General features: G+C 42.4%; 1 protein-coding gene across 1 annotated transcript; it reads right to left on the bottom strand.

The window, feature by feature from the left end:
* Positions 1 to 21,301: 21,301 nt before the first annotated feature.
* Positions 21,302 to 69,690, bottom strand: VAMP4 (vesicle associated membrane protein 4). Its single transcript, XM_068239900.1, has 8 exons — positions 69,609 to 69,690; positions 62,398 to 62,537; positions 56,718 to 56,764; positions 51,283 to 51,333; positions 33,276 to 33,376; positions 29,803 to 29,882; positions 28,798 to 28,849; positions 21,302 to 24,845 (listed from the first exon to the last, which is right to left on the bottom strand). The coding sequence occupies exons 2-8, from the start codon at positions 62,461 to 62,463 to the stop codon at positions 24,817 to 24,819; spliced, it is 426 nt and encodes a 141-aa protein (XP_068096001.1). The 5' UTR covers positions 62,464 to 62,537; positions 69,609 to 69,690; the 3' UTR covers positions 21,302 to 24,816.
* Between the last annotated feature and the right edge of the window lie 2,399 nt (positions 69,691 to 72,089).

The raw sequence follows: 72,089 nt of genomic DNA, 5'->3' as shown, positions 1-72,089 counted from the left end.
ACAAATGTATCCCAATTCTTTTGGATCCCAGCTTTCAACAATCCAGTACCAAGGTGATTAAACAAGATAATGGTTTTGCAAACAGACCTTTATGCATATCTAGTTTTTCTAAACTTGACATTTATTTCAGAGGCTATTGGTTATGAGTTAAATGAATTCTCTGCAATTGACTTGTAGGAACCGTAAGATCCGTGAAATCTATCTTTCAACGCTGATCTCACTGTATTATACAGCATTATATAATGTATTACTTTATAAGGCAATGTGCGATGTATCATTTTCTTTTTGCATATGTGCTTTTAACAACAAATAAAGCTCATTTTAAAGTGTCCTGTTTGCAGATTTCTTGACAAGGATTAATCGTAGCATTTAAAGGGTTGTAATACACTGTGGAATTCCCTTACATTTACAAGCATAGCAAAAAGGTATTTGATCCCTTGTGGAAAGTTAGAGGGGCCCTTGCTGGCAGACCTCCCAGCATGCCTTGGTGTTTTGTTCTCACCAGTAGTAGCATAGGTGAAAGAGCAAGTAACGTCAGCTACTTCACTTAAGAAAACCAGCACAGACTTGTATCCATCTATGTAAAAAATATACATAAGTTCTGGATCTTATACTGGTGTAGATGTAAACATCGACACATTCAGGGCTTCTCAATGTACTGACAGAGTTGCTGTTTTTTTTTAACCTTTGCTTTATTTTGTGATGCAGTAGCAGCCATGGATTCTGCAGCCAGCCATTTTTGTCAGGGCTGGTGCCCACCAATTACTGCACAGAGGGTGGTGCACTCTTCTGGCATGTTTATTGTCAGTACATGTTCTACTGTATTACATATCCTACCCATACCAAAAACCTACAGGTAATCTAATAGGGCTACCTCCAAAATGGCTTTAGACCAGGGGTGTCAAACTTAATCACATAAGTGGCCAAAATCTAAAACCTAGTCTAACTCGAGAGCCAATTTTTTTTTTTTATCAGGATTTCACATTTATTGAACTAACTAAGTGGCGTAACTATAGTGACCATGTGGGGTGGGGTGGGGCGGGGCTATGGGTGCCTGCTTCTCACCCTTCTGCAGAGTAGTGGAGTGGAGCAGTGGAATATTTGCCTGCTCCAGTGCTGCTTCAGGTCTTCTCTGACAGTCACATGCTCTATGCTGGATACATCTGGTTCCTGAGGCATGTCTCGAGATCTGGAAAAGGAGGTATGCAGCACAGAGGGTGTAACTTCCAAAAAGAACAAAACAGACACAATGCATCGCTGGAGCAGGTAAATTTTACATTGCAACACTGCACTATTATGCTATGTGGGCAGGGGCGTTTCTAGCCTGTCACTCCAGGCATGAAGTCCTGTGCAACCCCCCTCACCCTAATAAAACAAACACCACACACTAGAGAATATAAACTATGTGCCGTATAAGGTGGAAGCATAATACAGGGAGTCCCTGGTATACAAAAAAACAGCGGATACTTTCACATTTTGTTGCATGCACCCTTTCATTGTTGCCAAGTTTCCATATTTAGACTCACGGACACTATGCCTCCAAAATCAGCTGTCCATTTCTGCTCATACTTTGAGTACAAACAAAAAGACTGGCACCGCTGTCTGAGAATTATAGCTCTTTTATTCCATAGGAAGGCAGCAGTGACAGACTGCTGTTTCGAGTATACAACTCTTTATCAAACTGCTTGTTGCAGTTTGATAAAGAGCTATAAATCTCAGACAGTGGTGCCAGTCTTTTTGTGTGGACTTTGTTGTGCTCCCCAGGAGGCACTGGGGTGCGACACTGGCACGCTGCATACAACTGTTTTGGATTGGTGCTCCCTTCCTTCTGTTTTTCATACTTTGAGTACAAGCGTCCATCCAAGTCCAAAGTCCTATTCACATGCGGCTTGTTGCGGCTAAGCATGGTCCTCCCAGTCTCTGTCTGTCCCTCCTCCAGGCCAGGGCCCCAATCAAAAGATAGCCTTTTCGCACAGCACCTCGCTTCTGCCAATAAAAAAGAGAGGCAGCTGGGCCAACCCGCTACATCAAGGCCACGCAAGCAAGCGATGGGGAGGAGCGGCAGCCAAGGAAACAGCTGTCGTGCACGGTACAGCCAGCGGCAGCATGCCCAGCATCCAAGTGAGCCTCCTCACTGCCTGGCTACCTGTCACACATACCGTCACCGGCCTGGACAGGTCCGGACTGGAGTGGGAAAACACACTGCGCTTACTGGCCCTGGACTGGTCTGGAGTGGACTCATGGAGGTTGAGAGGCTTGGATCCCAGGAGGAAGCACCATGGAGGTGGAGGCTGGGTGAAGATGTCTTGTGGGTTAATGTTGCATTCCAACTCAAACTGACCATGTTTCAATCAAAGAGCACATTTTGCCAGTGAAATTTGTATTTGTCTCCGCCCACTTTTTGGTTATGGGGATAATAAGTATCCTACATGTTACTCCAGGTAATGTACTATGTGTGTGCTAAGTTTCATTCAAATCCGTTTAGCCATTCTTGCATGATTGAGTAACAAATATATATATATATATATATATATATATATATATATATATATATATATATATATATATATATATATATATATATATATATATATATATATATATATATACACAGTATATATATATGGAATATATGGAAAATATATGGAAAAGCTGAGAAAAGCTTCTGATATCGCTACAAATAAGACATGATGGCAGCGCAGTGCGATGTTGCGCTGCTCTTGCGATAGCAAGCATTTAGACAGATACAAGACAGGACTATAGATTGATGCGTAACTAGACAAGTAAGACACAATGGCAGCGCAGTGCGATATTGCGCTGCCTTAGGGATAGCAAGCATTCAGACAGGACTATAGATTGGAGCGTTACTAGGAGCAACCGCAGCTCACAGTCACGTCCACAGAAGCAGAGCAAGCAGGCTAACAAAAGTCACCAGCAAGCATCCACACAGGCAAGACTACAGGAAAGAACGTAACTAACAGCAACACAACTGCTAGCTAAGCACAGGTGGTCACAATAAGCACAACCTACCAAAACGTGCTAACCGACTAGCTAACACAGTAGCTGAAAAATCTCCATAGCTCAAATAAAGAAAATAACACACGACTCAACTAATGGATAAATATATATTAACAAGTCTGCATATATATTTATCAAGAACTAGCTAAAGCTCAAGTAATAAGGTCGCACTGAACTACAATAACAGAACTATACAGAGTAGCACAGTGCCCAGCAGACCAGCATAGTGATCGCTATGATGGGCAAGGTCTAAAAGGGGAGGCAGACTTTTATGCCGGCATTGACCAATGGATGCAAGCATGCAAATCTCCACACAGCTAAATGGTAATCATTCAATCCTGAGCTGGCTTGATTAACATTTGCTAGCTGGTTGTGAATGCAAAGGACTCCCATAGGAAATACATGCAGTATTATGTAACACTATGCCTGCAGGAAATCCAGGGCTATCTGGCCGCAGCTCCGCTGTAGTAAGCCATTGGTGGAATGATGATAGCATCCTGAACTGCCCAGAACTGCAGAGCAATTGCAAATGACAATGTGACTCATTGTGAATGCACAACCGAATGCAGGCAGACAAGCCAGAACTGTCCGTTTGCGGCTCCACCGCATCGGACAGAACACGCCACAGGAGGAATCCTTACACAAAGATTCTAAATGCCACTTATATTTCCAGTTATCACTAGCAAATATCAATACAAAGGCTTTTTTTTTTCATCTTTTAATTTTTGTGTGAAGAAAATATGACATTTCCAGATAACATTTTTCACTGTGGGCATTACTGTGGAGGACTGTGCCCAGCACATCCAGCATACTGAAAGAGTCCTTACTGTCTGTAATGCTGTGACTGGAATCTCCTTAAGGTGGCGACTAACGGCCCAACATCTAGTGAAAAATCATTTGAGTGATCAGAAAGTCTGATCGGATTGGTTGTAAATAATCTGTCGGTGGGAACAATCGATTATGAACAATTATAAAAATAGTCGTCCGAATGGAGTTTGGTCAAAACAAAATTTGGATTTTGTTGGTGGTTGTGATAGATAGGAAGCAAAGATTGGTTCATTGGTGGTGTAGTGAACGATTTTTCTTCTGATCAGAATTATCTGATCGCTCGAATTATTTTTTTGCTAGAAATTGGACCATTAATGGCCACCTTTAGAATGATAGAAAGCAGAAATATAGCTTCAAATAGTGTGTAAATAACTCATCTGCTGCTCCTGTGTCTCTCTCTGCTCATGCAGTATAAAGTAAGCAAAGTTTACAGCCAGGAAGAGCTCATTATGAATAGGTGGGCGGGGAGAGGGAGCACACAAGTACAGGAAAAAGTACTTCTCGTCATATCCTTTCTATGTAGCTTTAAAAAAAAATATCTCAGCTGTTCTCATATGATCTGTGAGAAAGCAGTGTGTGTACACAGGGCAGAAACAAACCATAAATTATTCCTCTGTGAATAGTGCCAGAGACATGGAACCTATCTACATGGTACAGCTCTAGCCCTGCCACCGACACAAGCTGATACAAAGGGCCATATGCAATTCACTTTTTCTCCTAAGTTTGCTCCTAGGAGATAATTTTTCATCTTCGATTTAAAATAACTTTTTAGCACTGTACAATGGAAAAAAGTAAAGATTAAAAAAAAAATATTTTGAGCATTTTTTTTTGCTTCTTGGTGATTTAGAAGGCATTTCATTTACAAATTGTGAAAATATCACCTTGGAGAAAACTCAGGTGAAAAAGTGAATTGCATATGGGCCACAACCTGATAAACAAAGCATTTTTTTCCCACACAGGCTGTGATCAGAGACTTCTGAAAAGCTTTCTATTGTTGCTGGCTAAAAGCTCTATAGGTACCTATGTGGGATTTACAGAAGGACAGTTTCTTTGATAGTTCCTCTTTAAGCACAACACTGTTTTGGGAGGGCCAAAGAGAGATAATCACTCCTGATGAAGAGCAGTCTGATCGTGCTTGTATTATTGATCTCTGTGGGCACTTTTACAACATGCGTTGAAGTGGTTAACATGGGGCATGCTTCCTCTAGGGTGACAGTTATAAATAAAGCAAAATACTCCACATGATAACTGCATAGTGTGTTTACAGTAATATGGTCCTTAGTGTAGGACAGAATAATGCCTTTAGTTGGTGCAGTTATAAAGGCGTACAAAGTTTGTGACCCAATAACACTGACACTGAACATTAAAGAGAACCCGAGGTGGGATTTAATTATGTTAGTGGGGCACAGAGGCTGATTGTGCACACTAACACCAGCCTCTGTTGCCCCATGGTGTGCCTCCAAGACCCCCCTGCGCGCCGTTATACCCCCCGCAGTGCTAGCGACGCGCAGCGTGTCGCCAGCACAATGTTTACCTACAGCTCCAAAGATTCACACGTCACCCACCTTCTGGGCCTAAGACAGACCCTCTTGCCGGTGCACTTCTCCTGCAGGTACACCACTCCTGCTCCACTGAAGTACAATTTCAAAAACGGAGACTGCACACAAAGGGCTTTAGCGACAAGCTGTATTAGTGAGCATGCAGAGGCACATACACAACATGTTTCGGGCGGAGCCCTTCCTCAGGTGTGCCACACCCATCACGTGTGACACCTAAATACCTTCCCACACACAGGAAGTCATGTGACAATCACATGACCCAAAGAAGCAAGTACAATAGTAAAACATATCAATTAACCATTAAGGGAACTACACCTGTGGTGTCTACCCCAGTAAAAAAGCTGAGGAATAGGACACCCAGACACAGTTAATGTTATACAATAATTCATCCAATAATACTACTCGACATCAGAACATTATAGTTCTATCATATTTAACGATACCAGTCTTGAAAGTCCTGTTATAAACATTCTGCGCAATCCATTTCAACCTAGGAGAGAAACATCATAGAAAACACTTTAAACTCAAATTTTCGTTTAAACTCTTAGGACATACACAGTCAAATTTTCTTATCCATTTGGCTTCACACTGTAATAAAAGTTTCTTTCTGTTGCTACCTCTCAGGAGCTTTGGCACATCCTCCACCACAAACAACAACAAAGGTGAATCCTTGAGAGACCGTACCACACAAATAATGAAGTATAAATCATGAGCTTTATTGACTAATATAGCAAAGATCAATTAAAAACAGTTAAAACAATAAACACCAGGTAGACATGATAAACCAAGCCCAATGGCTATGAAGTTATACAATGATTGCTGATGTGCATGAATAAATGTAGCCCAACCTTTCACTCACAGCCAAAGTAGTTCATGAGGTAAAGAACCAAGGTAAGAAACTGCCAAGTGCTGTGTACAAAACCGCTATGTATGCAGGGCACTGTAAAGTGCGTGCGTGCATAAAAGTGACAAGAATAGTGGTAAACAAGCTGTCCCACCAGGGGGATGCAGAAAGTGCAGAGAAAAGAGATAATGTGCCAAATGGATAGAAATCCGTAATCCACAAAAAGCAAAAGTGCATGAGGTAAGACTCACCAAGGTGCAGGAACTGGAGGAGGAAGGGTAGCGTCTACCTGAGTTGTGCCTTCGCGATTCGCCGCTTAACGCGGCTTCTACCGGGCATAATGAACGCCACAGCGTCCCCCGTATATAAAGGAAGTCAATCGTCGGAAGGGGCGGGTCAAGCAGGTCAATGCGTACGTGGCCACGTACGATGAAACGCAAAGGTCGCGCTCACTTGGTGCGCACCTCCCGTCCCATGAAGATAAAATAAAGTCAGGGGAAGCGTACTCATAGCAACACTAGTAAACAAAGGTGATAAGCGCGCGTGCGCATAGTACATAGAAGAGAGTAAGCGCATTGGAGGGACAAGCGGAAAGGGAAAAATATTTTATACAAAAAACTTTTATCACATAATCATGATAGTTATACATATAATCAGAAGTGGAGACAATGCCCCAATATTTTTAAGAATAGTAACATATGAAATCGAGCTGTATAACACACCTAATCCTACACGGATAGAATTACAACCAAGGATGTTTTCACAGAAACAGTACCACAATTAAAGCAGGCAGATGCGTATTTATAACAAACAATTAAAGGGGCAGTGCACCATAGGTATCAAATGGCGCACAATAACACATAACACAACAATATCTGCCGAACACCCTGCATAGAAGAGCAACAACATTGTATCACAAAACAGTGTATCAAAAAACAGAACACAAGTATCTTGGATGAACGGATCAATCTCTTCCCATGAATGTAGTCCAGATGTCTTCAAAAGAAAATTTCGCCTGTCACCTCGATCCCAGAACCCAAAAAGACCTGATATCAAACCAATAAGTTCCAGGACGTAAAAACTGTAAAGACAGGGGGGAGATAGATATTACCATCCTCACATAAATATCCAAGTATAATCCCATATACCAATATGTAGATGTCACTAATGGGAATAAAGCAACAGGTTACTAACGATAACAATGTCCGCAACAAAATTCTAAAATTAAAAATTAAAGTATAGTAATTATGTCTACAAACATACACAAACATACTCCAGATATTTATTTTCAGACAGGCAAGAGGAAACACCCCCAATGTAAACAATATTCCGGAGGGGTCACTCACCAAGACCCACCAAGGTGCCATTGTGCACATCACCATCAACGTGATAAACATCCATCCAAGCTACTAGCTATGCAGGGAATGGGTAGCCTAAAGGGTGATGGTGTGATAATCCAAAGTAATAGACACATGCTAAGATCGAATAGTGTCAAAAGGTAGGAAAAAAGATCCATGCTGCACACAGACAGACACCCTAGATCAGTGGAGATATCCCAAAAATGTAAAATCATCATTTAAACCCACCGGAAATCTGGTATCGAGTTCATAGATCCACCGAGTCTCTTGTCGAAGCAGTGTCTGAATGATATCTCCACCCCTGGAAGACAAAGTGACATGAGTTAGTCCACAGACCCACCAACCTTCAGTTGTGCCCCCATGTGCCCTAAGGGCGTGTTCTGCCACCGAGGTAAGTACCTTACCATCGGCAGCGTCTCTCTGGGCTAAGCGGATAGTTGACGTGCTTTTGTATTCTAGTTTTTAGGGCATTCTTAGTCTGTCCAACATACCACTTGTTACAGGGGCAGCATAAAAGGTATACAACCCCCACCGTTTGACAATTGATGTAATCCTTAATATAATGCTTAAATCCATCCTCCACCACAAACCAACTCAACTGACTTGCACTGTGGCGAAATTGTAGGAAGTGCCTGGATACAGAGGTTTCGTACTCTTTCTTACCTAAAGCAAAATTAGTGACATCCCGTTTATGCTCCTGTATCCGCTCCTTCACAGGTCTCTCAGTCTTCTCAATGTATGCATACCCACAAGGGCATTTGAGCCCGTACACCACGTACGGGCTCAGGCAGGAAAACCTGCCCCTAATGGGTATGCTGGACCCAGTGGAAGGGTGAGAGACACTGCTGCCCTTAATGATGGCTCCACAACAATTGCAGCTTAAACAGGGAAATGTGCCTTTCTTGGCACTAGAGATCATCTCTTTCTTTTTAACAAGGATATCTGATTTACATACCCAATCCTTTATAGTTTTACCCCTACGGTAAGCAAACACAGGAGGGTCAGTGAACAATTTTCCAAACATCTTGTCCTGTTCAAGGATAGGCCAAAATTTACGCACCACTGAACGAAATTTGTTCAGACAAATAGCCATAGTTGCACACAAAGGGCAACCGATCCGAGACCCATTTTTCTTTAGGTAACAGTAGATCTTTTCTGGCCATAGACCTCACTTCCCCACTGATCTTTCGAAGAGCATGCCCAACATATCCTTTCTCAGACACTTTCTTAATCAAACCCTCTGTGGCATTGTCGTAATCCTCGATTTTTGTCGAGATGCGCCGGGCCCTTAAAAACTGGCCCTTTGGAATGCCCTTTTTCACCGTAGTCTGAACTATCGGTGCACTGCGGGGGGTATAGCTGCGCGCAGGGGGGTCTTGGAGGCACACCATGGGGCAACAGAGGCTGGTGTTAGTGTGCACAACCAGCCTCTGTGCCCCACTAGCATAATTAAATCCCACCTCGGGTTCTCTTTAACATGTGCTTTCCTTCTACACAAAGATCTATTATGAATAAAACACCATCAGACCCTGAATTGTATTTGTAAAGTGATCTGTATTACATGGAACGTTTCTGAGGACAATATCTGGAAAGTAATAGAGAGATCTTTTGTTCCCTAAAATATTGAAAGAGATGAACTCTCTCTAAGGAGAGTATGATGTTTTTCTGCCTTCCAGAAATCAAATGAATAACACTAGAAGGTATTCAGTGGCCTTGTGTGAAAAAGAAATAACAAATGACTCAGCTTATGAAAGCTAAATGAATATGAGATGACCAGGAGATAAACATCTGAACAATGTGTTCAGGATAATTCTTTTATGTTTTTTCTTTGGATTCAATCAGAAATGCTAGCTGAATCATCTTAAATTGGCGCTCATGCCAACCAGGTGTCCTAGGCCCTCACAGCCTAAAACTACAGTCATCAGATTATGGTTGCAGAATCCAAGTACTTACAGATGGACTGCAAAATGATTGATGTCTGTACAAATACATGACCACCTGCAACAGTCCCTGCCAGATACTGCACAGGGCAAATAGCAAACAGCTGTTTCACATTTCCCGGCCTATAGCTATTGCTTTTCACTGAGAGAATATATATATATATATATATATATATATATATATATATATATATATATATATATATATATATATATATATATATTTATTCTCTTAACACGATTGTATCAAGGATGATGATTGCAGCAACAATTCTGTAAAAATTGACACAAAAAATGAGAAGTTACCCATTATCACTAACTATTCCGGACAATCAGTGGAATGTCGTGATATATTCAACCGTTTCTGGCCCATTTTGCTCAGTGATCCCATCCTTAAAGCCACCCTCCCTGAGAAACCAAATGTCATCTTTAGACGTAGTAAGAATATTAGGGGATATCTTGCACCCAGTAAATTGAAATCTCAATTTTCCACCAGCAAATGTATTAAAACAGCACCAAATAAAATAGGATGCTATGCATGCCAGTCCCGATGATGCTTTTGTTGCAAGACAATAGTAGATGGCGAGAGCCTGGGGGTCCTCGACCGGAGATTAGTGGAGTATTTGGGAGTCCAGCACCCGACTAACCCAATTTTCCATCATTTACCGAAAATTCACAAGCCAGGCGCTCGTCCGGAGGACAGGCCCATAGTGGCCGGGATTGGCTCTCTGGGCGAGCGCCTTGGTAGTTGGGTGGACTCCATACTCCAACCTCTGGTGAAGCGTCTCCCAGGCTATATAAAAGATTCCAAACATCTATTGGCCAGTGTTGAGGATTTTGAGTGGAGATTAGAATATAATTGGATTACAATTGATGTAAAATCTCTCTACTCATGTATTCCTCATAATCTTGCCTTACAAGCTATGGAGTTTCATCTGAGGAAATATTCGGATAATTCTCTGGACCTCCAGACTTTTATACTGGACTCTGTCCGTTACCTCCTGGCCCACAACTACTTCATGTTTGATGGCCGCTTCTACCTCCAGAGGCGTGGTGCCTCCATGGGAGCAAAATTCTCCCCATCCCTGGCCAATTTATATATGGGATGGTGGGAGGAGAGCCATGTCTTTGGGGGTGGTTGCGGCCTCATGGAGGATGTTGTGTGGTACGGGAGGTACATAGATGATTTGCTATTGGTGTGGAAGGGAAGCCCCTACAATGTCCAGTTTTTGGTGGAATACTTTAGTGCCAATGAATTGAACCTTCAGTTCACATTTGAATATGATAGGGTTTCCATCAACTATCTGGACCTTGTGTTAAGAGGTAACCCCCACAATGGAAAGGTCAGCACGATTACTTATAGAAAAGCGTGCAGTGGAAATTCCACATTAAGGGCAAATAGTTGCCATCCAGCCCACACTATAAAAGGCATTCCAGTTGGAGAATTTAGCAGGGCAAAACGCAACTGCTCAGAAGAAGGGGATTTAGCTAGTGAATTGGATATTGCGGAAACACGACTCCATGACAGAGGCTATCCCAAATGGGCCATAAAGAGGGGTAGTTCGAGAGCATCCTCTCGACCCAGAACAGACTTGGTGCATGCCACCTTAACTAGGGGGGCTACCATTCCGAAACCCACATTTGTGACTACCTTCTCGTCAGAGTATAAAGAGGTTACAGGTATTGTTACCAAGTACCTACCCATACTTAAAGCAGATGCAGGCTTATGTCCAATCATCAGTGAAGGTGTTAGAATGGCTAGTTGACGGGCACCCACTCTTGCCAGACTTCTATCCCCTAGCATGTTTGAATCAACGCAACATCCTAGTACGTGGCTCTCCTTGACAGGTTCTTTTAAATGTAGTGTTCCCACATGTCGATATTGCCATGTGCACACAAGAACCAGAACCATTGTCTCTGCCGTTAGCGGCCGTAGTTATCCGATAAAACAGTTTATTAATTGTGGAACTAAGGACGTGATCTATTTAATCACGTGTAGTGTATGCTCCATCCAGTATGTCGGATGTACTACTAGGGCGCTAAGGCAGAGGGTAGCGGAGCACTACTTAGGGCAAGGGTGGCTCACCACAAATGTTTCCAATGTTGCCAAGCATTTTAGGGAGGTACATGGTGGGAACATGACTGGATTTCAATTCCAAGGTATAGAGAGAGTGTTCCCATCTAAACGGGGTGGGGATCTTTACAGGTGTTTACTTAGGAGAGAAGCCATGTGGATTTTTAAATTGGACACGAGAGTCCCTCGAGGACTGAATGCTAAATGGGATGCGAGTCTTATAACACAGTGACATCCGTTATGCCTCTATTGGCTCATGATGATGTATGTCCCTTTTTTCTATGCATTATCTGCTTGTATCTTTGTCTTACTGCGTTACTCTTTTTTGGTCTCAGTTATGAGAACAATTTTGACACTTTTTAATCTATTTTTTATTGTGTACAATAGTAATTTTGTTACATTGTTTTTAAATAAATAAAGAAATATTCATGTACCTTTAAAAACGATCTGCACCCTGGCTCTGCCCTCCAGGGTGAGACGGCAGGTGGAGCCATGGGTCGGATATGTATTAATATGTCAAAGGTTTTCCATGTGAACTCAGCTATGATTAAGGACCAGTAGGTCCGAAACATGTCAGCTTGAGATTCGATGTTTTAATACAGGACATGTCCTGACAATAAAGAGGATTCGTGGTGAATTGGTGCGGACCTTCCTTTTGTTGAAGTGCTTCTGAGGTCTTGCTAACCTGGTCCAGCACAACTATCCATTGGTGGGGTAGAGCGGTGTTCCTTCTACTAACATTACAATAGTAGATGGAGCCAAGACCTTCACTACCTCAGGATCTACACATTATCTAATCAAATCTTATGTAACGTCTCAGAGCACTTACGTTATTTATCTATTAACTTGTCCTTGTAATCTTTCCTACATAGGAAGGACTTCTCAAAAATTCCACAATTGGCTCAATAAAAACAGATCTAATATAAAAAAGGGGGAATCCAAACATAGTGTTCCTAATCATTTTCATTGGTTCACGGTAAAAATCATCATCTCATAAAAGCTACAATCATAGAGCAAATCCCAATGGCTAATAAACACGAAAGATTTTGCACTCTATGTAGGAGGGAATCCTATTGGATACTAAAGTTGGGGACACTGGAACCAGACGGCCTCAATAAATGTCTAGAGGAAATGAACTAGATGTATATTGGTTGGAACATGATGTTGTCTATTCCTTTTATTTTTCACAATGGGTACATAGGATATGAATACATAAACAATGTATCTGATTGTCTCAATGTTCCTGCCCCCTCTTCCCACCTCCCTTTCCTTCTTCCCTACTTTTTTTCCCCCTATCCCCCCCCCCCTTTTCTTTTGCTTGTATAAACTATGTAATGGAAGATCTGGTTGTGGACGATATGTATATGTGCATGTGGGGTACGGCTGTTAGTGGTTGAGTATTGGGTGGCAGTAAAGGCGGACCCACATGCGCACATATATGTATATATAAATGTATATGCACATTGTGTGTGTATTGGTATTTGTTCCATTGGAAGCTGTGTGTGAGAAAACGCGGAAAAGCCGCCGCAAGTACTCAGAGTAAGGCGGCTGATTCCGCGTTTAACATGGCAGCTTGCGCGCAGAGACCTGCATTCACTGGCTTGACGGAGCGCGGAGAAACCGCCGCACGCTCAGACAGCGGTGCGGCGGATTCTGCATCCAGGGCAGCAGAGGCATTACAACACATGTCTGGTGTGGCTGAGACTGATAGTCCACACAAGTTCAGAAGGACGCGCGCGCGGAGAAGCAGAGCATTTATGACAGCCAGAAGGGTGTCAGCTGACCAGGCCGGTCAGCTGACAATTCTTTCAGTTTTCATTGGTCCAGCACTTAGGGGAGGCGCAGGAGAGCGCTGGTGTATATATACTGGGTGCTGGTCATTCCTCTGGTGTCTGGCGTTGCGATCACTACGTGGTAGCACTCAGACCTTGTCAGTATCTGTGTTATTATCTAGACCAGTTTCCAAGGTGTTCATGACCAAGGAGCTCACACCTTAGTCTAGGAATTGTTGATTATTTGTTATGACCTTCTGCTTTCCTGACCATTCTTCTGATCTCTGATTTTGTACCTTTGTCTTTCTGATATTCTGTTGCCAAACTCGGCTTGTCTTAGGATTCTGCATCTGTCTCCTGTCTCTGTACTTTAACTGTCCGTGTGGTAACGACCTGGCCTGCCCGACCTCGAGAACTATCTCTCCTGTTGAGAGATAGTTCACAGATCTGTCAGTGACACTCCCTCATTGGTGTCACTCACATTCTGTCCTTCCCACTCCCGGCCTGACTCCTCCCTGCGGAGAGTCAGACCAACGGAAGGAACTTGCTGCAGAGCAATACTCCTCATTGTTCTAGCACCTGGTATTCAGGTGCGGTCCTCAAAGTATTACTGTTGCACCATAACACTCTCATCACTCAGGTGTCCAGAGGTTAGAGATATATCTGATTATCGGTGATACTGCAGATCATCAATAATCGGGTATATATCTGCATTCTCGGTGATACTGCAGATCACCGGTAATCAGATCCTCTCTGTGTTACACCGATCGTTACACTGTGTAGATATTTTTGTATTATTGTGAGCAAATTCACATTATATATTAAAACATTTCTCCCTATATATAGCCCTGAGAATAATTAATAATGGGCCATTATGGTGACTGATTATTTGGAATTAATGAACATTAATCTCCTTTTAAGTTTAAGGACTTTGAATAGTAGGACCCACTCAAAATATTTTTGTGATATATATTTTTAATCTTTTTACTTAGTGATTATTTGATAGTACTTCAATAAAGGAATAGTTTTTTTAACTCCTCCCTTCAATTTGCATATTCCATCCAGTGGAAGTTACATCACTAGTGACACCCATATGACCCAATATAGCACCGCCCATGTAATGTGGATTGGACAATCCAAAACAACGGATGTTAAGCATTTCCTATAAAAAGAGGTGCCGCCATATTGTTGTATATATACTAGCTTGATGAAACAGAGAATGTTTTCTCTGAGAAACGCGGTTTTATAATAATAAACAAGCCCTGTTTTATACCTCACTATCTTACTACTATCTTTTACATCAATGGTCAGCCACTGCGGTAGTGTTTGTCAGCCGTGCGACTTTGCTCAGTTCCATATTAGTGTACGTAACTGATGATACATAGACGCCGCTACCTCCTCTGCAACATCGCGAGGTGAACGTGTGCCTGGATTTGATGCCTGGTCTGCCTGCAGCCTCCCTGGAAGTGCTCAGACTGAGAGCGTGGTCCCCTGGCGGCCCTCCGGACTCACTGCCTGGAGTTGGATCGTGAGCCTGGTCCCTGGCCCTTAAAGGGACAAATGCTGTCAGAGGCTGTGTCATACAAACAGCCATTTCTTAACAGATGAGACTGTCTTTGGCAGGGTGGATGCTTTTTATTGTACTGCTACTCAGAGCACTCTCCTGAGCATGTTTTTACCTTTTTAGTGGATTTCGAGAGCTGCCTAGGAAGGATTGCCAGATCGCACCAATAGGGAACTGTCTACACTCCCGATTTGGATTGATTCCACTGAGATAAGTCACTTTGGAACGTCTGCCTCTTTCTCCCCTAAAGCAATACATAATCAGCAGCAAACCGCAATATCCCAATAAATAATAGACATATGTAATCAATAATGTATTACACCATAAATACAGAGGAAAGGATGAGGTGAAGACACACCTTGAAAAAAAAACAACAGAGACAATGGGAGCCCAATAGTGCAATATGTCACTATTATTTGAGGAAATAAATCAGAAGAAATATACTCAAAAACGTGGGTTGCAGTAAGGGGCAACCAACCACAAGAAGCAGATGGAGGAAAATTATCCATCTCCACTCAGGCACTCCAGGTGTAGCTGGATGAAGGGTGATCACACTCTTGTAAAGGGTAACTGGCACAGCAGCTGGCAAGGCCACTATAGTCCAATATCCCCCCTGGCACAACAAAGGTGAAGAGAAGAGGCACCTATGGCAGATAAAACTTTGTTAAAAGCAAGATGAAATTAAAAAAAAAAAAAAAAAAAAAGTGGAGGTGGCTTACCTCACAAACTACACACAAACTAAATAAACTTGTTTTTTTATTCGTACAAGCAACATGTTTTGTAGGTGCAAGCCCACTTCTTCAGGCCATTAAAAGTGCCGCTGCTGTAAAGTCAAAAGGTTCAGGCCCTCTGAACCTTTTGGCTATACAGCAGTGGCACTTTTATTGGCCTGAGGACTTGCACCCACGTAACGCGTTGCCTGTGAAAATAAAAAAACGAATGTCACAGTGTGTTTGTGAGGTAATCCAACTACACTTTTTTCTATTTTATCTTGCTTTTAACAAAGTTTTATCTGCCCTGGGTGCCTCTTCACCATATTTGTACACCATAAATTGCCCAGCTCTTCTTTGTTGATTGCTTAAGTCTGACCCCACTCAGCTAAGTGATTTTGGGTGCATAAAAACAATTGAGGTAAGAATGATAATTCTACAGTCAGATAATGATTTGGAGGGGAGAACTACAATATATGTTGCGGTGATCCTTGTATTAGACCTCCTTGGACATGGTCCTGCAGTGAGAGGAGGCTCATAAACTATCCCTTATTCCACCACATTCCACTTTGGCGTGCAAGTTATTGATCTGAACCAAGACATGGAGGTGGCCATATTTATTTCCCTTTAAACAATACACGTTTCTTGGAATTCCTGCTGAACTCTTTGGCTGCAGTAGTATCTGGCTCACACACTGGAAACAAGCCTGCTACTAATCCCTTAAGACTTCAGCCAGAAACATCTGACGTACATGCTTGCTCCGGGTCTACGGCTCTAAGTAGCAGAGGATCAGCAAGACAGCCATGCAACTGGTATTATAGATATGTAAAACAAGAAGGTAGACAATGGAGAGCCCCGAATCATTTATTATTGATAATACAATGTAAATATGGTATGTAGTGAATAATACTCTCAAGTATGGGTTGCCAAGACCAGGCAACCACTCAAAAAGCAAGAGGGGAGATTAGGCCTGTCTCCACTCAGGCCAAGAAGTCGCTCTCCGTAGAACAAGAAAGAAGGGTGAGCACACCCATCCACCAGGTGGATAATTGTCACTTAGACAATACAGAGGCGCTTCACTAGCGTGCACAACTTGAAAGTTTCTCCTTGTGTATTTTTGCCTGAGGAAGCGGGGTTGAGACCCGTGAAACGCGTTGCATACTGTTTTTGGAGCAAGAATAAATACCGTTTTTCTTGATCTTATACAATAGTTGTGTTTTTGTCAGGGAGGTAAGTCCACCCTTGCCCCTCATTTTATACCTGTTTAACTTTATACGTTTACTCTGTTGGCGCCTCTGTATTGTATTGTCTAAATGCAACTGGTATTGTTTAAAAGGAAATAAATATGGCATCCTTCACATCGCTCTCAGTTCAAGTGTGCTTCACAAAGTTTACTTGCTAGAACAATCACAGAGAAAATGTGTATGGGTTCATTAACCACTTTGCATCCAGACCTTGTTTCCCACTTGTGGACCAGAGCAGTTTTGACAGTTTAGCTATGTCCTTATTTAATCAAAAATAACTTTATCCCTACTTAAGACACAGAAATGAAATATATATTTTTTTTCAAGACATTGTATGCCATTTTTTCCCTCCAACAATTTTGTTTTCTATGAATTTTAATGGGAAAACAAGGAAAAAAAATAGAAAAAACACATTATTTCTCAATTTTACCGATTCCAGTTTAAAAATAAAAAGTGCTACTGTAGATAAAAAACACAAATTTTGTTTGGCTATTCTTACCGCTTATCACAAAACTTAGATTATTTTCCTGTCACAATTTATGGTGAAGATATTTGATTCTTAAATAATGCTAGAGTGTATTTTTCACTATGAACCGAGAAAATAAAAGTATTTTAATGGTAAAAATGTATCTCATTAGCTCAGGAAACATATATTCCCATTCACCAATTAGTGCTGCATTAGATAGTGCCAGAAATGTGCACAGGAGCAAGCCCAATCCTGCACAGCACTGCTTCTGCTGCAATTTTTCCACAAGCTTTTAGACCATAAAAGTCATACAGCTAGATACAGCTACATATATCTGCGTCAGCCCTGCACATTACACACCTCACCTGGATTCAACTCGGGGTTACCGCTCTGAGCTACAGATTTCCGGCCCGAGCCCAACTCAGGCTTACGGCTAATCAGATTGGAATAGTTGGTAGTGCAAAACAGCTCTCCGTCTCTTTGATCTGGAGCGGGCTTAAAGTTAGGGGTCGGAGAGGAAATAGAGATTAGTGTTAGGCATCAAAGTAGGGTATGTTACAGTTAGGCAGAAGACAGGAGAGGTTAGTATTAAGCCTGGTTCACATTAGCAGTTAAAATGGTATGTTTAGCGGCCCTGACCGTTCTTAGCGGATGCGCACAGATCCTGTGTTCACCAATGAATCCGTTCACATTGCTCTGTTCAAGCGGGTTGCAAGTATTGGGAGGTAGCGATTTTTCTGGATGAATGGATGTGGCTCGCCTCAATGGCACGCAAACACAACAATAGCTCACGGAACAAAAACTGATAAGATCGCTTCACACTTGAGCGGATGCAAATTGGGCATCTGCCATTTTTGCATCTGCTTACAGAAATCTGCATCTGCTTGCAGTAATCTGCTTTATCTGCGATTGCCACTCACGTGTCCTGGTGCAGCTCTGTCCCACAGTACAAAGCCTGGAAGCCAGTGGGGGCACCTGGTTCCCCATAGGAGACAGTAGACTAATTCTACTTAGCAACAGGGAGAAATTTCCTTGGTCCACCTCGAATCAATGAGAATTCCCATTGGTCTTTTGCAACTCTATGGAGATTCCCATGCTTCTGCTGGCCACCAATCTGTGTCCCAGGGACCAAGTGGAGGAGTCTGCAGCATCGGAACCAGAGAGACATGTGAGTATTAAGTCACATCACCAATTGAAGCAGGCAAACAGATGCAGTGACTAGCCAAGTGAGAACAGACACTGTCCATTCTCATAGGGGTTCATTGCATATGTTCCGGAAAAAGGTACCAAGTTCGGGCTCTGTGCTCTGTTTAACGCAACGTAGGATTAAAGGTCCTCTCAGTTTAGAATTACCTGTATGTTCAGATAAAAAATGGGGTGCTCAGATGATGTTTGATTAAGGTTATATTTGAGCACATATTGTATCACAGTCCTTTTAACAGTGTTAAAATATTGAATAAGGTCCATTTCTTGCAATAAATAAGAACACTTGTGAAACACATAGCAGAAATGTAAATGCTATAATTAGAAGACAGATAAATTATATAAATAGACAACATAATGCATTATTAACACATGAAACTCATATACACAAATAATAGTCTTGGAAATCACAAATGGCAAAAAAATCTTACTTAATAATTAAATAGTGGAATTCTCTCACACAAGGCATCACTTAGCAGCTGAGATTTTGCCTTGAATATCCTGGCATCGGACAGCATAGGCATTGGAGTGCAAGCTATGCTGGTCAAAATTTACTTTGGCAAAGAAGTACGTCAACAAGTTTATGATGCTCCACAGAGGAATGTCCAGCAATGCATATTTGTTAATGCATACTAGTGTGTAATTACATGAACCATTCTGCCTATTCATCACCTGCTGCCCAAAAACAACTGTTACAATATCTCAGAACGGTAGCCAGAGGGTCTCAGTGGCTTTCAACAGACTATAATTCTGTATTCTGCAACCCCACCAAAGGAGAGTGCTATCTTCCATATATTTATACACAGTGGTAAGAGGACCATTACGTTGATGTCCACATGGGCCATTTTCCATTTGCATCCTGTTCTACTTTTCTTTGTTTTATTTACAGGGTGCAAACTGGGCTAAGTAAACAATAACTGGATTATGAAAGTAATGTAAAAATAGTCATTCCCTCCTGTCGATACAAATAACAAATTTTCTCAGCCCAGGAGTAATGTATGTGAAACAGACTTCTACTTTTTTTTAAATAATGTCTCTTTCCCCATATTTTGTAGTTAGAAAGCATCTTTTTCACAAAATGTAACTTTATCTTGTGAGTAGAAGGGAACCATACTGAATTCCAAAAATCCTCTGAAACATGAGCATATGCTACATAATGATTGAATCCCTAGACTCCCTTCCAATGTACATGTCCCTTTCTTTGCCCTAAGTGGCACATTTAGTCAAGAAAATGCATCCTAAACCTCTTGATTTAACTTTCACACACAAAAAGAAAATAGCAAACGTTTTTGGAGCTTTATATTTCTTAACAGCTAGTGTAGTAACTACTAAAAGAAATAATTAAATGGGAGGCTACTATAGCTAGTTGACCAATTTGATTAGCAGACATACATGGCATCTGGTAATTGATGTCAACAGCAGCAAAAGTTGACCTCGGTAAACATGTCTGGTGATGGCAAAGGTCTACAATCTGCTCTATGCAGCAAAGTACTCCTGCAGAACATTGGGAATTCAGAGGCCTTTATTGATGTTGCAGTTGTCAGCCTGCTAAAAGTTTCTCCTTACATACACAGTGGACTTAAACTTTAAACGGAACAATGAAGGGCATAAGCCATCTTGTTCGCTAAGGACAATGATGTGCCCTTTCTGCCGTTGAGTTGTACCTCACAATGGGTGTTTCGGCTACATGAATAAATTAGACAATTTTATTCACATAAACTGATTGTCTGTATTCTGTATCTTTGTCCTTCTCAATGTAACTATATAATAAACAAGTGAGATTGCGAATCTTGCAAATGTCATGTTGATGGAGTTTATGTAGGTGACCCAAAAACAGCGAGCATGCCTCTTTGCACAGACTAGGGATAGCGCAAGTAAGGATTGATGCAACACTGATTAAATGTGGAATTGAGCTTATATGCAAAATAGTGGCAACTGTGGCACTTGAAATTAGGACGTTAAAAACTTCTGGCTTGACTTTTATTATTTGTTTAAATAAAATGCACATTTGTGTGTAATTTTTTGTGTAGAATCCCACAGATCCTGCAGCAATGAGCTGTATAATTACCAAAGTTCATGGTATATAGAAGCTGTATAATTACCAAAGTACAGGGCATATAGTATGAGACACAGGAATCCGGGACGGGCTTTCGAGTCCAGAAGGACTCAAATTCGGAATTCAAATGAAGTACAATTACTTCAGATGAGACCACAGACAATGACGGTTAACTTACCCAGAAGTCTTCGGGGACGTCTGCGTTCCCTTACGTGTCACAGGTGTAATGAAATCCGTGCTCTGTGACTCACTACCGTGCTTCCTCCTTCCTGCTTGAAAGAGGAAGCGCGGTAGTGAGTCATGGAATGCGGCTGTCATTACGCCTATGACACGTAATGGAACACAGACGTCCCCGAAGACTTCTGGGTAAGTTAACCTCCACTGCCTGTGGTCACATTTTAAGTAATTATACTTCATTAGAATTATGAATTCGAGTCCTTCTGGACTCGAAAGCCCATCCCTGACAGCAAACCTTCTTCTCATGGTACACTCACTGCCACTGGTCCTAATGCCTAGACAATCTTCTGAACAAGATACATTCAGGCTTGAGCGCAGAACTATTTGACACAGAGTCCTATGAGAATAGAGAGCTGCTGTGTGTTACCCTGTGTACCACCCATCTTTACTATGCAGGTGTGGCATTGCTGCAGGATCTAATACAGGTCCACAGAAAACACACATTTTATTATAATACACATTACAGAGATCAGGCCCAAACTAATTAACTTCCAGTCCCTGACCACAAGTGCCCACTTTATGCAAAAAAACAAAAAAAACTTTATTACCTCTAAAAACATTATATTAGCAGATTACTTTTTCTCTTAGTCATAAACCCACCTTGTGAACATGACATTAAGTAGGTCCTATGAAAGTTTTCTTTATTTGAAACAAATGGATTATCCTTGCTCTCTGAATCTTAATAGCTCGCTCTCATCAAGAATGATAGTAAAGAAACAGACCATGTCAGTATTGCTGACATGAAGCCCTTGTGAAGCTCACTGCAAATGTTTACTACAGTAAAGGGATCCAGTAATTAGGAAATCTCAAGTGCTCATAAATGCAATGTAGCGATACATAGGTTTAGCCTTAGTAGTATCAGTTATTGTTTCACTTCAAACTTGGGTTCTGCATTATTCTGAACAATTCTCTGACTTTCATTATGGAAAACCACCATGCCTGAAAAACATTACAACAAGAACAATGCTTTTGCTAAGGCCAGTGCTGACTTTGACAACAACACAGTTCTTGTTATGACAGTTTTAACAGTCACAGTTTCTTGGAACAGCCACCTTCAATTAAAAAAAAAAAAGTCAGGAAATTTGACTTCAAATAATGCAGAACCTAAACTGAGATGGACAAAGGAAGCTTTCTCTGAACACATCATGCAGCTATGGTGCTGTTACATATTACATTGCACAAAAACTTCCCTTGTGTTGCATAAATCCTCCAAAAATAAAGTACTGGCTGGTGTTATGGCTACTGAAAATTAAAATGTCTCATGTTAACATTTAACAGAACTGATTACATCAAAGCATTCCCACAATTTGCATTAATCTGCTGAAGATTGTTATCTGTGATAATAAAAAAGTAATCCAGATAGTGCAGTACATTAAATAAAGCTGACCATACACATACACAGATTTCCACCCAATGTTCCAAAATGATCAATTCAGAGAAGAATCAATTCCTGCCATCAATCTACCAATGCGCTTTCCTCGCTCCTGATTTATCTAAATTTTCGGTCCTGTTTGACCAATACTTGCAATCCATTTTTGGTCAAAATCGACCAAAATGTGATCAATATGACACATTGGGGAAAAAATTCCCAGCATATGAATCGAACCTGCAGGAAATCGACTGGATTAAAAAAATAGATGAGTGTATGGTCACCTTAAGAATTAGTAAGTCTTCTCTTGTAAACTAAGCGAGTCCCTCCAAAACTGATCAGGTAACAACCTGCTTCTAATATCTTCTACAGAGAGGTATTTAAAAGCATAAAGAAATGTGCAGAAATAATGCCATACAATTGAAGCAAGGCAATTAGAAATATGAAAATGGAAGAAGGGAAAAAGGGGAACAAAAATACAGGATTTAGGACATTTCAGTGGATAGGGTGTGACAAAGTGACCCACACTAACAAACAGAAATGATCGATGAGATTCTGATTTTCCAACTTTAGAGCAAATTTCAAGCATGTGGAATTAGGCCAATCCAAATTTGCATCAACTGCATTTGACTGGCCTATGGCAACAACATTTGTATCAAGTCAGAAATATGAGCACCTTGTTGATCATTTCTACTTTTAATTTAAGCACTCAGCTGGAGACGGATAGCGATTCAATAATCTTGGAATGAATATTTGAAACACTGTCTGCCATCAGATGGCAACTTTCTAATCCTTACTATGTCACATGGGAGAATAGTGGGATTACTGAATTAGAATCTGCACACTTGCATGTATGCACCCGGGCTATCCTGAGTTTACAGCAGAATTTACTTATTTTTTTTAAAGTCCAAGTTTGATGGATCGCTTGTAAACATTAACCTTTTTGAGATGTGCAGGGCCTGGCATTGAGATTGGTTAGCAGAGATCACAGGTTCTGGCTCTTCAGTGGCGCATGGAGCTAAACTGTCAGTAGACCGCTGAGTGCACTGGCGACAGGGCAGTGGGAGCGCGCGGCGACAGGTGATATAAATCATAGTCCTGGCAGTGATAAGAGACTCCAAAAAGGATGTGGGTTTCAATCAGCTACCTGAAGAAAAAGTTTATATTCCCCTGATTAGAGAAAACTTTGTAAATCAAACCCAGTGTTCTCTTAGGGTCTCAGTTAAAGGACTGATATAATGAAAAATACATACATATAAAGCGTACATTTGCCTCAGAGTGAAATGCACTATAAATTTATATTTGCTATGTCATTGTCACTTACAATAGGTAGCACCCATCTGACAGTTGTATGTATGTTTACAGAAGGATTCCTGAAAAAGCATACACAGATGCAAATTAGCTTTCCTACTCACTTGCACACCATTTTGGCAGTTGGACTGAGCAACCACAGAAAAAAAACAAAGAAAGAAAGAAAACTGAGAAGCCCCCATGAGGAGTTAAACTAGTACAAAACCTGTCAAATGTGTCTTAATTTTACTACCTACTTTAAGTGACAGCACCGTAGGAGAAAAGTAATTTATAGCCCATTTTACCCTGGAAGAAATGTAGATCTATATGTATGTGTTCTACATTCTACAATTTCTTGCAATACTGGTTCTTTAAGTAAAATGGAGTAAATCCACATAGCATCATGGGACAGAACCGAGGGAACGTTGCTGCTGCTATTCCCATGCAAATACACAGCAAATCAATTCACCCGAATCATTACTGAAATATCAGTGCTGGGTGGAATGAAACTGGAGTATAACATATTATTACAATATTTCTGAGTGCCAAACCGTACAAAAGAACATAAAAATACAAGAAAAAGGAAAATAGTCACAGTTTAAAGTTAAAGCACTGTACCCAAACACAAAACAGGGCATATGTTACGGTGGCACACCTGGCATTATGCACTGCTTGGCTGTATAGTTTGACAAGCTGAAATGCCAGGATACATTGGGGTGCATGCAGTAAACTGCATTACGCAGAATTACGTCCATATGCACGATGAGTACAGCATAATGCATTGAATGTAATGTAATGCATTCTGTTCTATTTATCGTGCGGTAATTCCACTTAACGCAGTTTACTGCATACACCCCAAAATTGTCATTATATCGTTAAATAAATATACATCTGCAAAATTTATCATAACAAACGTGAGACTGTAGTTTCTCACATAATGCCATCATAGTTTAACACTTTGTATGCTGTACACTGGTGCAGTCAGTATACCCTTTTGCAAAGCAGAGATGCTTTCTGACAGAAAATATTCCATATTATCTTTTGTTTAAATGGACTTAATGAAGTAAATAATAATACAATAAACTAGATGTAGGTTGACAAGGTCTCCAGAACTTCTTTGTCATACACCAGGCTTGATCGGGTAAGAACATCCAAGGTGAATGATGAAGTGGTTCCTTTTCTTAGAATGATGTATGGGTTTAGAAGTAGGAGAAAATAAAACAAAAGTTCTGTGTAGGTTATCCAAGTTCAGGAGTAACTGCAGCACGGCTTGGATCTCAATGGTTAGGATCGATACTTCAGGATGATGGGAACTGTGAGGAGTACAAGAAAAATAAAGCATTACTGTGTGAAATTCCTTGGAAGTAATGAAATATGGTTGTAGAAAACAAACTTCGGTATTTTAAATAAATATAAACAAATGATTTCATCCATTTTTTTTTTTTAGAGAAACGGTTACAACATCTGTCAGGATTTAGTTACAATGTGGCCATTATGTCTCTGGATTCTTAAAGCATCCCTGAAGTGACGTGATGATGAGATAAATATAGGTTCATATAGTACTTGTCCTACTAAGAAATTGTCTGCAGTCCCTTTCTATTTTCCAGTACAGCAAGAGTTTGAAAAAAACTTGAGTTGTTATCTACACAAAAGGTCTTTACTTCTGTTTATTTTCAGCTAAACAAGACAGATTGAGGAATTTAAACGCCAGTCTAATGCAATCTTAAAAATGAAGCCATTACACTGAAAATAAAAATACGACACTCATTTCCATTTATTCACTTAAATGGACAGCACTTAAATGCCGAGCACCATGGCTGTTGTTTACCGCCGTGAACATGTCTGTGTAAACTGTCCCTTAGTGAATTAACTTGGGAGTTTTATGACCAGTCTACCAGAGAAAGTATGAACATTAAACAGCTTTCAGTCTAACTGGACATAAGTAAGGGTGTGTCTCATCATGCCACATTATAGGACATAATTTGTTGGTATTTGTTTTTATTGGATTAGATATGAAAAATAATGCTTTCTACTTATTGCTTTCTTGAGATTTTTGAGCCTTCAAAAGTTACCAGCAAAAGTTTTCAAATATTCCATCGCTTAGACTAGAGTATCTCTTTAGAGAGCTGCCAAACTAAGGCGAAGGCCAAATTTGTAACACTATTTTAGTCTGTTTTTAGGGCTCTTTCACATCAGACAACGCGAACAGGAGCCGTTCTCCTGCACGCGTTGTCTGCCTGCGGCAAACGCCGGCTCGCGGGTGCGTGGGAGGAAAAACTGCGCCCGGGTGCGTCGGAACCGCAACGCATCGAAACGCAGCGTCGAGTGTGAAATGTAAAATGAAAGTCTATGGACTTTCATCTTACCTTGGTTAACGCAAACGGCTTCCGTTTGCGTTAATGCACAAAGTCTGCCCTAATGTGAAAGAGCCCTCAAAAAAAGTGTTATTGTTGTGTGAGGATTTCTCACCTGGGCATCTATAAACACACATACACACACATACATTAATAAGAAAGCGAAGCACAGGGTTATAGCATTTGCCTGGCTGAACTGTCTACAAATATTGCCGGTGGCTTCTTTGCACTGAAAAGGCAGCACTTGGCTAATACTTGAATGCTTGCTATTTGCGCACATTTTTGGTAGGCTTTTTTTAAGCACCTGGCAGATATTTACAGCTAAAAACATAATGCATTCCATTGCTCTAGGGTCTTATTAAATTTCCTTTCTCTCCTTAGTTTTCTTCTAGGAGATACATTTTCATCTTCCAAAAAGTAGGTAAAAAGTACTGTCAAAAATGATTCTGTGTATTTTCTTGCTGGTTGCATAAAAGATATTTTATTAACAGGGTGTGAAAATATCAGCTAGGAGAAAACTAAGGAGAGAACGTCAATTGAATAAGGGCCCTAGTGTTTTACAAGCTGCAGCTAATGCTAGGAAAATGTGAAAAAAACCCTCATGTCAAATGCCAAGAAATCTCTGGTCACATTTCCTTGGGATTTGGCATGAATGTCAGTGTGAATGTTGCCTAACTCCCCAAAAAGAAATCAGACTTCCTCCAAATGTTTTGCTCAGAGCTCCAGATATAATCCATGGCCAATTGTGAGTGTTGAGGACAAGTGTGTGCAGGTTATATTTGGAAGAAAATGCAAGTGAGGTATGTAAAAGAAAAACAAAAAACAACTCTTTTAACCAATTCCGGCCCGACGCAGTAAAAATCTACGGCGGGCAGGGGGCGCTGAGGTCCTGACCAGACGTATCTTCTACGTCCCATTGACCGCACGCTTCCGCCATTCCCGTCGCGTCCAACCCGCCGAAATTCGCATGCTCTGCCGCCTCTATGACGGAAGAGTCATGTGAGCGGGCAGGAGCCGTTTTCATTGGCTCCTGGCCCTGTCTTTCATGTAAGCAGCTCCCATTGGCTTACAAGGGAAAACAGGGTCAGGAGCCAATGAGAGCGGCTCCTGACCCGCTCACATGACTCTTCCGTCATAGAGACGGAAGAGTCTGTATCCTGGGGGTCCCGGCGAGCGGCGATGACGGCGGTTGCGGCGATTCGTCGGGAATCCGTCGGGATTGGACCAGCGGTCTCTGGTCCTTAGGTGCCCGGAGACCGCTGGTCCTAAAGTGGTTAAGCTAGCTTTTAAGAGATGGTTAAGGGTATGCTAACATATCTTGCACGCAAATTTAATGCATCTTAGAACTGGGCCAATGAAGTGCACATGTGAATTTAATTGGTCAATATATAGACTTTAAAGGGACCCTGAGCAGTGCCTTAAATTAAAAGATTACACTTGCCTGGGGCTTCCTCCAGTCCACCGTAGGCGGCGAGGTCCCCCGGAGTTGTACCGGCTCCTCTCCGTGGGCTTCCGCCGACCCCGTTACCAGTGACACCCGGGCCGACTGTCGGGCTGGCTCTTCCTGGTTTCTGACGCATGGTGTCATCACGCCGGCTAAATCGCGTCATCACGCCGGCCGACGTGAAAGGTCTGCGCATGCACGGTTTTCTAACACTAAACCGCGCATGCGCAGACCTGTCACGCTGGCCGTCGTGATGATGCGAATCGGCTGGCGTGTTGAAACCATGTGGGAGCCGGAGGAGGCACACGGAGCAGAGTCAGGAGGACACCGGGGGACCTCACCGCCTACGGTGGGCTGGAGGAAGCCCCAGGTAAGTGTAATCTTAATTTAAGGCACTGCTCAGGGTCCCTTTAAGGGCTTGTTTCCATATAGCGCGCTTTCATGTGCGCTTATGGTAACACGATCGCATGGACAGCAGACTGCACTGCCTGCCGTTTCCATTCATGCACCACAATTCTGCGCTGAATCGCTGCTCAAGGTTTGCTGCATTTCGGGGCACTGCAGCCCGCAATCCCATTCAGTAATTAATGGGATCACGAGCCCCCACCCACCCAGAGTGACGCACAGAGCAGAGCCACAGGGCTCTGCGGTTTAATGGACACGAGCTCTTAGTGATAAACCCTCAAAGTTACATTAAAAACTGGTACAGGTTATGAATCACTTCATAAATTATCCAAACAAAAGAGGGTGTTTCAGCGACCAGTGTAACCTTAGCAACATCAGTCACATGACTGCAAATTACTACATACATACATACATACATATATTAAGAAGAAGTGAGTAAAGAGAGCAGGAAGGAAAAATATTTCCACACTGTTTTTAACCTAAAAACTTTGTCTTTTAGAAAGGAATGTGGGAGGGAGCCAGGAACAAGGGTAAAGAGATGGGCGAGTGTAATGCAGATATAAGGAAGAAGATTTTCAGTCTTAAACAGCAGGACATAATATCCATAAACAGGAAGTGGTAATAACTTCTGTATTATTTGAAAAACATTTGGTTTTCCTTAAAATTAGTAGTGTGTGCCACTGTAATTTCCATTCACTTTACTAATCAAGTAAAATTTTAATAAAATATATAAATCAGTTTGTAAACTAAAATACCTAGAAAGATTGAACAAAACACTATTCTTTCTGTTAAAATGGGACTCCTAACATGGCTTTTACTTTTTACTACTGAGTGAAAAGTATTACCCTTCACATCATGGTTGTCTTGGCAAACAGTAAAGGGAAATCTTTATATTGGGAACAAAAACAGCAATAAAATCAATTTTTGTAAGAGCGAAAAAATGTTAGATCATCATCGGGTTTTTAGAGCTTTGTCTGTCTCCACTGGAAAGAAGGGGGGAATCTCTGAAACACATAGATAGCAACAGAAGTCTACAAAAGAAAAAATGTACTACATACTTACCAATAATCACTAGCAGAATGAGAACAAATACCAAGGCCACTATTGCTTTCATCTGCAAACACAATGAAACATAAGGGAACAACAAAATTAATATTGGTCAAGGTGATGTAAAATACAGCAGTGAGGGGAAATCTTGCGCTTATAGTAGTTGGTTAGGGCTTGTGATGTGTACTCTCCTGCTGCTTCTCAGCCCGGCTGCAAATCTTGAAGAGGATAAAAGGAAGAGAAGGAAGTTCTAGTAGGAAAACACTTTGCTTTAATAACACACAATGCAATAAATTGCATTTACTGTAATAAAAAATGTACATGCATCTCATGGGCCTCTGGCCCTTAAAAACAAGAGTGCAGCCTTTCACAACCGCTGTGGCTAGCAGCAGTTTGGGTCCCAGCAGTAGAAAGAGACCCCGGGATCACACCCTGTACTTTCTTGTGCCAGTGACATCACTATGTGTTTCTTGCATGTCCACGCCTTCGTCAGGTACCTGACGAGGCAACAATCTTGGATTTAAGGGGCAAACGCCCATGAGATGCATACACATTTTTATTACAGTAAGTGAATGTATTTCTTTGTGTGTTAATAAAGCATTTTTTACTATTAGAGTACTACTCCTCCTCTTCCTTTATATGATGTAAAGTTATTTTTAGTGTAACATTGTTGTAAATTATAAATGAAGGAATCCAGTACCCGACTAAAAAGTGTCTCATTATTGATGTTTGTTATATTATATTACATAAATAGGGTTACCAGCACCAGCAGATCGGCTCTTTAAGATCCTTGAAGGTTCTGGGCAAAGTACCGCGATCGCTTAACTTCCCGTTCGAGCCGGTCGTGTGCCATCGCACATACACACGGGCCGAAAGATGGATCATGGAACGCTCATTGTCAGAGGGACGTTGCTGGATCCATCTTCCTCTGTCGTGTGGTGAGTATTTAACTTTACACACATATACACTGTTGATACACAGACAGGTTGGTCAGATGTGACATTTTTGATACACACTCACCTTACATTCACGCCACCACATTTGTCTCCTAAGTTGTCTTGATCTACTGCTGAAAGCTGTCGCATTATCTGATAAGCTTTCTGGAGGAATATAAATTGAAACGTATAAAAGGTAGAACATAGTAAATAAAAAGAAAAACACCGGACATGTAAAGTTGTTAGTATTTGCTTCCTTTTCTGCAAAAATGCAAAACACATGCCAAAACGAACACCAAAATAAATTCAAAAACACACAGTATATTGACGGACACAGCAGATCAGTTAAAAACATACAATGCATCTGCTGTGACCATACACATTGCCAGTCCAATATCTAACTGAAAATACCTAGTGGTAACATCAATCTCTATTATCCCACCAATTTCCAACTGGGAACTGATCAATCATTTGCTGAGATTAGGTAATTATTGACCTGCGCATGGCTTGCTTAACTCCGGTAAGAGGATCATAGTGACGAGACATCAGATATATCTGCCAATGCTCTGATTTATTCTTTGCAACGTTGAATGAGTATCTGAAAGTGGCTTAAGGTTCTTCAAGTTCCTTAAATTGAGGGTCCAAGCATAATGGAAAAAAAAAGATCCACTTACCTGGGGCTTCCTCCAGCCCATGGCAGCCGCCCTGTGCCCTCGCTGCAGCTCCGGAGGCTCCTGGCCTTCTCCGCTGCAAAACCCCGACCTCGTCCTGACGTCAGCCGTACTGACGGTGGAGCGCAGAAGACACCGTTCTGCAGCGGAGAAGACCGGGAGCCTCCGGAGCTGCGGCGAGGGCACAGGACGGCTGCCACGGCGGGAGGAAGCCCCGGGTAGTCCAGACGCTTCCTGCATCCTTCTCATCCCCGCCGTTGCAGTGCACACACCCCCAAAACATGTCCAGCAAGAGTTTGTCGGGTGCGTTATCGCGGTCACCCTTTCTGCCATGTACAAGCATGGCTGTATTGCACCTGCAAGAGTACAGCTGTGCCTGTGCAGTAAGCCAGAGCTGCTTGTGCATGAGCAACTACTGCATGCAAAGTACAGCCATGCATGAAGAAGAAAACAGCTGCAAGCTTCCAAAGGATCCCAGGCAGCGGCTGTAGGGTCGAGGAGGACACAGGAATTCCCTCCATCTAGGTAAGTAACTGTTTTTTCCTGCAGGTTTCATCTTGGGTTTACTTTAAATAGGAGAATCCTCCCTAAAGAATATTTCAGATATTATTTGCATTAAAGCAAAACTCCAGACAAACATTTTTGGGGGGACAGAGCAGAAATAATTTCTGACAGATTACTCTCTTTTCCCCCATCTTGGAGAATCTTTAACACTTTCTGTCCCAACAGGTAGTGGTTGAATTTCTTCAAATGGGACACCACAAATAAATGAAGCCCTTGTTAATAGATTGTGTTAAGTAAAAACCTGTTGAATATTTTTATTTGTTTGTTTTCTTAATTTCAGTGCCTGGAATCACCAGGGCTCATATTCAAGCCACAGATGTCCCAGTCAAAAAAATCTAATTTTCTAGCACATCCCCATTTTTAAAAAAAAAAAAAAAAAAAAAAAAGGTTAGTTCCACAAAAATAAAGGATATTTTAAGACCTTGTTGAAGTGTAACTGTCGGGCATAAAATCAATTCTTTATTTTTATCTTGTAAACAAGTAATAAGGATGCGAACTAGGCAATCCAAATGTAAAAAATTGGTATACAAAAAGGAAGTTGCAGGGCATGCTGGGTTCTCCTTTTTTTGCTTCTCTACTTCCCCTCAGACTTAACTAATGCAGCCTGATTGGCTGAAGCCTATTTCCCTCCTGTTTTCTCCTCCAACACCTCTGTTCCTCTCTGATTGGTCAATATTTCTCATGCTGAGACAATGCACTTTCTATAGTGAAGGGCAGGCAAATCAGGCAGAGGAGAGTAAGGAAGGAAATGACATCAGGATTGGCTTCAAAATAGAAACAGTTAAAATTGGAAATGCTAAGAAGGATTTTCTCTTTTTTTTTTTTTACTGTAGAAAAATCACTAAAATCAAAATGTGGACAGTGCAATACATCCTATATAATAATTAGCCTGTGTCGCTGCTTCCAGCAGTTTGTAGCGTCCCTGTTATTTTGTTACTGAACATGTGCGCAGTAACGGACAGCTGGGAGGGACCAGGGAGCGATGTGGGCGGGCAGTTGCGTGCTCGCGGCGGGTGCGCGCGGCGGGTGCACACACATGCGCAGTGACTGGCGCCGGCAATAAAAAAGACCTAGAGCCCGTTTTTAAACGAGCTTGGGTCTACTAGTATGTTATGTAAGTAGAGCAAGTATGTATCTACTTATATAAGTGTGTTTTTTTTCTGAGATAGTATGGCTGACAGCTCCTCTTTAAGAGCTAGTGTCTGTATAGGAAAAAAAACAAAACAAAAAATGCCACTCCTCTGCACTTCAGAGGTACCCCTTTGCTAAAGAAGTTGGTGAGGACATCAGTCATTGGGGTTCAGTCTCCTCCTTCCATACGCATTGACCTCCACACTGGTGCAATGGTCAGAGGAGGATGTCACACGGAGGAACGTCTGTTCTTTGTCTAACAAAGGACTTTAAGTCATGACATGCAGGAAAGGAGATTTGACCAGTTGTTTAGAAGGGTTCTTCACAGTAAGAGTGGTTAAGATGCTGAAATTATTTTACCACTAGATATAGTTCCGTCAACTTGTATGTTTGCATTTAGAAAGTGCTTGGATGTTTTCCTTACTTAGAGAGCCATCCACAGGTGGGAAATGGTGATCCCTTGATCAAATGAGGGAGAGATTTTATGCCCTTGTGGCTTTTCTTTACTTTGAACTGAGGTGCAGCGAGACTGAAAAGGTTGAACTTGACGGATAATGGTCTTTTTTTCAGCCCTGATGACTAAGTAACTCAAATTACAGAATAACCAGGAAGCCTCTTAGGTACAAAGGAGGGTCTTTTGTCAGTGCATGGATCACAGAAGGATAAGTAAAGCTGCTTGTGTTTTAAAGAAAACCTGAACTGAAAATGAAAAGTCAAAATAAACATACACAACTCATACTTGCCTCCCATGTAGTCTACACCTCAATCTCTTTTTCCTCTCCTGCGTCCTGTTTGTCCACTGTGATCAATGGAATTCTCCGTCCTCCATTTTGAAAATGCCCATTACACCATAACAGCTTTCTGGTCAGCACACAGTTAAACTGTAACATCGCCCACTTGAGCCATAGGGAAACATGGACACATCAGTTCTCCTCTCAGCTGTAACTGACAGCAACTGATATATTTCAGTTCTGACAAAATGTTGTCAGAACTGGAAGGGATCATTGTCAGAAGAAAACGGAGAGCTTCTGAGAGGAACTGATGGCAAGGTAACTATGTATTGTTCATTTGAAGTTACCTCATGTGTTTATTTTAAATAATTTTACTCAGTACAGGTTCTCTAAGTTTATTTTTATTTTTTGAAAATGTTTAGATCCACTTTAAGCATTTTCTCTTCTACATTTGTTCTTACCTGACTTGTCCTGCAGCTCATCCAGCCTTTCTCCTCGTTCTATTACCTTGGTGATATTTTCTTGCATAACATCAATCACCTCGTCCACTTGATTCTGTACACTGGAAATAGACACAATTTGTTCATCACAGAACATGCAACTCAGCTGGGACTCATATGCATTTTAAAGGCTAAGTATTGCACAACGGTCTACTCTTTTTTATTGAACTCTGTTTTTGTGTTTTGATTAATGTGGTTCTCTTAAAGCTACTGAAAGCTAGACTGCAATATAAACATAAGTATCTAGTGTAACTAAATTATCCACTGAATATATTTGCTGGACTAGAAACAGGAATCAGATTCCCATAACAAAATTTTCATAAGAAAAGGAATGCTTATATAAAACATGAAAAAACAAATGACAAATAAAAATAAATACAGAACATTTTCAAGAGGATTTAATTTGATATTTTAATTTCAATTGCATTTCCTCCATGCTAACCTAAAACAACTTCAGTGATCTCCTTCTGTTAACCAAAGGGAACCTCCAGCCATATCTCCCTGGATTTAATCATCTTCCACATGCATTTTCCAATAAGCAAAATCACATAAGATAAAACACGAAGTGGATTGAATTTAAAATAACAACACTTAATACATCACACATGTTTCCCCCCATTCCCTGTAGATTGTAAGCTTGCAAGGGCAGGGCTCTCTCCTCCTTTTGTGTCTTGGAAAACATTATACATTTTATTCATCATGTTACTTTATTACTGTCATTACCAATTCTGTATTTTGTATGCTGTATCATTTTTAGTATTTTGTCACTAATTATGTATCTTGTATATTAGTGTACACCATTGTCTGTATTATGTACCCCATTGTTTGTTTCTTACTTTGTACAATGCCACGGAATATGTTGGCACTTTATTAACCAATAATAATAACAATAATGTGATAAGTATTAGTACTCTAATGAAAATGAAGGAATAAAAGTATTATTTTACTTTTCATATGCTGTAATTTTATGTTTGCTGTCTGGTGGAGTGTACCTCCATATGCTGGTTGGCTTGTGTCACTTGCCAGGCAACTCCTTCCTCCAGCCCCTCCCTCCTGAATATGCCAATTAGCTGTGGGAGTGCGCACCTACCCAAGATTATGTCTCCCTGTGACACTGTGTGACCCTGAGCATTTATCTTTTATAAGAAAAATAAAAAAAGATCCAGGAGGAGGGCTTTAGGGGGAGGTATGCGACTACCACTGTGAGCTGCCCAAAGCGGAGTGGCTAAATACATGAAGAGATGTCACGTTATTTTTTTTTAAAGGAGTTAAATACAGTACAGCCATAATTATAAATACCAAAAGAGACAATAAGGGTAAATGTTAAAAGTACTTCCACTTTAACTAACTCATAATCATGTGCTAGTTTGTGAGTATCTGACTGTCTGTTTATAATCATGTGCAGGGTCATTGCTGCCCATTTTAGTGCCCCAGTCAAGGACCTTTTGCTTCTTCATATCTTGTGAATAGGACGTTTGTAGCCTTCTTTAGTTTTGCAGAATCCAATAACAAACTGATTGGTTATATACAGTAATGATGTTATTCTACCAAGGATACATAAATTACCAATGGTTCAAGCTCACGAGATCCACATAACAAACCCTTCATAGAATTGTTATAAGGATTGTGTAGGCACTTTACAAAAAGACAAAAATTTAGGTACAGCCTTGGTCTTTACAGATCAAAATGCTGAGGCGCAAATCCAGAATATCTGAAGTTGCAATAATTAAAATAAACCAAATGTAACCACTTAAGCCCAACTGGATGAACGTTCTCATCCAGTTGGGCTGCGCGCGCACTCCCGCATGCCGCGCATGCTCCCGACACCGGCCTTTAGCCCAGCGATCGATGAATGGGATAATAGATCCCATTCATTGATCGAAGCCCCCCGCAGAAAAACCGACAGCCTCTAATCAGAGGCTGTGTTTTTTTCTGAGTTACAAAAAGTTCCCCTTCTTCATTCTTCTTCCTGGAAGCGTACGATCACGCTTCCAGGACTTTTTCACTGTGGCCATCTTGTGGCCAAATAGTAAAACTACACACACCCATTTTTTTTTATAAATATACTTTTTTTTTTTACATTTAAAATTAGCTGTTTACCTCCCACACCAAAAATTACCCACATACAATTTTTAATACAAAAAAAAAAAAATGACAATTTAAAAAACAAAAAAAACAAATAGTTACTTTAAGGGTCTGAACTTTTTACATATGCATGTCAAAGCAGTATATTAATATCATTTTTTAAATTATGGGCTTGTAAATAGATATGGATGCAAATCGAAAAAATGCACCTTTATTTCCAAATAAAATAACGGCACCATAGATTGTGATAGGGACATAATTTAAATTGTGTAATAAGCAGGACACATGGGCAAATAAAATACATGGGTTTTAATTACGGTAGCATGTATTAATTTCAAACTATAATGGCCAAAAAATGAGAAATAATTATTTTTTTTCCATTTCTTTCTTAATATTCCTGTTAAAATGGATTTAGAATAAAATAAGGCTTAGCAAAATGTATCACCCAAAGAAAGCCTAGTTGGTGGCGGAAAAAACAAGATATAGACTAATTCATTGTGATGAGTAGTGATAAAGTTATTGGAAAATGAATGGAGGTGAAAGTTGCTCAGATGCAAAAAAACAAACAAACAACCCTTCTGGCTTAAGTGGTTAAAATGATTACAGCATAATTAGTAGCACTTGCCATATCACTGTTATACTAGTCAAGCCTCTGTCACAGTCACTAATGTGCTTAGTATGGCAGCGGCTATTTCCAAGTGTCTATGAGCGTGTGCTGAGGCGTACGTTTGCAAGGAGGTGCGTATTGGCATGCGCTGTGACTTAGGAAGTCTCAGGCTGAAAGGTATGGACTTACTACGCATGTGCCAGAGTTCGTGTGTGCACATCTATATGCATTTGTGCCAAAAAGGCCAAATTAAACCAAGGAGTGCCACTAGCAAGTTGCTGTAGTATTGCAGTTAGTGTGTTTGTTCCAGTGACTTGACTTGTGTTTGCCCTGTTTGAAGCTGATCTTCACTAGTCTGAGAATCCGATCTGTTGCCGACCTCTGATTTGTCCAACTATCTGCACTGGCACAGACTCTGGATTGTCAGAGAATCCAATTTTGTTGCCGACTTTTGCTCTGTCAGTTTGTCTGCTCTGTTGCCAAATTCTATTCTGTTGAAGAACTTTGCTGCTTGCTGTTACTGAACCTGCTACTGGGAATCCTGCTACTCCTGTTGTCAGAACTAGTCATCCAAGAACTGTCCAGTCTACCATCTGGTTCACAGCCTGTGGAGGAGTCCACCTGCCATTGGACTAGCTTCCTGCTGGAGCACCAACCATGCTCTCCTGCCCTTTGCTGTCCGCTGGTCTCTGTTCCCACACTAGGGACAGCTGACAGTGACTTGCATGAGAAGCTGCCCTCATCTAAGCAGTTCTACAAGATCCAGGCACGTGGTATTCTGTAACCTAATATCTACAGCCAAAAGATTTATACCGCTGAGGCAGCTTCTATCATGTCCACCTTGTACAAAACAAGTGGCTGCTATGACAGACTCTATTAATTAACTGCAATCTGGTTATATGGCCCTGGAAGGTCGGATAAAACTTAATGTACCTGGCAGTTCCAGCAGCTGCTGCAGGCCCTCCTAAGCTTCTAGCCTAGCAGATATACAATACAATAACATTTCTATAGCGCCTTTCTCCCATAGGACTCAAAGCGCTTAGGCTCTCTCAGATTCAGTAATTGGTAGTAGGATGAAGTATTCACACAACAAAAGTTAGAATTCTGCAAATGCCAAACTGAACAGGTGGGTTTTCAGTCTGGATTTAAACACGGCCAGGGATGGAGCTGTCCTGATCTGTTGAGGTAGGGAGTTCCAAAATGTAGGGGCAGCATGACAGAAGGCTCTGGGACCAAAAGTTTCCAAGTGGACTCTGGGTATGACTAGATTATTAGAACCTATGGATCTGAGAATGCGGGGATTGCTACGCAGCTGCAACATTTCTTTCATGTAACCAGGGCCCAGATTATTCAGGGATTTAAATGTCAGTAGGCCGATCTTGAATAGGACCCTCCATTCTATAGGTAGCCAGTGAAGGGAGTGCAGGACTGGCGTTATGTGGCAGTGACGGGGTTGGTTGGTTAGCAGTCTGGCAGCAGTATTCTGTATCAGCTGTAGGCGGTACAAGACCTTTTTTGTAAGGCCAGTGTAGAGAGCATTACAGTAGTCCAGTCGGGATGTGATGAAGGCATGGACTACGGTTGGCAGATCTTCTGGGGGGATGAGGTGCTTGATTTTTGCAATGTTCTTCAGGTGAAAATAGGATGATTTCACCACAGCAGAGATTTGAGTTCTGAAGTTTAAATTCCCATCAATTAGAACTCCCAGGCTACGCACATGATCAGAGCTGCGTAGATCCGTGCCTCCTATTCCCAGTGATGAAGACTGTAAGTTAAGTTGTTTTGTTATCATGCTCTGCCCTCCAATCAGAAGGACTTCAGTTTTGTCTGCATTTAGTTTCAGCCAGTTGTCATTCATCCATTGCTGTAGTTCACGTAAGCAGGCGTTTATAGTTAGAGTTGGGTCTGTCACACCAGGCTTGAAGGAAAGATATAGTTGGGTGTCGTCTGCATAGCAGTGGTATGTCAGGCCATGTTTTTGGATTAGTTTTCCAAGCGGTAACATGTAAATTGTGAAAAGCAGGGGAGAGAGGATGGAGCCCTGGGGCACCCCATACTTAAGTGATACAGGGGTGGACAGGAAGGGCCCCATAGACACTTTGTGGGTTCTGCCACTCAAGAAGGATTGGAACCACTGAAGAACTATGCCATCAATGCCGCAGTATTCCTGTAGCCTGTTTATCAAGATGTCATGGTCAACTGTATCAAAGGCTGCAGAAAGGTCTAGCAGTATGAGGATCGAGCACTCTCCTCTGTCTCTTGCCATTAGCAGGTGGTTGCATATTTGGATGAGGGCAGTTTCAGTGCTGTGGTGTTTCCTGAAGCCAGACTGGAATGGGTCATAACTGTTGTTTTGTAGGATTTTGGCTTCTAGCTGGAGGTAAACAGCTTTTTCAATTAGCTTGCCCTGAAAGGGGAGGTTAGAGACAGGTCTGTAGCTGGTCATTGCATCTGGGTCCAGGGAGGGTTTTTTGAGGAGAGGCCTGATGATTGCTTCCTTCAGTAAAGCAGGAAATATCCCTGATTGTAAGGAACAGTTAACAATTTTGAGGAATACCGGTACGAACAGGTCGGGGCATTTCAACATGAACTGTGTTGGGCCAGGATCCAGGTCACAGATAGTTAGGCGGAGGTGAAGGAGGATGCTTGATGTGACTTCATCAATTTGAAGATATCAATCCACCAGCAACTCTGCCATCAGCTGCTAACTCTGCACCAGAACCCAGAGTGCTGATTCCAGAACGGTCCTCTGGAGATCGGGCCAAGTACAGAGCCTTCAAGAATTGCTGAAATTTATATTTATCTCTGTAACCAAGGACTTTTTTCACTTAAAAAAGACCTGTGTGGGGTTAATCTATGTAGTGTGCCTCCCCTGCAGATGTTTTCCTAGGCCTATGACTTAAAACAGTCCTGAACATGTTTCACTTCTGCTTACTGAGTAGAATAATACAGAATGGAGAAGAGAGGGAGTGTCAGAGTTTATTTCCCTGAACTTGAAGTGCTTCCTTTTGGTGTCTAGACAAGATACTAAAAAGTAGAGCTACTCCTTTTCCAACAAAGATCATGATCGTTAATTTATGGTAAATTAGGACATTTCTATCAGTAACAGATGGCCTATAAAGTAGATAAATTAGTAGTAGATTGGTGAACATGCCGGACTTGCTCCATTCCACAATGTGATGTCATAACCACCCTCTGCATTGATGCTGGGGTAGAAGTGCCCTTGGCCTGGCAGCCTGAGATAATGCTGAACGTGATGACATTATATGCATGTATGAGCCCACAGCAGGGATACGCAACAACAGCAGGGCTGTGGAGTCTGAATTTCAGAGTCGGAGCAAATTTGGGTACCTGGAGTCAGAGTTGGAGTCGGAGTCAGTGGTTTCATAAACTGAGGAGTCTGAGTCGGATGATTTTTTCACCAAATCCACAGCCCTGGTAAGTATAAGACTATGGAGTCGGAGTTGAGGAGCTATTTTGGGTACCTGGAGTCGGAGGTTTCATAAACTGAGGAGTCGGAGTTGGATGATTTTTGTACCGACTCCACAGCCCTGAACAACAGGCGAGGGCAGTGTGAAAAAAATCTCTAAAAGAAAGTGATGGCAGTACGTAATGAAGGAGGATAGCAAGGATATACTCTGATGCAGCGTTACAGTCTTTCAGGGAGATATAGGTTTCCTTCACATATATTACTTTGCTTTGTACACTATCTTTCTAATATCATCTGCGCATTAGGATTCAAATAGGAAGTGGGAGTGTCAGCCATGAGAGCCGGTTAGGCTCTTCTGCAAAGCACACAACTCTCACTAACCAACTATTAGAGCCTGTTGACAGGAGATAGCAGAGTGATGATCTCAACTGTGAGCCAATGCCCTTTACCTGTCCAATCAATATGATTTAATGAGCAAGTCAAGAAAAGTGAATGTGACCAGTTTGACATCTACGCCAAGGGAAACATAGATCAAAGTGCAGGTGTAACAAAAGTGTATGTATCGCTCCCTAAAGTCTGGACTTATTAACAACTTACATGTCAGGTCATTAAACAAAAGTAGAAAAATAACAGTTTAGGGGTTTTCCCAGTGACTCGTGAATTTCTTAAACTAAAACAGAGGCATGTAAACTTCATCCTATTTAAAGCAAGTAGATCACATTCACTCAGGAGAGGAAATATTTGCCTATGTGCATTTTGCAGAGTTACTGCACCCTGGCTTAGAGCTGAAAGGTGCTTCTATTTGGTGACTAAAAGTCAAAGGTCAAATACCAGCTTTAGAATAAGGAAAGTAGGAAGAACTTGTCCTTTGATTTATCTCTTTCACAGTTTCCTTTGAACACCAACTGTCAAGTTTGACTGCTCTTTCAAGTAGCTGCCACTAGTATATTAACCATTTAGATGGAGTATGGTAACCGTGAACAAAATACTGTCCTAACATGCAAATTAAACAGATGACACTTTATTGATCAAGTTCAAAACATCCGCTTGTTGGGATACATTTTGGTGCATGACTAGAATTTAGTCTTTAGAGAATCTGAAGCTCTAGCGATCGCTGGTGCACAAATTAGTCGCTGCACGCCGCTAAAGCCCTGATTCATGTTACAACACTGAAGTTTGTATATGTATGGCAACTGGAAACCAAGGGGTTGATTCACAAACAAGCGCTGCTCCAGCACCGCTTATTAAAAAACAATTTGCGGCCACTATGCACTCTACACTTGCTCTTTGCAGCGTAGCGTGCCATACTTAGTTACATGCTTACATTGCTTACATAGCAACAAATGCTCCTTTAAATACTGGCCGATGCTGTGAAGTATCTGCTATTTGAAGTAGTAGCGGTCGTGCTAGTGCAGTATCACGGTTGCAATACTTCACAGTAGTGGGCAGTATTTAGGCTTGCTATGGCAGTAAGTAAGGCATGTAAGGCATGCTATGCTGCAAGTAGTGAGGTTAGCGTGGATAGCGGCCGCAAATTGTTTTTTAACGAGCACTGCTGGAGCAGCGCTCGTTTGTGAATCAACCCTTATGCGCCTTATTCATATTTGTATTGCTTGTTGATTTCACTCTCTTTAATTAAACAAAAAAGAGAGAGATCACAAGGTATAGTTGAGAAAAGTAAGATTGGAGATGCAATGTAAAGCAATTTCATTCACTTGATTTAAGGTTTTAACCAACATCATAAGAATAGTAGCTAGAATTGTACCGCTTGCTATGTGCAACACTGCCAACACATTTTTGAGCAAGAAAAGAATGGTAAGAAGAGGAATGGGTTAAGGGTGGCACAGATGTTTTTGAGCAGTGAATTATTCACAGCTCTGCAACTGGAAAAACATCCTGCTTTGACTCAGTCACAGAGGGGAATTTATTTGTATTCTGCGTAGTTCTTCCAAATGACAGACATGGAGGATTACTATGAGAGGATCTGTAACAGAATAGCTGCTCTGGCTGAGGACACCATACTAACAAATCTTCCTGCAGGATAAGATTCCTTTGTACGTTAAAATAGCAGAACACATTTATACAATGACCCATATAAAACAAGGCATCTGCTATCATTTACCAAGTAGCCTATCCTCACAGAAGTGAAATGAACGCTGTAAAATCCTAGTCATAATTTGCAACTCTACCTTTATGTGAATTTTCAGCATGGCTGTCGAGTAGAAAGTAATTATTGGCTATCTGAAGCTGAAATTAAATTCGGCAAAAACAAGTGTAATGAAAAAAAAAATGTGAAAACGCCCTATTTCACACATAACCGTCATAATAAAGTACTTCTCTGCTGTGTTATTATGCTACTACATACATCATATTAATCCTGATTATACTACATGACAAAGAAAAGTGTTTTTTTTTATTTTTTATTTAAGCTATAATATGTTTAAAAAAGTGTAAACACATGTAACTACCTTACTTGTCTCAAGGAATACATTAATTTTATATATTATTCAAGGTGACCAGCGATAAAGCAAATATACACATTAAGGGCTTGTTCACACTACGGGCGTTTTTGCCCTTTTTTCAAGTGCAGGCGATTTTCAAAATCGCCCATGAAACGCTTGTGCAATGAATCTCTATGAGAAGGTTCATATCATCACATTGCGCCCACTTTGTGGTCAGCAAAGCAGAGCCTGTACCATTTTTGGGGGCGTTTTTGCCAGGGGAGCGCACAAACACAAAACGCTTGCATTTGCGTTTTCGATTTTAGGTATGAATGAGGCCTTACACTTAGTTGGGGCTTCTCCAGTTACCTGTAGTCCGTGTGCTCAATCGCTGTAATGGAGTCCAGGGTCCAGCCCAGTCACGCTCCACTGCGCATACGCGCCCTGATCGTCGCCGGGACTGTTCTGCCCAAGCGCAATTACAGTCTTTGGGCTCTGCACAGGCCCAGAACGCTCTCTGGCTATGGGAGCGTGGTGGGGGAGTGGCTGGGTCTGTCCATGCACAGTGGAGAACAGCTGGGACAGTCAGGGAGTTTGGCAATTGAGCACATGGACTACAGGGGGCTGGAGGAAGGCCCAGGTAAGTATACATCCTTATACTTACATTATCTCAGATACACTTGTATGGGCTTATTGTTTATAGAATTTAATCAGCATTATACGGTACTACTATATCCTACAAATATATGTACCTCTTTAAAAAGCTCATAATTAAATAATTATAAAAATTCAGCAATACCACACCTATGAAACACTGCAAAAACTATCAAACCAAGACACTGACACACTAAAATTAAATGGCATTGGGTTAAGAGAACTGAATTTGAAGGGAAGAGCTCTGGGTAACAAGCAATTAGAGTCCAGGAATAAATCTTGATCTGGGCCCAAAGATATGAATTCGAAGACACTTCTCTATATAAGAAATATGTCCTGAGTTGTGCTTTCCTAACGATTTTGTACTAAGGCAATGTAGCCCTTTAAGCTGGAAGCCTGTCTTCAATTTTCTTTTGTTTAATAAAATGCAGAAAGGACTTCCATAAATGGGAAAAAAAACATTCATATTATATATTATAAATCGGCTGGGAAACTCCCTAAGGCAGCAGGAAAAGGATCTTGCAATACTACCAGAACAAAAGCAGGATCTGAGAATAACCAGACATTTACTGCTACAGCAATTTTACCTAAAAGATAAATAATGAAAATTACCCTGCTTTTGCAAGCTTAACTAAACATAAATTAATGATTATTTTCTAGTGCTGTACCCCATGCACAGAGAATTTGAGGGTATAAGTATATAGGTAGGTAAAACATAATTACAAGCTTAAAGTGAACCTAAAGTGAACCAAAAAAAATGAGATTAACTCACCCGGGGCTTCCCACAGCCCCCTGCAGACGATCGGTGCCCTCGCAGCCCTGCTCAGATGCTTCTGCACCCGCCGGCGATGACTTCCGGTTTCGCCGTCACCGGCCGACAGGCATGGGAACGCGAGTGATTGTTCGCGTTCCCAGCCTGTATATCGCCCCCTAAGCTGCTATTGCGACCTCCTGGCATGGGAGTGGTCAGAGTGCCGGAGGAGGTGCTGACAAGGTCCTCATCCACTACAAATACAATGTAATATGAATGCAATTTAAAAATACAAATATACATGAGATAATTGAAATAAATGAGATAAAAAGCAACACAAAAGGAGCAAGACCCTGAATAATAATGCTTAAGGAAGGGGACACTACAATATGTAGGAAATGATTCAAAAATAGGATGGCCAGGGTGGAGGGAAAGGGGGGGGGGGGGGGGGGGGAAGTGAGAGAGGGGGGGATGGAGGATGAGAGGGGAGAAGAGGGGGGGGGGGGGGGAACAAACCACAGCCCCATCAAGGATGGTACACATGAACTGAAGTATTCAGGTAACTATAGCTAGATCCCACCTTGCATTCAGGCCATGCGGAACTCTGGTGCCCAAATTAAAGATCCACATGGCCTCTTTTCGCAATGATCTCTCATATAGGTCGCCTCCTCTTGTGGACGGTACAACCCTCTCGATTTCACAAAATGAAAAGCCCGTCATATCACCCTGATGGACTTCGCAAAAATGTTTAGCTACGTTGGTGATGCTAAGGGTCTGCCAATTAGCTCCCAGGTAGTGCTCCGCTATCCTTTGTCTTAAGGGCCTAGTGGTGCACCCCACGTACTGCAGCGAACAAGCACTGCGGGAAATTAGGTACACCACATAACTCGTGCCACAATTAATACATTGTTTTATTTGATCGCTTCGGCCATTAGAAGCAGAGACAGCAACTTTGGATCTGATGTGTACTCTGCAATATTTGCAGGTGGATACCCCACATCTAAACAATCCAACAGTAGTAAGCCATGTTTTCCCAGAGAAACCTGAGGAAAACAAACTTGGGGACAAAATCTGTCCCAAGGTTGGAGCACGTCTGCTCGCATACCTTATTCCATCCTTCAGGACTTTTGAAAGACCATCATCTGCCTGTAACACTGGGAGATATTTGGCAACTATATTGGTGAACTGTTTATATTCAGAGGAATAAGTAGTAACGAAAATGGGCCTGGAGGGGGGGGGGGTGCAGAATCGCGTGGCCTGGAAAGATTGATTAAGTCTGCTCTGGATTTGTTTGCCACTCTGGTTCTGCCACGCCTAATGCACCATGTGGATACCCTCTTGCCTCCAGACGAGTTTCGACTATATCTAGCTCCTGTTCAAGGTAGCTTGCGTTTGAACAATTACGCTTAGCCCTTGTGAACTCGCCAACGGGTATCCCGCGGATGGTGTGGGTGGGATGGCAACTGTATTAAGACTGTGTTTCCGCTTCATGATTTCCTGTATGTGGTAGTTAAGATCCTGTTCTGTTCATGATCACCTTTTAGCACAGGTCCAGATAGCTGATGGAGTCAACCCCCACAGTATGTGTGAATTGTAGATTCAAATTATTAGTATTAAGGTACTCCATCAGACATCCGACTTGTGTTATGCTGCCCCTCCAAATTAACAGCAGATCCCCCTCTCTCTCTCTCTCCCCCCCCCCCTTTTCCTCCATTCTGGCCATCCTATTTTTGAATCATTTCCTACATATTGTAGAGTGTCCCCTTCCTTAAGCAATATTATTCAGGGTCTTGCTCATTGTGTGTTGCTTTTTATCTCATTTATTTCAATTAACTCATGTATGTTTGTATTTTTAAATTGCATTCATATTAAATTGTATTTGTAGTGGATGAGGACCTTGTCAGCACCTCCTCCTGCACTCTGACCACTTCCATGTTGTGGGGTGGACTTGGGGCGGGCATCTTTGTACTGGCAGTTTTATATATATGTATGTGCTGCCAGTTATGTGTTAGCTATGAATAAGGACGGTTAGTCCGAAACATGTCAGCTATTTAAAGCCTGCCGTGGAGATTTTGGATACGTCCACAATAAAGTTCTATACTTCACTGTTAAGTGCGGACCATCCTTCCTTTTGCCAAATGTTGTTTTAACATGCGACTTTAATATCGCACTGTGAAAAAGACCTTAAAGATAAAGATTTTGTATAAGAGTAAAGAGCTGTCCTTCCTAACACTACACTAACCTTATTGAGCACCTAACACTAACCTGGAAATAACCGTACATGGTAATCTGACTGGCCGAAATGGCAGATGTTGGCTTTCAGCAAACCATGAGTGGGGAAACTGATCCACTGGAAAAGATTATTTTGGCAACTTTGAAGTTAGTGTATGGTATTCATGATAATGTTGCCCAGGGGTGAACAGAGACACTTTACTGAATGCTTCTTCTCTGCTGAAATAATTGGTCAAATAACTGTTTCATGAAAACAGTTTGATGTCTGTACTGGCCCACCCCATCCTCTGCAACTTTTCTTGCTTCGGGATAAAAAGCAACCAACCTCAGAGTAATATGGCCCTGTGCAGATAGCTAAGCAACCATGATAGCCAAGTAAACATGATGACATACTGTATCCTGAAGTAATCAGGAAAGATCATTTCTAGCTACAGTAAGTTAAAAGAAACCTGAGAAAGTGGATGCCAAATACAGGCTATTCCTGTAATTTTTATTGCTCTCCGGTGCTCATTTAATTCTTAATTTTTCATTTTCATTCTGTCTAAAATCCAAGATGGCCACCATCTGCTTCTGGGTCAGTGTCGGCTTCTCCACACAAGCTTCCAGACCCCCCAGGCAGTGAGCAGAGAGAATGGTGGTGTAACCCTTTGAGTCCCTGTTTGAATATGCAAAGATGCAAGTGGTGAAATCACCAAGCATGGCATTTGTAATGTCTCCAGGAAGTTTATCTACGTTGTGGCAAATAAGTAAAGTGTTAAGAAACACTGATGGACAGATTCAGAGCAGCAGAGGCAGTATAAGTAACAGTAAATATAACACGTTTACATGTAAAGGGATGTCTGGATGCCTTCTATTGTTATCAGCTTGTAACAACACAGACATTCCAAGCTGCTCTGCACCACTCTGCTGTTATCTAACAGCCTTTGATGAACTGAAGCCGTAGTACTTCGGTAACTTAACGAACCTCTACCACACATGGGAAAATATTGATGAATTAGCACAGTGAAGTGTAAAATACCGAATGCGGTATTTTAAGGACTGGGATTTTGTTATCGAACACCCTTTGATGAATTGAAGCCATTGTCTGTTGTTAAACAGGGGGCGTTGGCTCGCGCCGAGCTAATTTGTTTGGTCCAGACTCTCACCTCTAGTCGGGGAATTGTTTAATCATATACATTTTTTTTAAATCTTAGTGTACAATATAATATGTTTATTAAATATTTTGCCTAAACATCCCCGATTGGTGGATATCTGGACCGGTACGACCCACCGGTTCCCTGTAAGATGTGGGATATTACTAACCTTGGAAATTGTGCGGTCTTAGCTGTAGCCTTGAAGCTAGATGCCTAATGTTTAAGATTGATGTGGCATTTGGAGAAATAAGATGTCTTTTAAGTAAGGATATTGTTTGTGTTATAATCACTTCTGCAGCATGTGATGCGTTTTTGATTTCTTTGCGTGCATTTGCTCGCATAGTTTTGCGTGCACTTACACTGAGCGTTGATTCCATCTGCAGTCGCTCTAAAGTTAATGACAGGTTAATATGCTTTTGTGAAAACAAACATTGGCCTCAATTCACTAAACTTATCTCCTGTCTTTAATAACTCTTCTAGAGTTGTTACCATGGTGATAAGGCATGTAGTATTCAGGAAACATTTTACCTCAGGCAAGCCTAAAGTTAACTCTTCTGTCTTTAAATTAACTCTCCAATCCTTAAAATAACTCCAGAGTTAAAGACAGGCTGTTAATTAGCTGCATGTGAAAATAACTACAGAGGAGGTAAATTAACTACAGAGGAGGTAAATTAACTACAGAGGAGGTAAATTAACTACAGAGGAGGTAAATTAACTACAGAGGAGGTAAATTAACTACAGGAGAGGTAACTTAAGGAATGAAGAGGTAAGATAACTCTCTCACGTGTGGAGGTAAGTTTTCTCTTGCCTTATTATCTCTAGCATGATCTTAGTGAATTGAGGCCATTGTCTGTTGCAATGGAATGGTAATCCCTTTTTTGCAGGCTGCATATCATTGTCTGCCTTTTCCTGCTGTCAGCCAGTGATTAATTACCATTCACCTGTGTGGGAATCTGCATGTCTGCTCCCATTGGATGACCTCAGTATAAAGGACTGCTTACTGCAGTGCTCGATGGGCTATCATGGTCTCAGATTCAGTCTGTTACTCTGTCCTAGCCTCACCTCGTTCCTAGTCCGTGTGGACTGCGCTGACTCCCGCGAAGGGGTCAGCGAGTCCTCCTAGTCCTGCTCTTGTTATCAGAAATTGTTACTTTGCTTGTCTTGCATCATATATTGGTTCATCGCCGATATATACGCATACTAGCACGTTTGTTATTTACCTTGTATTCGTGTTACGTTAATACATCAGTGTCGCTGATATATACGTACACGGACTGTTTATATCCTGTGTTCAGTCAGTTAGCTTCCAGCACGTTTTGGTAGGTATCGTGATCACCCGTGCTGAGTTAGCTCAGTTCTGCTCCTGTTACCTTGTGTGGATTGCGCTCACTTCTGCGTAGAGGTAGCGAATCCTTCCTAGTCCTGTTCCTATTGCCTTGTGTGGATTGCGCTCACTTCTGCGTAGAAGTAGCGAATCCCTCCTAGTCCTGTTCCTGTTACCTTGTGTGGACTGCGCTCACTTCTGCGTGGAAGTAGTGAATCCTTCTGAGTCCTGTTTCTTGTATTATTCCAGTTCCTAGCTAGCGTTCCTTGCTTATGTCATGTATCGGTTTATCGCCGATATATACATATGCCAGTCAGTCATTTGTAGCTTTATTGATAGCTGTAATCGTAATACGCTAGGAATATCGTATCCATTGTATTTTAGTATTGTTGTGGCTGCTCGGATCTACGCCTGCTCTGTGCGCCACATCTCCTACAGGAGTTTGTCCTCTCCTCCACTAAACTGGGGATATCCTGGTTCCTGGTGCTAGCGTGTGTACCTTCTCCACGTCAGGATATACACTACGTGCTGACTGTGGAGGATATACCACTAAGCCTAACAGTTTGCACTTAATTTGTTGTCATTTTAGTATGTTGTCACTTTAATTTTACTGCTGTTTTTTGATTGTCCTGTGTGGAGGGGATATCAGCACTGCGTGTTTTATTTGGCCTTCTTCCCCGCAATAGGCGAGTGTTGCGCGGCATCTTTATTGCCATATATCCAATTGGACAGGCTCCTAATGAGGCTGCTTGCGCATAGCGGGAAAAGACAGGATGCTAAATATTATGGTCCCACTAGCAAGCTTTGCAAGTTGCCATGGCTGCAGAGGGCGGTACATGATTCTTCGCCCTGGGTATACGCAGAGCGGTGTCCCCATCTCCAGGACAACAAGTTTTAGCTCCACAGGAAGCGAGGTTTCCGGAACAGGCAGAGGTTTGCACCGATATATGCTGGAAGACTTTCTTCCTATCTTTAGTGGTACGCAGCGTGACCAAGCATCATACCGACGAGAAATGTCTGTCGCTCCACCAGCCCAGTGCCTAGCACCCAAGCCCTACATCATTGACCCTGCCACTGCCGGACATGTAAGCTTTGTTTGGAATTACATTGCTATTGCACTTGACCTGTATTTGAGTGTTTGTTGCTGCCATGAATATAGACCGTCACATCACGTCAATAAATTTGTGGGACGGAAGGTGCACGCTTGGCCCCCCCCTTTTAATTTGTGGGACGGAAGGTGCACGTTTGGCCCCCCTTTTTCTCTCATGAGCAAGGGAAATTAGGATTCACGTTTAAACTCCAACAGAGATGTAGGGCTAAGATGTTCTGCCCTAATTAGACCCTTGGCGATCATAAATCACAGGATATGAAGGGCTGCTTCTGTCGCATGTTTTTTCAGCTGGCGGTGAAAAATTAGTTTCACCGGTCTTCTGACCTAACACTTCAAATTCTGTATTTCCTCTTTCATATACTCTTCTCTTTTACTGTAAAATTTATTGAGTTATGGGAAAGGTCTTCAAAATTATACTAAAGTCAGCAAAGCAAGTGCAGGACAAATAAAGCAGGTTTTTGTGACACTAAATGGTGTATCTTTATTCCTGTTTATACAGCTGAAGTGACAACTGCAGATCCTTACAAAGAATTCATTAAGAGAAAAAAAAAATCACTAACAGCTACAGGACATGCGATTACCGCATTTTACACAGGAGTAAAATATGGGTGTGCCCTAAAGGGGTGATGTAAGAGGAATCAGTCTATTCCCTGGCCAGAACTTACACGGCTGATGCTACAAGTGACTGGAAAGTCTCACAGTCACCTGTTGACTGCCTAGGCGCAGAAACATCACTTATTCCAAAACCCATCAGAAAAAAAAGAGATAACTAGACCCCCAGCAATGAGATAAACAAATGCAATCACTGCAATCCAAATACGGGAAATAGCAAGTTTAGTTATATTGCCATTTTAAAGCAGACCTACACCAAAAAACACATTTTCAGTATATCCTGAATATTTTTTTTGCAGAAGTGCAATACATTTGCCTGCATTTTTAAGAGTTTCCCATAAGCCATGCCCCCTAAGTGACATGCTGCCTCCGCAGTATTTCTAAGAGTTCCACAGTGCCTGCCCCCTTCTGCACACAACATTGATGGGCATGTTTCAATCTTTTTTTCAGACATGCCTGCAGGGGGCAATGGCTATCACCCCCGATATGTTTCTTATGAGCCCCAAATTAAGAGTAAGTAAGGCCCCCCAGCTCCGAACCGCTTCAATGTTGAATTGCAGATGACTAACCCTGCTGGTTCCTGAGATAGTTTTAAGCATCTTATTTTGGGAACCAGAACACTTTGTGGCATTCAGACTTGAATGTAGCCAATCAGAGGGGTGCAACCTGCTACTCAATCAATTAGAGAGCTGCATTGACACCACACTGGAACTTTCTCAAAAAGTGGGCAGGCGATTTGCGATTATTTAGGTTGGAGTGAGCTCTGAGATGTCTCCCACGATGCATCACTGCTGAATATGCAAACTGTCCTTTTGTAAACTGTCCCAAGCTCTCCAGGTTCATTGTAGTATATCTGAGACTACATGTGACCACTGACAGATTTAAAAGGGTGGAGGAGGAGGCATTGTGACAGCTAGGCAATAATGGCTTAACCCAAATATTTGCCTAAACAGGCACCCAGCACTTAAAGTGTACACGAGATGAGGAAAATAAAAGCATTGATACTTACCTGGGACTTCATGCAGCCTTCAGGCCATGGCCCCTCTCTGCCTCCAGGCCGCTCCGGCCCAATAAATTTGTCCAGTCGTGCATGCGCCATGAGGCGTGTGGCTGGGCTGCACATGTGAAGTAGAGCGTAACTGAGTGGACTCGGACAAATTTACCGGGCAGGTCAATGGAGGATCGGACGGCGTGAGGGGGGGATGGGGGAGTATGCCCACAGCCTGAAGGAGGCTTAAAAAAGCCACAGGTAAGTATCAATGCTTTTATTTATTTTCTTGTCTTTTTCTTTGGTTTCCTTTAACAAGTTTTATGTGTGCACTCCACATTGTACATAATGCCTTCTCTGCCAGTAAAGGCACCCAGCATTTAACCAATAATAGCACCTTATTCTTAATTATTCTTCTACTAATAAGGCCAACTCTGACCTGTGCTGTTCTCATCAGGCACATATTTGATAGTGTATTATACAAGGATCCCTCGTGAGAAATAGAAAATAGTTAACATAGAAGCTCAGAGCAATGTTAAATATAACTCGGCAACACTGGGACTTGTATACTTCACTTTCCAGCTGTCACTGTAGACTTACTGTCTGATCTTGTCATTCCTTGGTCCAAACTTAGGTGCAGAAGGTCCCCTCCTGGCAAGAAAGCATATTGAGTCAGTGACATATCATGTGACTATTGGTCCTAACATCCTCAACAAACTCATCAGTAAGAAAAACAGCACATACACAAAACATGAAAATAATGCAGCTAAAAACACCAACAAAAGCTAGAATTACTACTTGATTTTATAGGTTCACTGTAGCGCAAAAAACAAAAAAAACAAAAAAACAACAACAACAAAAAAACAAACAAACATAGGTATTAACAGCATTGAAGCAGAGTACAACTCTAATTTACTTAATTTAAAAAATGCCATACAATTCCATTATTTTATATCTGACACAACCTCAACTGCCAGCAGAAATACTGATGGGGTGGGGGGAGGAGAATCATCATTTCAGTTGGTCTATCTTGGTTATTAGCAACGCAGTGCTGCACACTTTTTAGTGGATGCCAGCGTGTGTAGCTTCTAAAACTGAAGTTACACGTTTAATCTTCCTGCAGCTGAGAATTAATGTAACAAATTCATGATTAGGTACACTTGCAGGTTCATTTATCTTTTAAAGGACAACCATAGTGAGAGGTATGTGGAGGCTGCCATATTAATTTGCTTTTAAGCAATACCAGTTGCCTGGCAGCCCTGCTGATCTATTTGGCTGCAGTAGTGTCTGAATCACACCTGAAACAAGCATGCGGCTAATCTTGTCAGATCTGCCAATAATGTAGGAAACACCTGATCTGCTGCATGCTTGTCAGGTGTCTATGGTTAAATGTATTAGAGGCAAAGGATCAGCAGAATAGCCAGGTAACTGGTATTGCTTAAAGCGGAACTGTAGATAGGTATCAAACACATGGTTTCACTTACCTGGGGCTTCTGCAAGCCCCCAGCAGCCGTTCTGTCCCGCGCCGGTTCTCCACGAGCCTCCGTTCTCCCGCCGTCGCTCTGTTTTTCGACTTGTAAGTTGAGGTCAGCACAGCCCTGCCAAGCGTATCTTTTCTTTGCGTTCCCCTCTGCAATAGCGCTATTGCAGAGGGGAACGCGAAGAAAGGATACACGTGGCCAGAGCCGCGCAGTGGCAACAGCGAAAGTAGCTGGCGGTGGGAGAACGGAGGATCATGGAGGACCGGCGCGGGACAGGACAGCTGCTGGGGGCTTGCAGAGGCCCCAGGTAAGTGTGTTTGATACCTATCTACAGTTCCGCTTTAAAAATAAATAAATATGGCAGCCTCCATATCCCTTTCACTACAGTTCTCCTTTAACCTCCCTGCCAAAAATCCTCAAGTCAGGCTTAGGTTGGGAAAAATCAGCCAGGAGCGGTAACCCAGAGCGTGACTCGTGGTAGCCACAGGGAGGCTTGTGCAGAGCATGGTGCAGAACGGGCGTTTTAACTCACCTCCCCAGGATCCAGACACCGGCAGCCATTCTCCTTCCTGTCTACTGAGGCTCTGCATTCCCCAGGTGAGTTTGCCGTCTGTTGTCATGACGATAGCAAGCGATCTCACTACAGGGTTACAGCGCCACCCGGAGGATGGAGGGAGAACTGCAGTGCCAGATACTAGGGAGGTGGGTAAGTGCAGGGGCTGCTGCAAATCTCCCTTGCAGCAAGATTTTTTACAGGTTTTAGGATCTTAAAGCCTGCAAAAAAATTGCACCGCTTTCAGACCCTGAAATCTGGAAATAATCATACCACCAGGGAGGTTAAAACTTTTGAATAGGAGAAATGCAGAATATATACTGGTACTAAAAACTAGCCATGGGGCAAGTTTCTAAAAATGTGTTTATTTTTAATTTCTCATCACCACCCTTTTGCACCTGAAAGATATCAAGTACATAATGACCACCTAAAAAATGCAACTGGCAAAAATAGAGAGAGCAAATTCTTTGCAAGAGGTCAGATCATCAAGTACCTGCCAGACAGAACAGAATATGGTAAAATCATTTTCTTAATGAAGAATTCAGAAATGCAGAGCTAAACGACTCAATTTTTCCAGGAATATCTGGCCAGCTAATTTGGACATGTTGTTATACAGTTATCCATGAATTACTGCATTTATGCTTTAAATACTTCAAATGTACCATGAACACACTGAGTATCACTGAACTGAATAGCAGGTGAAATTAGGACTGAGGATTATTTCTAGTGACACATAGAGCCATATCATTCCCTGCCATGCACTGATGAGGATCAGAAAGTCCGAGACAAGCTGTATGCATGTTGGATTGATGTGGCTCTGTGAATATTACAAGCTACAGGCTCATTATACACCAGTGGTTCTGGATGCACACCTGGTTTTCAAGGGCGTAAATAGAGGATTTGCATATTCAGGAGTGATGCATCATGGAAAACCACAGTTGCTCACTTAAAGGACAGCCGAGGCGAAAATAAACGAATGAAATAAACAATTGTATCTATCTTCCTAATAATAACTTTTACAGATATTCCACAGTTTTATTTTATGTTTAAATCTACAACATAAAATAGAAGTATTCCAGAGCTAAAAATCTATGAACTATTGACCCTTTTTATCTCTTCCCTGCTCTCAGAAGCCATTTTCTGCTAGGAAAGTGTTTTATAGTTGGAAATTCTTATCAGTGAGGGTCAAACTGTAGTCACTTCCTGTCTGAGCCAGGACTGAGTCAGCCACTTATATACCTGATATTTAAATCTTTCAGGCAGAGAAAGAAACAAAGGAACACAGCCTAGTTATTTGTGTGCTAGGCACTATACATGCACATGTCTATCTTATCATGTCACGTCACCTCGTGTATCCTTTAACCATTACAGCCGCCCAGACGTGAAGCTCACGCCTGGGCGGCTGCTCTCCTGCGCACCCGTGCCCCCGTTGTGTCCCCCGGTAGCCCTGGGATCAGTGAAAGGGAACATGGTTCCCGATCACCGATCCCTGTCCCCCGCAGAAAAACCGAAGCGCTCACCCGTGAGGCTTCAGTTCTTCTGCCCTGAACAATTTCCGCATCCCCCTTGTACTTCCTCTTAGCGAGAAGTACAAGGAGGGAAACTAAAAACGAAGGTGGCCATCTTGTGGCCAAATAGTAAAACTACATCTGCACATTTTTTACATTACAATTTACACACATTACAACATTAAAAATTAATTGTTTATGTCCCACACCAAAATATTACTCAAATAAAATTTTTAATTGTAAAAAAATAAAAATTACAATAAAAAAAGACAAATAGTTACCTAAGGGTCTGAACTTTTTAAATATGCATTTGAAGGGGGGTATACTACAAACATTTTTTAAATTATAAGCTTGTAAATAGTGATGGACGCAAAACGGAAACAATGCACCTTTATTTCTAAATAAATTATTGGTACCATACATTGTGATAGGGACAAAATTTAAATGGTATAATAATGGTATATAAGACATACGGGCAAATAAAATACATAAGTTTTAATTATGGTAGCGTGGATTATTTTAAAGCTATAATGGCCGAAAACTGAGAAATAATGAATTTTTCCATTTTTTTCTTATTGATCCTGTTAAAATGCATTTACAGTAAAGTGGCTCTTAGGGCTCGTTTCCACTATTGCGGTGCGGAATCGCCTGGATTCCACCGCTGATGAAATCGCATGCGGATGCGATTCTGCATGCGTTTTTTGCCGCGAATTCGTATAGGTGAGGGTATATGCGATTTTAGCCATGTCACTGTCTGTGTGAATTTACATTGGTACCTATGCGAATTCGCAGCAAAAAACGCAGGGGGAAAACGCATGCGATTTCCCTATTAAATACATTGTGTGCGATTCGCCTGCATTCCACACGCAGGCGAATTCTGAGGACTCTGCCGTGCAGAAAAATCCTGCACAGAAAAACGCACAGCAAAACTGACAAGTGGAAACAGGCCCATCCATTTGTATTGGCTGTGCGAATCCGCATGCGGACAACGCATGCGGATTCGCGATAGTGGAAACGGGCCCTTAGCAAAATGTACCACCCAAAGAAAGCCTAATTAGTGGCGGAAAAACAAGATATAGATCAATAAATTGTGAAAATTTAGTGTGAAGGTGAAAAATCTGTGCGTACGCGTACTGAAATGGTTAAAGGGAACCTGAGATGAGAAGCATCTCAGGTTCCATACTTACCTTGGGCTTCCTTAAAGGAGAACTGTAGAGAGAGGTGTATGGAGGCTGCCATATTTATTTCCATTTAAGCAATACCAGTTACCTGGCTATTCTGCTGCCTCAAATACTTTCAGCCATAGACCCTGAACAAGCATGCAGCAGATCAGGTTTTTCTGACAGATATGAAAAGATTAGGTGCGTGCTTGGTTCTGGTGTTATTCAGATGCTACAGCAGCCAAGTAGATCAGCAGGGCTGCCAGCCAATTGGTATTGTTTAGAAGGAAATAAATATAGGGAGCCTCCACAAACCTCTCACTACAGCTGTCCTTTAAGCCCGTTAGGGTCACTCGTCCCTCGCCATCTCCCCAGGTGGCTTCAATCCATGGCAATTCAGCCCAAAAGCCTGGCCGAGTTGTGCTTCATCACGCAGATTGCTCCTAGGGACGGGAGCGCGTCGGGGAACGTGCCAGGCTGTCGAGCTGAATTGCAAGTGACAGAAGCCACCCGGGGAGACGGTGAGGGACGAGCGGCCCTAACGGGGTTTGAGGAAGTCCCAGGTAAGTATGGAACCTTAGACGCTTCTCGTCTGAGCCGCCCGTGGCAGTCTGGTGTCTCGTTTCAAATGCTTTTCAGCAAGCATGCAGAAAAGCATTTGTCAGCTTTTGGCGGCGCTTCCCATACATGCAGGGGGACACTGAAGCATGGCGATAAACCACCACAGAAGCAATTGGCTAAGTGCCAGGCAGAGGACAGAGAAAATTAGGATAAAAAAGCAGCATTCATCCTGATTTTCATTGTAGCTGCATTATACTACTTATTAAGGCCCGGTTCACAAAGGCACTGATGGAAAACCAAGCCGTCTGAGCGGATCCGTTTTTAAAAAGGAACCAGTTTCCATCTGTGACCCTCCGTTCCGTTAGTGTGTGGTGAATGTGACCGCACATCCGTCAATCAGGAAAAATTGCTGCAGACCCATACTTGCAGTCCGGTCGGCAGAAAGGACTGAACGGATCCATTCGAATGGAGCAATGTGAACGGATCCTACTGATTATCACAGGAATCCATTTACCTCCATTAGGGTATGTTCTGTTACAGTCTGTTTTTTGTCCAATGTGAACCGGGCCCAAAGCGCTAGGACACTGATCTGAGTTGGCTAGGCCAGCCAATAACCCAAACCTTTTTACTGACATAAGCTTTAGTGAAAGGAGGACAGGGAGAATCAAACTGGGCATCCCAGTTCCTGCAAAGCAAGCATTTATGTTGATGAATATATATATATATATATATATATATATATTATTTTTTTATAGCTTAACTAAGGACTTACAGAAAGAAGTCTTCTTCTTCATCAGAGTCTTCCTCTAATAAATTTCGCTGCAAAAAAGAAAATACATTTTAATTATTATTAATTGAATTATCATAAAAGGAACCATCTGTGACTTGAAAGAAAAATGTCCATTGTACATGTTATTTTGTTTTTACGTTTATATATCAAAGGTCAGCTAAAATACAAGATGACCAAACTCTAACTGTAAAAAGTTGGCCCAAAACAGACAGTTTTACTTCCTTATATTATCTGTACTATTCAACACTAAACTTCAGGAACCCAAATGTTTGATACAAGCAATAAAACTACATTGATTAACACTAAATGTCAAATCAGCAGTTGTCTTGTAAGGATGAGCTGTAAGCCATAGCCACCAGATTTCTGTCTGGATATTTTGTTCTTCTAGAGAACACAGGTGAAACTAATATGCTTTGCTTTCAAATGTCTTTACAGTTTTTGGTCTACCTGTATCCCTAAATCCATAGAAAAAAAAATACTCAAAAAGCTCACTCAAATGGCCTGTAAACTCATCCACTTAACACTTCATTTCATGCACTGCTGCAAGACTTCTCTCAGGATTCCCGATTAAATAGAATTCTTCCTCATCCTGAGACTGTACCATATGCCTAAATAGGTTTAAAAAGAGTTCAAAAACCACATTTTCTCAATAGCCAACCATCTTCCTATCTGCCATAAACATTTACTAAGTAAAGTCACACCTCATTGTAGGCCCTTTTCTCCTACCTTACAGGAAAGGAACACACAATCCTATCATGTATCAGAAAAGCCACCAAATGACATTGGCTTCAATTCATCAAAGGGTGTTCGATAACAAAACCCCAGTCCTTAAAATACAGCATTCGGTATTTTACACTTCACTGTGCTAATTCAACCAATATTTTCCCATGTGTGGTAGAGGTTCGTTAAGTTACTGAACTACTAGGCTTCAATTCATCAAAGGCTGTTCGATAACAGCAGAGTGGTGCAGAGCAGCTTGGAATGTCCCTGTGTTGTTACAAGCTGATAACAATAGAAGGCATCCAGACATCCCTTTAGATGTAAAGGTGTTATAGTCACTGTTATTTATACTGCCTCTGCTGCTCTGAATCTGTCCATCAGTGTTTCTTAACATTTTATTTATTTGCCACAACGTAGATGAACTTCCTGGAGACATTACAAATGCCATGCTTGGTGATTTCACCACCAGCATCTTTGCATTATCAAACAGGGCCTGAAAGGGTTACACCACCGAAGGGAATCTGGGGATATCTTTTGTCCCATTCTCTCTGCTCACTGAGTACAGGAGCAGCCACACTGCACTTGTGCGAGTCCTGAGACAGGCTGTGCAGCAACAGAGAAAAAAAGCTTCATGCTACTGCACAGTCGTGGCCAGACCTTGTACAGGCGCAGTTCAGCTGAGCTCATACTCAGAGGGAAGCAAAGCTGCAATGAAGAAAAGGGTCCTGGCAAGCAGTGGTAGGATTGAGGAGGACATAGGAAGCCTCTGGATCATATGGGTATCTTGGTAAGAATCTATTTTTTATGCCCCATAGGTTTGCTTTAATAATACCGAGCAGAGTTAAAAAAAAAAAAAGTATGCTTTTACTTACCTGGGTCTTCATCCAGACCCCTGTAGTCTTGAAGGTACTTTGCTTTTCTCCTGGTCCCTCCGTAAATCTGCTCTCGGCCGTGGTAAAGTCTGCTGGGTTGCACACTACTGCACATGCGTGGACCTGGTCAGTGCTCCTCCCCAAACGCAATCTTGTAGTCAGGATCAATCTGCGCATGGGAACGCTTTTGAGGAGGTATAATGCTGGGTTAGCACATGAGCAGTACAGCATGTCACAGCCATTCAGTGGACTTTACTGGAACAACAGCGGATCAACGGGAAGCGGGAGGACAGCAAGGAACCTTCAAGACTACAGTGTTCTCCCCATGCTCTTTTTGCCGGGTGCTCCACCAGTCTAGTTTTGGTGAGCAGGGGCAAACGCAGGATTTTTAAGGGGGGGGGGTTCCTGAAAGGTCCAGAAGCACGTATGTCCCGAGTGCTTCCGAATACAGGTGGCTCCATACTGCCCATGCACAAAAGTGCGCTGGCGTATTACGGAGCTGCCTATCTTTGGAAGTACTATAGGACACTAGTGTTTCTGAGGGCTTCTGGTAGCAGCAAATGTGAACGGGGTACAGCGCTGGAACAACTCCCCAAGAGAGGAACAGGAGATAGACTTAGTTTGGACAATTCGGTGGAATATGCTACATAGTTTCACATAGCGCAAGCGATACCCATATGATGCAGGGATATATGCATCTGCGGAAGATGTCGGCGCTACATAAATACTAAATAATAATATTTTGCCTCACCAGGATTGCACTTTTATTTAGCTTTCCTGTAAGACAAGAACACACAGTCAGCTCTAGGGGAAGAGGGAAACAAAGGTGAATGAGGGAGGGCTGGTGCACACCAAGAGTGCTTCTGAGCGTTTTTCAAATCAACAGTGATTTGAAAAGCGCTTGGCTAATGTTACCCTATGTGGGTGTTCCCACAGCAGCGTTGTGATTTTTTCAAAATCGCAGGTATACTGCATGTAGCATGTTTTTGAGCAATTCATTCAAAAATCGCTCTGAAAATCACTTCACAAAATCACACTCACAAATTGCTAGCGATTGCTATTGTCATTTTGGCGTTGCACTAGCCCAGAGAGAGGAGTGGAGAAATTGAGAATAGCCTGAGATGGAGCAGAGAACTTATCTGTATTGAAGTCCCACATCACACAGGCTACTTGCCTGTAATCGGACTCCTGTCCCTGTCAGTCTCTCACACAAGTCAGAAAGAAGCCCTCCTGGAGTCTAGGGACTGTCAAAAACTTTTCAGCTTGTTATCCACACCTTATCCACACATGCAGTCATAACAATGGGGAGAGACCAGACAGATGTTTGCCCACAGACCCTGAGTCCAGGCAAGCTCTGCATCATGCTGTGCATATTTACCAGCTTGCCTGCACTCTAATTTCATCATGTCTGACACTTCTGTGCTGTGGAGAGTCCAGGACTCCATAATCAACATTCTCTCACTGCAGGCTGCATCTTCTTGTGAGGGTTGTGAGGGAAGCTCGGCTGCCTCTCTCATTCTATTAGCTGGAGGGAGGCACCAGAAGTTAGAAGGGAGGGAGAATGAGGCTGTTTATATTATGCGGGCTTCCCTGGCTGAATACACAGCTCAGTGCAGGGGGGAGGTTCCAGACACCCGGAATAGCCCCGAGTTCGCCAGTGGTGAGCACCCGGCTGTCATCGGCACACCACCTCCTCTGCTGTGAGCAGAGTTGTACAGAAAAGCACCGGCCCTGCATTCTCTCATCTTGCCCCACCTGGCTCCTTTTTCATGCCACCCGGATGGAAAAAAATTCTGGGGAAAACACTGGACTACAGGGGGCTGGAAAAAGCCCCAGGTAAGTAGAAGCATACCTTTTCAGCGTAATATTCCTTTAAAGAGACTCCGTAACAAAAATTGCATCCTGTTTTTTATCATCCTACAAGTTCCAAAAGCTATTCTAATGTGTTCTGGCTTACTGCAGCACTTTGTACTATCACAGTCTCTGTAATAAATCAACTTATCTCTATCTTGTCAGACTTGTCAGCCTGTGTCTGGAAGGCTGCCAAGTTCTTCAGTGTTGTGGTTCTGCTATGAACTCCCCCTTCCAGGCCCCTCTATGAACACTGCTTGTGTGTTATTTAGATTAGAGCAGCTTCTCTCTTATCTTTTACAAGCTGGATAAATCGTCCTCTGAGCTGGCTGGGCTTTCACATAGTGAGGAATTAGACAAGGGCAAAGCTGTTTGCAGGAAGAAAAGAGCAGCCTGAAACTTCAGTGAATGAGAGATGCAGGGGGAAAGAAACACACATATGATCTCTTGAGATTCAAAAGGAAGGCTGTATACAGCCTGCTTGTGTATGGATGTATTTTCTATGTGTGGACATACAGTACATCAACCTACTTCCTGTTTTGGTGGCCATTTTGTTTGTTTATAAACAAACTTTTTAAAACTGTTTTTAACCACTTTTAATGCGGCGGGGAGCGGCGAAATTGTGACAGAGGGTAATAGGAGATGTCCCCTAACGCACTGGTATGTTTACTTTTGTGTGATTTTAACAATACAGATTCTCTTTAAGGGCCTAGTGGTGCACCCCACGTACTGCAGCGAACAAGCACTGCAGGAAATTAGGTACACCACAAAACTCGTGCTACAATTAATAAATTGTTTTATTTGATCGCTTCGGCCATTAGCAGCAGAGACAGCAACTTTGGATCTGATGTGTACTCTGCAATATTTGCAGGTGGATACCCCACATCTAAACACTCCAACAGTAGTAAGCCATGTTTTCCCAGAGAAACCTGAGGAAAACAAACTTGGGGACAAAATCTGTCCCAAGGTTGGAGCACGTCTGCTCGCATACCTTATTCCATTCCTTTAGGACTTTTGAAAGACCATCATCTGCCTGTAACACTGGGAGATATTTGGCAACTATATTGGTGAACTGTTTATATTCAGAGGAATAAGTAGTAACGAAAATGGGCCTGGATCGGTGCAGAATCGCGTGGCCTGGAAAGATTGATTAAGTCTGCTCTGGATTTGTTTGCCACTCTCGAAATGTTAAACTGATTATAATAAACTTGATGAAACCTTCTACTAAAACACATCTAAAATAAAAATGAATTGGTTACTTGTGCTCTGAAGAGTTCACTATGTACATAGTTGCCAACTCCCTAAAAAGATCTCTTTGTAAGTAAAGTTGGAGCAACCAAAACACAAAGAGCATTTTGTAACCAACATGACTATACACAAAATAAAAGCCTGACTGTTCCACCTGAACCAACATGTTTTCAGGAAAAGCCTAATATCTTTTTATGAGATTGTAACTTTTCTTAGTAAATAAGTAATTTCCGCCATCTTACAGCTTGTAAAATCCAGAGTGGAATTAATACTATTATGGCCTTGTGAACATACAGTCTCATCATGTTTTCATGGGCAACAACCTGCAGACGCTATAACACTAAGGCTTTGTTCACTCTGCATCCGGCGCTAGTGGTGGTCTCCAGGTGGTAGACAGTCTTCTTGGGCAGAGGGGAGATAATTCTGTAGGCAACTACTGTAAATGATTGCTCAAACTATCCCTATTAGGTTGAGGTGAATTGTTAACAGACCTGGATGTGCAAACTTAGTACACCCACCAATAAATGCAGAAAAAAAAGAAGAAAAGAAATTGAGAGCTCCTCAATAGGCAGGTCAAAGCCCAGATCTAAACCCCATCAAGATCCTGTGGATTGAGTGCAGGAAGTACAACAAAAAATAAAATAAAATAATATAAATAACAGCAGAATAAAAAAAATGAATAGAAAAGTGGGAAAAAAAAATAACCAGTTAATGTCAAAGACTGGTAGACAGAGAAATGGGGGTAATATACTACAGCCCAATGTAACTGAAGTAAATGGCATACCTGGCAAAGCTTTATTGAAATAAAAAAAGATAAGCCCATTTTCATAGTTTTATTAAACTGCACCACCTTAACTCGTAAATATGGCTTCAAGTTAAAATACTGTCTTAATGTCCTTTAAAAAAAAAAGAAAAATTTTTTTTTTTATTCACCAAAGATACAAAAACCAAAGCTAGAAAAACATACTTACTCTCTCGCTTTTGACTGAACCTGTTACTTCTTCATCGTGAAGGTGACGCTTAAACTTAGGCGGCATGGTTTCTGATTACACGAAGCAATGAAGCAAAAGCTTTAGTGATGATCACTCAGCTAGGAATCTGTAATTATACCCTGCAAAATAAATAATAATAATATTAAAGAAAACACAGAAAAATAAAACATAAGACCCCAATCCAGGCTCCTGTTTTTTTGACACATTAAAAGCAGGTAATGTTGCCATGAGCAGAACGCACATGGCATTTAGTGAATTAAAACCATTGTGTGCAATACATTATTTGCCATGTACACATACAGTATTTGTGCTCTGCACATACGAATAATTGCATTATTAATATTTTATTACTTCATAAAATGGGTCTTCCAGGCAACCAGGCTTCCTTCATGGCTGTCAGATGCAACTTGAACAGACTGAACTGGCTAAACTCCTTCCCATAACCCATCATCACCAATAAACGATAGTCAGGGAGTAGCTGGGATGGGGACCCTAGATAGTCTATAACTGAACACAGGCCTTGCCTTCACAATAACCTCTCTGCTGCTGTGGAGAATAACTATTTGTGGGAAGCACTGCAAGACTACAGCTTGGCAAAGTCTCAACATCAGTTCCTGTCTAGTGCAGCTCCCTATCCTGCTCAATGTGCACTGAAGTGTGGGAAAAAAAAAAGTTAACAGAGCAGTGAAAGCTGCTTCTCAAAGTGACACTGAAGCGAAAAAAAACAAAAAAAAACTCTTATGGTATAATGTGTAGTACGTAAAATTAATAGAACATTAGTAGCAAAGAAAAGAGTCTCTTATTTATTTTCAGTTATATAATTCTTTTTATAACACTAAATCATTCTCTAATATTTTCAGTTTACAAACTACACTCTGCATTTTAAACGAACTATGGTATCTGATTTAAAACTTCTTTCAATTTAAGCTATGAAACAGAGCAAAGCTAATGACTTTTGAACTTCTCTGCAGTAAAATCTTATCTGAAGTTGTCTTTCACTGTTTCTTTGATGTATAAGTGCTTCAGAAAATAGCACTGTAGCCCACTAAATTAGTCAGAGAGTTCAGAGAAGCTATTTTGCATAGATAACAAGTGACATTTCTTAACGTGGACCTAAACTCTTGCAAAAGACAGGAAAAACAGAGAAATGCACCCTGTATGTATTTACAGAGTTAGTTTGTCTAATTCCCCCTCATTTGTGTCAAATGACAAGTTGTAATTTAATCTCTCCCCGTGTCACTGGCTGCCATGGCAGATAAGATCATTTGAAAGTACAGGATGTTAACAATATGGCTGCTTCCATGAAAGCAGGAAATAGAAAGTGCAGATTTATTGCAGGATTTGTATCAGCTGTAGCAAAAACGTTTTTCTTTAAAGGTTAGTATGCTGTATGCTTTAAAGCAGGGTTTTTCAACCTGTGGTACGCGTACCACCAGTGGTACTTTGCTGTTGGCCAGGTGGTACACACCAGGTTTGCCTGCCACTTGTCCTGGTCCTGTCTCCACAAAGTGTGCTCCCCTTCACTTGCTCCTTACTGTGCTGCCCTGAATACCTCAGATCAGCCAGGCAAACGGTGCACATTGATGGTGCATATACTTCAAATACAAGTGAGCAGTTATGTCACTTCCTGTATTTGAACTATACGTGCCGTCACTGTGCACAGTTCCCCTGGCTGTCTCTTCACAGCAGTAAGCCGACAGCTGTACCTGTAAGAAAAGCTGTAAGTGTACCTGTAAAAAAAACACACAAAAAAGTGCCTCTGGAGGTTATTTACCTCTGGAGGTGGAAGCTTCTAGATCCGAAAGAGGCTTCCACCTTCCTCCACCTTCCTTCCTCCACCTTCCTCCCCCAAAGATCTTCTTGTCAGTGCTTGTAGGCATTCTCGCAAACGCGCAGTAACAGCTCTCTACTCGGGGTCTGGCAGAAGTAACTGAGCCAGATCGGGTCCTCTCTACTGTGCAGGCACACTGGTGGTACTTGAAAATTTTCAGGGGATAGAAGTGGTACAATTAGTGAGAAGGTTGAAAAGCCCTGCTTTAAAGGAAACATTTTTACGCGTTACTGGTTCAATGCGTACTTTTTTACGCATTGAACCAGTAATGCATAAAAATGTATGTGTTAATGTTCCTGCACTAGCGGGAATGCGTAAAAATGTACGCAATGCGTCCCGCCGACCTCCGAGGTCGGCAAGCTGCCAGCGGGTGACTGGAGCAGCAGTGAGTGACTACGAGGGCACAAGATGGCTGCATGGGGCTGGTAGAAGCCCCAGGTAAGTGAAACTCATTTTTTTTATTTTGCTTTAACCCTAACCCTTTAAAGGTTAGTATGGTTAGAGCAGAGAGGAAGTTCTGATTTCAGGTCTGCTTTAACTCTTCCTGTACTGGAAACAATATGAGACACATATCTTAGCTACTAATGTTCTATTTCTTATCAGAACATTACAAGGAAAACACAGAGAAATGCACCCTGTATGTATTTAGAGAGTTTACAGTGTTCTCTCCAGAATTTTTTCCCAGCCAGGTGGCATGAAAAAGTAGCTGGGTGGGGCGAGATGAGAGAATGCAGGGCTGGCACTTCTCTGCACAACGTTCCTTACAGCAGAGGAGGTGAGCCGATGACAGCCGAATGGAGCACCTGGCTAAAAGAGCCTGGGGAGAACACTGAATTTAGCCTGTCTAATTCCCCCTTATCTGAGACTAAGCACAAGTTGTAATTTGATCCCACAGCTGTATCAGCTTTGTATAGAATTGTATGGACAGCGACTTGACATGTAGAATGATTTTGAAACGCAACTGAGCATTGTGAACTAGGCCTAATGCAAGGTACACACGATACAATTTTCTGACAGATTTACTGTCAGATCGATTATTTACGACAGGCCCAACCCGATTCCCAATCTATTTTCCTTTACTTCTATGGAAAATCAAATGGAAATCAGATCGGACCTGTTGGAAATAATATATATATATATGAGGCTTCCTCCAGCCTAATCGCTCCCTTGCCGTCCTGCGCTGCCTGCAGCCTCCGCAACAGGCCCCGGTAAGTCATCCAGTTGGGGCCAGTCAGCCGAGGCGCAGTCCGGCTGTTTACATTCTCGCCTGGTGCAGAATGCTCCACCGGGGGTGTGCGTGCAGCCTGGCTGCGCATGCCACAGAACGCAGGGCTTTTTCCGGGGCAATTTGCGGAGGCTGCAGGCAGCGCAGGACTGCTGCATGGGAGCGATCAGGTCGGAGGGGGCTGGAATAAGCTCCAGGAATGTATACATTTTTTATTTCGCTCCATCTCAGGTTTACTTTAACTACTATTTTCAAACTGTGCAGCGAGTCTCTCACAAACACGCATGCTCAGAACCATTAACCTCCCTGGCGTTTTGACTCCCGCGGAATCATGTAGCTAGCCTAGCGCTAGCTACATGATTCCCCCCTCCCTGCAGCATCCCTCCCACCACCGCCGGCGATCAAGCTTATCAGGAAATTCCGTTCTAAACGGGATTTCTTCAGGGCTTCCCCCCACAATCGCCATGGCGACGAACGGAATGACGTCATCGACACGTCACAGGGAGTCCCCATCCACACCCCAGCGCAGCCTGTGCACGGGGTCTGCAAGGGGGGGGGGCGCTCTTTCGCGGAGGATCGGCAGCGAGTGTCGGAGAAACACGCAGCTAGCAAAGTGCTAGCTGCGTGTTTAAAAAAAAGAATTATTCAAATCAGCCAACCAGGGCCCGAGCAGTGCCCTGCGGCGTTACTGAACGAGCTGAGCTCGCCCGTAATGCCCTGGAGGTTAAAGAGGAACTGTAACCGAGGAATAAAATTCATCCCAATCAGTAGCTGATACCCCCTTTCCCATCCCTTTTCTCAAATAGATCATCAGGTGGGTCTGTAAGGCTGATATTGTGGTGAAACCCCTCCTACAGTGTGATGTCATGACCATGGTCCTGACAGTTTAAAGAGGAACTCCAGTGAAAATAATGTAGTAAAAAAAGTGCTTCATTTTTTACCATAATTATGTATAAATGATTTAGTCAGTGTTTGCTCATTGTAAAATCTTTCCTCTCCCAGATTCACATTCTGACATGTATTACATGGTGACATTTTTACTGTGGGCAGGTTATGTAGCTGCTCCTAGCTGTTTTGGCTGTTAGAGACAGCTGTAAACAGCTAATTCCTGTCTGTGAACATTGTTACATTGTGGCAGTTTGCCCAGAGTACAGCGGTACTCAGAGCTTCTTGTGGGAGGGGTTTCAGCACAAAATCAGTCATACAGCGCCCCCTGATGGTCTGTTTGTGAAAATCATTATATTTCTCATGTAAAAGGGGGTATCAGCTACTGATTGGGATAAAGGTCAATTCTAGGTTGGAGTTTCTCTTTAATGTCTGTGAACCTTGTTGCATTGTGGGAAATACAGGCTTTTTCCAACTGCCAAGCAAGAAATATCTCCCTCTGTGCATAGAACTCAAAGTAAAAATTAGGCACAGATCACCTGGCAGAACTAAAGATGTCACCACCAGTGATAAATTTTGGAACGTAAATCGGAGGGAAGAAAGATTTTACAACGGGCAAACACTGTATAAATAATCTATAAATGAATATTGTAAAAAATAAAAAGCTTTATTATGTTATTTTCACTACAGTTTAACTTTAAGCTGCCAAATGATACTATCGAAAGGGGAGGATGGAATGCACAGGGCTTCCGACTGTAGCAAAAATAAATAACAATTTAACATAATCAGTTGATTTTCTAAGGCCTCGTTCAGATCATTTAACCTCCCTGGCGTTCTATTAAGATCGCCAGGGCGGCTGCGGGAGGTTTTTTTTTTTTTAATTAACTTTCAGTTGGCTGCATGAAAGCCCACTAGAGGGCGCTCCTGAAGCATAATTCTGATCGCCTCCGGCGATCAGAATTAACAAGAAAGGCCGCAATGAGCAGCCTCCCTTGTTTCGCTTACCTCGTCGCCATAGCGACGAGCGGAGTGACATCATGGACGTCAGCCGCCTCCGATCCAGCCCTTAGCGCTGGCCGGAACTATTTGTTCCGGCTGCGCAGGGCTCGGGCGGCTGGGGGGACCCTCTTTCGCCGCTGCTCGCGGCGGATCGCCGCAGGGCGGCGGCGATCAGGTAGCACATGCGGCTGGCAAAGTGCCGGCTGCGTGTGCTGCTTTTTATTTGATAAAAATCGGCCCAGCAGGGCCTGAGCGGCGACCTCCGGCGGTAATGGACGTATTAAGGTGTCCATACCGCTAAGGAGGTTAACGGAGATGGCTGTGCGATCGGAACGCAACGCGTGCGATCCATCTGTGCTACTATGTGTTGCGCTGCAGATCCCATTCACTACAGTGAATGGATCTGCACTGCGATTCCCGAAGATTGCATGCAGCAGTGCAATAGCGCATCGCACTACTGCTCAGCACATATGATGGGAACGTAAAAGATCAGACCCGCCGAATCATCTCAGCCATGCGCTGCTTGACACTACTACTACCACTACTATTCTCCCTCCTTATCTCTCCCGCTCAATCATTTGCTGCTTGTAGACCCTAGAGCCTTCATCCATAGTAGCAGAATACATTACCAGCCTGTTTGTACAGCATCAGGCCCCCAAACTGTCACAGAGGCAGTGGCATATCTATTCATGGAGTCCCCAGCAAAAGTTCGATGTGGCCCCCCATCGTTCACACCCCTTCCCTTGCCTCCCCTTGGTGCTCTTCATAAGGGTCATAAAACAAGTGTGGCCATCATGATTTTCATCCCCAACACAAGTGTAGCCACAAAAGCACGTGGATCTGAGGAAGGGAAGTTTAGTAATTGGAGTCCTAAAACAGCTCTGGGACCCCCTGCTTTAAGGCCTCGCTGCAGGGCCATACAACTCAGCACACAAGTGATCCCCCCCTCCCTTTCTGCCTACCAACAGAGCTTTCTGTTGGTGGACTGTGATGGCTGCCAGGATGTTTTCTTTTTGTTTCTTAACCCCCTTGCCGATCTAATTCCCGCGGCAAGGGGGCAGCAGAGCACTTTTATTTTTTTTTTTAATTAAATCATGTAGCGAGCCCAGGGCTCGCTACATGATAGCCGCTGAGAACGGGATTTCCTGCTGGGCTTCCCCGGCCGCCATGGCAACGGGGCAGGATGACGTCACCGACGTCATGGACGTCAGAGGGAATCCCGATCCACCCCCCAGCGCTGCCTGGCACTGATTGGCCAGGCTGCGCAAGGGGTCTTGAAGGGGGGGGGGGGGTCCCGGCGCGGCGGAGATCAGATGTTACAAGCAGCTAGAAAAGTGGGACAACCGGCAAGGAGGTTAATAAATATTTATTTTTAATTAAAAAAAAGGTTTTTTTTTAATTTTATATAACTCCATCCCTTACTCCCTCTGCCAGCCTATGACAGCGATCGACTGTCATAGGCTTCAGCCAATGAGAGCTGATTGCCCTCCTGCGTCCCAGGGGGACAGCCGTGTCACAGCACTGTCATAGATCGCAGCGCTGTACAGACTAAATAGATGGCGGTTTTGCCGTTTAATGCTAGGTACACACCATACAATTTCCTGTTAGATTCTTCTGTTAGATTTACCTACAACATGTAAAAAAGATATCTGGCAGGTAAATCTAAGAGAAAATCTAACAGAAAATTGTATGGTGTGTACCTAGCATAACAGTCTACTAGCGGCGATCGCCGCTGGGAGACTGATGACAGAGCGCTCCGTCATCCAAGCAGAGCACACGATCTCCTGCACGCGCCCAGGAGGGTACGCCGATCGGTATTAGGCAGTCCTGGTGCTGCTGCTGCGATCACACCCATTGACGTGACACAGTCGTGTAGTAGTTAAACCTTCAGGTGCTTTGTACAGCCTACAACCACTAGTGCTAAGCATTAAAGTGACATGGCTGCCACCACCAGGGTATAAACCACAAACAGGATTTTAGCCTATGCACAAGAAAATCTTTTATTATGTTCCAAGATAAAACAGTTTAAAAACATATAACTTACATCGAGGGTCCATGCAGACTGGACCCTAGTTGCAACATAGAGACTACAAGGTATATGCAGTATCCAGTACACCTTATGAATATTACAGAATGGTCCTTTAAAAGATAGCCCATTCTCCTTTCCGTACCAGGTTTCGGCATTCGGCCATTATCAGGGGATGTGGAGAACAGACAAATATGGGCTATAAATAGTGTAAAGATATTTACCAAAATAATGGAAACAGACAGCCACATCCAGAGGGACCCTGTCGGTAAATGCCATAGGATTACATTGGGCACGAGTGATTGGGCACAGAGCATCAGCTGACCGCTTCCTGGGAACCTCACTATTGGTCCCAGCGTGTCAGCTGACACACAGCATCGTTTGCCTAACGTTGATTAGGCCAAGCATGCAAGCTGACTACTCCCTAGGATCATTCTATTGGTTCCAGCATAATTAGCCAGCGGTCGGGGATGTGCTTCAGTTGCCTGTGACTACAAGGCATCATGGGAACTGTAGTTTAACAGCACTTCCCCGGTATATAATGGCCAACACAATACTACAGAACTGCGCAGCTGCTCCATACAAAAGGAGATGCTGCGCACTTACAATAATCAAACGCAGGAACCAGTAATACAAATATCAATATAAATACAATAAAACCTTCAGGTTTTGGTTAAAATATATATACACTTAGAGCTATAAAGAGACAACATTCTTCACAACATTTTTACGTCAGACGGCCAAATGCCTAGTGCTGACATCTAGTGTCATTTTAGAAGATTGCAGTTGCAGTTCTGTGGACTATATAGAATACATACTGTAAATATACCGTAGGAGTGGTATGAATTGTCAGTAAAACAGTTTACACTAAAACCTACATTCAGGCCATTTGGATTAAGAGTATGAGGGCCCGTTTCCACTGGCACGGTTTCTGCGTCTAATCCGCAGTTTTCCCGCAGACAAATCGCTCTTCCATTGGGTAGAATGGCGCCGCCGGCCGCATCGCTTGCACTGGCGATTCGGCCGACATTACCATCCGAAATGGTGCGGGAGGCAGCAACTGCGGAGCCCATAGCCGTGCATGGCACGGCTGACAGGATTCATCTGCATACCCCATGAAGTGACACCGCACATCTCGCAGACACGTGCATTCTCCAGCTTTAAAAGATCTCTGTCTTTATTTTATCCCTGCCAGCAGGGTTGCCAACCTAATTTCTAATTTTTCACGGACAAAAGGTCCAAAAAAAGCAGGACACACAAACTTTTGGACGGACACGTGGGCGGAGTCAGTAGCGCACTTTTTATTTAACGAGGGAAGGTCACATTTTTTATGTGTAGTTTTTTATGCTACATAAATGGGTGCCAAAGGCTATTTTATACCCCTCTACTAGCAACCCCAGAGGCAAGAAGTGATAAATGCAGCAACCCTGTGAGCCCCTTACACGCACCCAATGAATTATGGATCAGGAAAAAAAGCGATAGTCTACTTCAGGTGCCTAAAGGGAGAAGCAGAGCATGGGTCATAAGAGGTGACTTGCTGTCACAAAGTACTGGATCTTTTCCACTCATGCTGTGCACTGCTTGTCTGCACCCCACCCTACACCAAATGAAAAAAGTGCAGTGCTCTGTGACAGCAAATCACCTCTCCTAATCCTGCTTTATTTCTCCCTTTAGCAGCTAGAATATTCCTGGAATGGCAGCTCCCCTTTTATTTCTTCTAGCTGCTAAGTATTACCTGTCTGCCTGGTGGGATCAAGGAGAATACAGAAAAAGGCTGCATAGTGCACACACATACATCCCTGAATGACCCTGACCCTCCAAGCATTTTTTCATTGTTTATCTTTAGTGACCTACTGTATAGCAGGGACAGCGGCTGTTCTGAGGGACGGAGCCTGACAAGCTGAGCCACACACATTACCTGGCTCAGCTGGCTGCTGCAGTGCTCTGTGTCTTGATGTACGAGAGTGACTGAAGTAGAACACAGGACAATGCAGGGGCTGCATCAAGCAGCTCCTGGAGTCTCTACATGTGGTGATCAGGCTGCTGCTGCTGCTGCTCACCAGTATTCTTTTGCAAAAGTGCTGCCTAAAGAAGCCTCCTCCTGAACTGCAAACAGTGGATGGTGGGGGTGGGGCTGGCACGGGTCCATCTCTCTTTTCATTGGCTGTAGAGAGGAGCCAGTTCCAAAAAGGCTGTTACTGATTGGAGGGAAGGCACCACAGAGGACTCCTTGTTTAGCCATCGGTGATCAGCGGCTTTCTATAAGATGCGCGCATGATGTTTATTGCAAAATTCACTTTTCTTGGACGGACACCTTGGAATTGCACTCCCCACTAAGCCCTTCAACTTAACATAAACATTAAATAATATAAATAAATATCAACACACAAAAATGGAGTAAGGCCGCGGCCATTTATTTGGGGTAATCAAATTGAATTTTTTTTTTTTTTAAATTCATAAACCGACTTAGTAACCAAAAATAGACTAAAATCATTAATAAAGAACCCCTTTATTAATAAACCAAAATGTCCACCACCCGGTGACATTTACCCATATGTTAATAAAAAACCCCAATATGGCCAGCGACAAAAATAGGGGAGGGGGGGAGGGGACACTGTTTCTTCTTTCTCCAACTGCCGGTACCGCTGACGCATTTAGCCAGTTTATATACTCCTCAGTTTCTTCCGATTGGCCGCAGTTGGAAG

The sequence above is a fragment of the Hyperolius riggenbachi genome, chromosome 6 (genome assembly GCF_040937935.1).
Source record: "Hyperolius riggenbachi isolate aHypRig1 chromosome 6, aHypRig1.pri, whole genome shotgun sequence".
NCBI lineage: Eukaryota > Metazoa > Chordata > Amphibia > Anura > Hyperoliidae > Hyperolius > Hyperolius riggenbachi.
Note: the sequence above shows the minus strand (reverse complement) of the source record. Positions and strands in the feature narration are given on the sequence as shown.

Coding starts and splice junctions, on each gene's coding strand:
- VAMP4 (XM_068239900.1), bottom strand. CDS start 62,463: ATGCCGCCTAAGTTTAAGCGTCACCTTCACGATGAAGAAGTAACAGGT. Junction 56,765..62,397: donor GTTCAGTCAAAAGCGAGAGA/GTAAGTATGTTT, acceptor TCTTTTTTGCAG/CGAAATTTATTAGAGGAAGA. Junction 33,377..51,282: donor AGGAATGACAAGATCAGACA/GTAAGTCTACAG, acceptor GTCTATTTCCAG/TGTACAGAATCAAGTGGACG.